Below are 72089 nucleotides of genomic sequence, written 5' to 3'. Positions count from 1 at the left end.
TGTTTATGTATCTAGGTGAGTTATTTTTCTATCCTAGCTTTAATGTGTTTTGGATAGTTATCATTAAAAAAGGTACCAATAATTCAATTTCTTTTCTAAATGATGTATTTAGAAGGAGTTATTCCTTGATGTAGTCTCACGAATATAGAGACAGGTTTTAGTATGTGAAAGTCTGGGATAAAGATATTTTATTCTTTTTATATAGGATTTTATTTATATTTCCTAGATGACATACTAGGGAGTTTCAAATTGTTAAGATATGTATGGGTGGTATCATGGTGGTATGGGACGCTAGTGATCCCTCACATATATTATCTTATGGGATAATTTGGGCTCAAGATTGTTGCTTTGCTTACATAACTTAGCATGTTAACCTCAACATTCAAAGATAATCTCATTTTTTAAATTCACTATAGAAAATCATCAAATTGGAAAAAATATCTTCCAAAGATAGAAGTTGCCTATAACAGTTTTAAACATATGGCTATTGGTTTTAGTCCGTCCATGCTTATGTATGGGTACCAACCCAAGGCATCTATTGATGTCGGTCTTAAGGACATCGAGCTTGATGTATCGAGGGATTTCTTGCGTGATATGCAGGAAATGCTGACCAAAGCTCAGGATTCTATCAGGAGTGCTCAAGATAGGGCACGGTTTTATGCTGATAGGGGACGCTCATCTCGGTCTTTTGAACCAGGAGCGTTGGTTTATTTAAAAGTTCCTAAAGATTTTTAGACTTTGTCAAAAGGAAAATGCTCGAATTTATCTCCTAGATATTGTGGTCCATTTCGATTTATACATCGAATTGGCACAATTGCATATAAACTAAAACTGCCTCCAATTGTTAAAGTTCATCCAGTCTTTCAATAGATTGAAAGGGAAACTGGGAGGAGAGGATAACACAGTTACTCCTCAAGAACTCGTTGAAGTCGAAGATTTATCCTATGTTCCACATGAACCTGATAAGGTACTTGAATTCAGGGAAAGAAAACTTTCTAGTTAACTAATCCCTGAGGTTAAAATTAGGTGAAAAGATAGGGAAATAGAGGATTCGACTTGGGAGTCAGGAAATATTGTTCAATGCAGTTCTTCTTCTTTTCATTGCAAGAGTGCAATGTTTTGAGATAAGGGAAGTATGTTATATGCACATTATGTGTGCATATACTAGGAGGCTAACCCACATTAGGCTTGTGAGCATGGGAGCATGGGAACAAGCTCTAGTGGAGCATAGGTTAGGACTAACCTTAAGGGTTAAGGTTAGGGTCAGGCATCCAAGGGTCACACATGGAAAATGGAAAGTCAAGAGTCACTTGAGGGCCCTCCTATATAATAGGGGCATGGGGCACACTCAAGGGGGCTTGGAGGCTTAGAAGCTTGGTCTCTTGTGTACAGGTCCATATCTACTCACCTACCATTTCACACTATAGCTACATTCTATTGGATTGGAGTTATACCTTTTGATGGTATGGGACATCAAGGTATAGGTATGATGTATAGGGTTTTAACAGCGGTATTAGAGTAATCTCTAGTTAATTATTATTGATTTTTTTGAAGTAAATTTTAATATTTACTAATAAAAAATTTATTATGTTAATTTATGTTGATTATTTGTATGTGGATCGTTTATATGGCGATTGGAATGTGTGTTACTACACTTCAATGGACAAATCGACGTTGCGAGAAAATTTCGTGAGTTTAATGCTGTTTTTTCTATTTTTATAGTTTAAAATAAGTATTAATGGAAAGTTTTATGAAAATACCACATAGTTTATCATGGATATTATTTGGTAGAATGGATTCCCTAAATTTTTAGAATTTTTAGGATTTTTTTTCTAATTTTTAAGGAATTTTTTGAGCATTTTTATGGTTAAAATGTATTTTTTATACTTTTTTGCTTGTTTTTCTACAGGTATGCGATCAAATTTCTATCGATTTTTTGCTGAAATTCAATAGGGGGCAGCATGTTGATGCATGAAATGCTCTCTCGTGTGTGCATGGGACCCTCTCTGCCTCTCAAATCTAATGTTCTTGTCTATTTTCCTTCTGCTCGTGTAAACTCCTTTTAAAAGTGATTTTTAATTAAATATTAATCATAATTAATATTAATTATAATTAATATTAATTATAATTAATTAAATTTTTAATTAAAGATTAAGGCTCATCTCTGTTAACAGAGGAGAGAGGGGAGAGGAGGAAAGTTTGTTGGATGGAGAAGGAGAGGGGAGAGGGGAGAGGAGAGGGGACTCCCTCTCCTCCCTCATCATCAACAGGTGAACGCGCCCGGGGGGGCGGGGGGGCAGCCCACCGGGTGAAAATCTCCCCCCTCATCATCCAACAGGTGAACGCGCCGGGGGGGGGGGGGGGGGGCGGCCCACCGGGTGAAAATCTCCCCCCCTCCCAAAAAAAGAAATTTCATAAGCTTTCGTTAAGGCTTATTAAGGTTTTTTTAAAAATGAGTTTTTTATTACCAAAAAAACCTTTTTCAAAAAAGCTTGGAAAAAAACGCAAAAAAAGAGAGGAAAATCGGAATTTTGAGAAAAAAGATTCTTTGAAAATTTCTAGAGTTTATCTTCTTGAAAACTCTTGGCTTTCCGCATTCTCGGAAAACCTGTTGGCTTTCCGAATTCGGGAAAAACTTTTGACCTTCTGTATTCCGGAAACTTTTGACCTTTCACATTCTGATTTTTTTGTCTTTTCATTTTCTCGAAACTAGTGGCTTTCCGTATTCCGGGAAAACCGTTGGGATTCCAAAATTTTTTGACCGTTTGTATTCTAAATGTGTTTGGGATAAATTAAAATTTTTAAAAAATTCTTAAAAATTAGACAAAGGTTATTTTAAATTTCACGAAAATGTAGGGTTGGTGTTTGGCATGTGGTGTGTCCATTCGGTTGCCCGTGACCATTCAAATTTCTTTAAAATATATTTTTTGATCTAAAAAATTAAAAAATCCATTAAAATTAAAAATTTTCATTAGATTTAAGAATTGTCGGGTAGAATTGGAAATTTTGTGAATGATGGGATTCTCAAGAAAAATTAGGAATTTTCTATAAATTAATTCTAAAAATTATTTCTAGAAATCTTGAAAAATTGATATTTATAAAATATCAATGGTATTTTCATAAATCAAATTACTAAAAATTTTCTAGAAAAATATAGGTTTGGAATGCCATAAGGTAGGTTTGGTGGAATTAAAAATTATCGTATTTTGAGGCCCTATAAAATTAGGAAAAATTAGAAAAAAATCATGATAATTCTTTTTCTCGAGAATTTAATATTTTCAAGGGTTATTTAATGTTGAAGTAAGTTTTCTCATGCTGTTGACATTAGATAGATGCAAGTTATTTGCATATTATTAATACAATTATATATCGTATTAATAGATATTTTTATTTGGATTAATTCTAAACGATGTTTGCATGATTTTTTTACCATTGTTTAGCCATTTCTTTTGGACATGTTCCTTAATTTCTTTTGATGGCTATAATTTGCGTTTAAAGTGTGTTTCACCTTTGATACTTTTTCATAATAATTTATTTTGCACTTATTTAAGTGTGGTTTGTGCTTAATTTCTTAAGCCTAAGACAAACTCTATCATGGATTAGTTGATCGGTTTGTTTTGGTGGATTTTATTTCCAAGTTTTATATGGACTCATCAGGTTCTGCCTAGATCACTTGTATCTAAGGATTTTTTAATGAGTGCTACACACGTGTTTTCCTTGCTTGCTTTGGAGTTTTGTTTGAATGACACTACGTTCATATACTTCGGATTAATGAGTTGGCCACCAATTTTAATGCTTCTTTTGGCATGATTAATGACCATTAGATGGCATTGATTGTTATAATCAACTACGGTTTTAATGGACTCGAGAAGCTTCTATTATCTATGGTTTTATAAGGATCTTTTGATCTTTTGGATAATTTCATGTGGTTTGAAGATAGCATTTGCCTTCGTTTTTTGCACATAATTTTGGAGTATATTTCTTGTACTCTTGTACATATTCGAACTCGGATACCTAGTTGTGTGAGTTATTTTTCTATCCTAGCTTTATTGTGTTTTGGGTAGTTATTATTAGAAAGGCGCCAATAATTCAATTTCTTTTCTAAATGGTGTGCTCAGAAGGAGTTATTCCTTGATGTAGTCTCAGGAATATAGAGACAGGTTAAGTATATGAAAGTCTAGGATAAAGCCATTTTATTTCTTTTATATAGAATTTTATTTATATTTCCTAGACGACATACTAGGGAGTTTCAAATTGTTAAGATATGTATGGGTGGTATCATGGTGGTATGGGACGCTAGTGATCCCTCACATATATTATCTTATGGGATAATTTGGGCTCAAGATTGTGGCTTTGCTTACATCACTTAGCATGTTGACCTCAACATTCAAAGATAATCTCATTTTCTAAATTCACTAGAAGTTATAATGTGGGCATTCTCTACATAAACTTCTTTTATCTATAGCCTGCATGTTTTGATGAGGGTAATCTCATCGGCATATTCACTTGTTGAAATCTTTTTCTTTAGAAGTTCAACGAGTTTATCTTGTTGTATTCGGATTAAGGAAATTTGGATTTTTTCTTTGTTGGCATTTCATGATACAATCTGTAACCCTTGCTCTCTCAGCACTGTAACCAACAAAAATGCATTTGACAGTCTTATCATCCAATTTTCTACGTTGTTGCACAGGCACTAAAGCATAGGCCAAGCAACCAAAGACATGCAAGTGACCAATAGAAGGCTTCCTACCATGCCATGCTTCGTATGGAGTAACAGACTGCAAGGCCTTAGTGGGACACCTGTTGAGTACATATGCAGCACACATGACAGCCTCAAGCCAAAACACATGTGGCAAAGGTTGGCTCTTGACCATACATCGTGCCATCTAGCCAGAAATGCATCAAACTCTTTAGACCTGTACTCCCTCCCTCGATCAAAACGGAGGATGCCCACAGTACAATTGGATACATTTTCAACCATAAGCAAAAACTGTTTGAAGCACAAAAACACTTCGGACTTTGCCTTCAGTGGATATACCCATGCATGCCTTGAGTAATCATCAATGAAAGTCATGAAGTATAAGTGTACCAAATGACGGAGTTTGCAAAGGCCCACATACATCACTATGTACAAGTTGCAATTTGCGAGTGACCCACACAGAACCATACTGTTCAGTGCAGTTCTTCTTCTTTTCATTACAAGAGTGCAATGTTGTGAGAGAGGGGAAGTATGTTATATGCACATTATGTGTGCATATACTAGGAGGCTAACCCACATTAGGCTTGTGAGCATGGGAGCATGGGAACAAGCTCTAGTGGAGCATGGGTTAGGACTAACCTTAAGGGTTAAGGTTAGGGTCAGGCATCCAAGGGTCACACATGGGAAATGGAAAGCTAAGAGTCACTTGAGGGCCCTCCTATATAATAGGGGCATGGGGTACACTCAAGGGGGCTTGGAGGCTTAGAAGCTTGGTCTCTTGTGTAGAGGTCCATATCTACTCACCTACCATTTCACACTATATCTACATGCTATTGGATTAGAGTTATACCTTTTGATGGTATGGGACATCAAGGTATAGGTATGATGTATTTCAATTTTAATTCATGTGTGCATCCCTTGGGCTCAGGGGTGGTTGGGTGGTTGAGTTTATGCCTGATTTATGCATGTTTATGCAGAACAATTATCTAGAGAGATCTTAGGGTTTTAACAGTGGTATCAGAGCAATCTCTAGTTAATTATTGTTGATTTTTTTTGAAGTAAATTTTAATATTCACTAATAAAAATTTTATTATATTGATTTGTGTTGATGATTTGTACGTGGATCGTTTATATGGCGATTGGAATGTGTGTTACTACAATTCAATGGACGAATCGACGTTGCGGGGAAATTCTGTGAGTTTAATGCTATTTTTTCCTATTCTTTATGGCTTAAAATAAGTATTAATGGAAAGTTTTATGAAAATACCACATAGTTTATTATGGATATTTTTGGTAGAATGGATTCCCTAAATATTTAGAAATTTTAGGATTTTTTTTAAATTTTTAAAGGAATTTTTTGAGCATTTTTATGGTTAAAAATGTATTTTTTATACATTTTTGCAGGTTTTTTTGCGGGTATGCGATCAAATTTTTGTTGATTTTCTGCTGAAATTCAGTAGGGGGTAGCATGTTGATGCATGAAATGCTCTCTCGTGTGCGTGGGACCCTCTCCACCCTCTCAAATCTAATTTTCTCGTCTATTTTCCTCCCGCTCGTGTAAACTCCTTTTAAAAGGCATTTTAATTAAATATTAATCATAATTAATATTAATAATAATTACTTAAATTTTTAATTAAAGATTAAGGCTCATCTCTGTTAACAGAGGAGAGAGGGGAGAGCAGGAAAGTTTGTTGGATGGAGAAGGAGAGGAGAGAGGGGAGAGGAGAGGGGAGAGGGGACTTCCTCTCCTTCATCAACAGGGGAACGCGCCGGGGGGGGGGGGGGGGGGAGGGGGGGCAGCCCACCGGGCAAAAATTGCCCCCCCTCCCCTAAAAAGAAATTTCATAAGCTTTTGTTAAAGCTTATTAAGGTTTTTTTTAAATGAGTTTTTTATTACCAAAAAAGACCTTTTGAAAGCTTTTCAAAAAAGCTAGGAAAAAAACGCAAAAAAAGAGAGGAAAATCTGAATTTTGAGAAAAAAAATTCTTTGAAAATTTTTGGAATTTATTTTCTTGAAAACTCTTGGCAATCCGCATTCCCGGGAAACCTATTGGCTTTCTGAATTTCGGAAAAACTTTTGACCTTCTGTATTTCGGAAACTTTTGACCTTTCACATTCCGGTTTTTTTTGTCTTTTCATTTTTCCAAAACTGTTGGCTTTCCGTATTCCAGGAAAACCGTTGGGATTCCGAAATTTTTTGACCGTTCGTATTCTAAATGTGTTTGGGATAAATTAAATTTTTTTAAAAATTCTTGAAAATTAGACAAAGGTTATTTTAAATTTCAAGAAAATGTGGGATTGGTGTTTGGCATGTGGTGTGTCCAATCGGGCGCCCGTGACCATTCAAATTCCTTTAAAATATAATTTTTGACCCCGTTCTGTTTGTGTGACTGAATCATTACCAAAACAACTGCCCTTCCATGGGGTGTGCTTTCCATGTTCTCAAATCAATCTTTAAAATTTACGAATTTCTATGTACATGCACATGATCTAAGGCCCAATCATGCTCCAATTTGGATTCCCTCATGAAGGGTCTCCCCAATATTATGTCATATGAATCAGGTTGGCGCAGGAAGTCTATGACCACAAATGTATGATGGTAGCGAAACATAAAGAGTTTGAATTTCACATTCTCCAGAAGTCCAATGGGCCTCGAAGATGTTCCGTCAGCCATTTTAACGATTAGATCTAATTTTTTAAGATCCGGTTTTTCCCAGTTTTCCCAGCAACGTTTTGTGATGATGCTAACCCCCACCCCACCATCCAGGATAGCCAATGCCTAGTACCCGCATTATGATGAATCAGGTGTAGCATTTGTGTTGTCTCTTTCGTAATAACACCCCAATTGATTAACTGGTATCTTAACGACTCCGGTTTTCCTTGTGTGTCTCAAGGTTCTTTCTACCAGAGGTGGCAGAGCCTCATCTAGAGTATCGGTTGGCTTTAGTCCACCTTCTCAGCCCATTCTTTTATGTCTGTCCATAGGGTTGGTGAATTGCGTAACAGTTTCCCTGATGGAATTTGTACAAGCATGGACAACACAATCGCGAGACTTCCTATGTCTCTGGGTTCTTTGGAGATAGAGGGTTCTCCCCATGTACGTGCCTCGTATTCCTCCATAGGGAAGGAATGGGTGGACTCCCCCAACACATTTTCCTCAAACATTCTGGATAGTGTGTTTGCTTGGGACCCCTCTTTTTTTTCTTCCAGAATTGGGGTAGGCATGTCCAATTCCCTCTCCCTGATTGGCTTGTTTCGTGGATAAACTATATCCCTGACCCAGTTAGCCCTTAGCTTGGCTTCATGAAGCCGTTAGCACTCTTCGACTAAGGCCCTAGCGTCTTTGAGCTTTCTTATTTCCTCATCGGCATTGGGGTATTCACTGACCCCTTTAGGAGTTGTTGGTTGCTCCCTTTGCTCTTCTTAGTCTGGCCCCTTGTGTGTGATTGATCCTTTGATCCCCCTCTTCCCTCGATTGGGTGGATCCAGTGTCAATTGTATCTTCTTTGGATCCATCTTGGATTGTGACCCTTGTGTCACCCTTACCCACTTTTTTCACTCTTCTCCTACTGTGCCCAGTTCTAGAAACAGTCGTATTCACTCGATTCTTTCCCTTGTCTCCTAATTGAGCTTAAGCTCTTGTTAGGACATTGAGTGGTGTGATATTTCCAAGTTGTACACTAATGGTTCGGATGGTGGCCTAATTGCTAGTAAAAGTCGAACCACTTGTGCGGTATGGACAATCCTTGATCAAATGATCAATCCCACAGATGAGTATTAGCATGTCATTAGACGTAGCAACCACTTGTTGGGGTTGGTGTGCATGAACCTTATTAAGTTCTTGTTTGGGCACTCGGTGACTTGATGCGGTCCTCCGTAGCCAAAACATTGTAGCGGTCCTCTTCTCAGGTTCGAGTTCATGTCCTTGCCCTTCCATTGTATCGTGGTTTAAAACACAGGTACTGGCGTGTTATTCTGTAGGACGTAATATTCAAGCGTGACCTCCACCATTTCCTATTAGTACTCTCCGCTAAGTTCTACTTCATGCACCATATCAACATCTTCTGACAGCTCTTCAATCAATACTTGATTTATTTTAGCCTGCGATGGTTGTGGTTGTAGAACTAGTGGTGGCAGAGGTGAAACGTCTTGTACTCGGAACATCCCCCTAGGTAAGTAGGAAGAGTTGGGTTGTCCAGCAGTATGGTGATCTATATAGGTAGCGCAGGTAAAGCCAATGGGGCTCTAAGTGCTGGTAGTTGTGCAACATTTTGAAATCTTGGATATCCGCACATTAAAGTGTGATGATTTCCTAATTTTACACAGTGGACACAATAGAGTAATGGCCTTGCTCTTAATTGTGGACACTCGGTGGTAGTGTGATTCAATCTGCACATAGAGCACCACACCAATTCCTTGCAGGGGTAAAGATGATTATGCCTATGCCTAGATGTTTCTCTTCCCTCCTTTACTTTCAATTTCTCTAATATGGCATTACTGAGCTCATCCACTGTCATGTTTTCGACTTGCTTGTTTCGAGTTCCAATTTCTTGGTGACTCGAGACACGTGAAGTCGTAGCTGTTGAAGATGTTTTAACATCTTCCGGTTACAGAAATTCCAGCATATTATCTTCATATTCAATCGCCAGTTTGCAACATGCATCAAGAGTAGCGGGTCAGGCTAGTACCATGTATTCATGCATTTTGTGGTCTCTAAACCCTCTCCGGAAGCAAGGCAATATAACTGATCATCAATTAACCTCTCCCGTAGTTTGCACCTTGAATTTAAGTGCTTAAGATGAGACACAGTCTCTCATCGACTCAACTTCCTTTTGTTTGATATTATGTAATTGTGCCACAGGGCTCCATCTGTCACCACTTCGGGAACAACTGGGCACAAAAATGTTCTTAAGTCTTGTGAAGTTTCAGGCTTGAGGGTTCAGAACCACTGATGAGCTTTTCTATCCAAGGTCAATAAGAAGGCATGAATCATTGTCACATCACTGTGATGACAGGCCCGCAGGTTTCACATGTGGATTCAAAAATCTCTACATGTTGGATAGGATCTCTGTGGACAAGTATGGAAATGATATGTGGTTTCATTTGGGAGGGTCGGGATTCTAGAGTAGTGCCTAGTTCTTTGACCATTCCTCGGTCCATCTCCGCTGCCATATTTAGTAGATCTGTCCTTGTGGTTGCATTAAGGTCCATGGTTGGATCCATCCTTGGCCTTTGAGGAATTTCTCCCCCCCTTCCTAGACCTCATCCCCTTCCTGTATTGGCTCTTCTAGGTATTTTTGGTCTATTGGATGGTCCTACCACTATACCTTGGAGTGGCTCATGATTAGTCGCCTTCATACATCTTTGCAAAATCAGAAGTTCCATGTCTTGTAGGAATATAGGGTGATTGATCATCATTTGCTCAATATCCTTTTTGGTGTACAGATGGTCCTCTACTTTGCCCGTTACTCTTGCTAGGTTATCCTCTTCTTCTATGGTTGTAAAACCTTCCTTAGCTCTAGATTCCTCATTTATGGGTTCCAAGTTTGGAATTTCTTCCTCACTTCTTCCCATAACCAATTCTAGTTCCTTACCTCGTGATTAGAGTGGGTTTAAACTTCTCGTTTCCTTTTGCTCAGCTCTTGCCCTTAGAGTATCGAGATCTTGTTTCCTTAAGCTTAATTCTCGTAGGTGTCTTTCCACCTCGCTCCTTTTGAGATCTAACTCTACTTCCTCGGAGGTGGAGAAGAATATTTGACCCATCTTGGCTACACTTTCCATGTCTTGTCTCATTCGGGGGGTGCCGGTGTTCGACAACCTAGAATTCGACGTTTGGATGGGCACTTCTTGTCGTGGACCAAGTCCAGCGTTGGTTGATGAACCCATGCCCGCAAATTGCGCTTCTTCGTCACATGACTAGTTTGGAGACCAAAAAATCCTTGGGCAATATCAATGATACCACTAGACTTGGTTGGGGAGGGTGGTTTCTCCTCTTCCCCAAACCCAGCATATCTTAGTCCTTCTTCCATGGATTCTTAGTTTCAATGGTGATCAGGTTTCTTAAGACACTCAGGTGTCTGCTTGCGGAATGTACTGATCCCACACTTCTTAGTTTCAATGGTGATCAGGTTCCTTAAGACACTCAGGTGTCTGCTTGCGGAATGTACTGATCCCAAACTTCTTTGATGGGAAGATCTTGGGTGATTCGATGCACTATCGTCAGGTGTAAGATCGTCTCTGATGAGTTTTCCAGATCTTAAGTGCATGTATGTATGATTTGATAAGCTACTTTGTCGACCCAATTCAATTTTGCTCCGATTCTATCGCTCTGTTTCTGAAGCCGTGAAACTGCAGAGAATAGTTCACGGCGTGAAGTGTCAGAAAAAGGTTTACGATGTGAACGTTCTTCTGCACTTTCACTTGATCAAAGATTTTTGCTTTAGGGTCAAATCCCCTCTTCGTTGAACGTTCTTCTGCACTTTCACTTGATCAAAGATTTTTGCTTTTAGGGTCAGATCCCCTCTTCGTTGTTATAGGCATCCCTCCTTTACCGACCTTCGTAGCCTTGGTTTGACTATTCGTTGGATTGGAGTAAACCGTGAGTCTATAGAAAAAGTTCACATCATGAACACATTAGGGTTCACGCCATGAAGATTTTCTAAAGAGTTCATGTTGTGAAGATTTTCTAAAGGGTTCATGTTGTGAAGATTTTCTAATTGGTTCACGCCGTGAAGATTTTTCTGAACTTTCACGTGATCAAAAATTTTGTAAGACTTCGTGGCGTCAGAGGTGTCAGGATAAGGTTGCCTATTTTTGGCAAGGAAATCCCATGATTTGCGACGTTAATTGCGACGCTGATGTCGGGAGAGATTCGCAGCGTGAATGTTTTTCTACAGTTTCACGTGTAACTTCCCGCGTCGAAAGTTATGTTTTTGGGTGCAAAATACTTATCCAACGGATCCCAAATTGATTGTGCCACGCCTAAGGAATGGAATGCAAGTTCTTGGCATAGTCAATGGCTCTTTATGTTTTTGATTTTTGTGAATTTTTTAAAAAGAAAAACAGAACACCCCAACCTATTTGTTCAAGTTAGTGATTGCAATGATGTAAATATCAAAATTAACAAGAAAAAACAATGAAGCTCTGTCCTAAGACCACTCCACCACAGACATACATAACATCACAACCAATTTCTCATGATTTCTTCCTACTGTACAAATCTTATCTATTCATTTTCTACACAATGCACTACCAGAATGCAAGGGCAATCATGAATCTTATGGAATGGGAGCTGAAACTCCAAGAGGATGGAAGAAATAAAGGTGTTTCCCCGACAGCGGCGCCAAAAATGTTATGGGCTACCACACCTCCAAGAGGAAACTCAACACATTCACCTAAAGAATGAGAAATAGATCACAACTGTTATTGGAATTAGGGTTGCAGGAAAGCACATAAAGCTTGGAGAAGAAGAAGTAAGAATGCACACAACACACAGTGTATTCAATTGTGTCAATGTACAAAAGATAAGTTAGCCCTAGAATGATGGGCGTATATACAAGCCAGGGGAAAAAACTTCCTAAGGAGGGAAAAAGTGCCCCGGCGGTCCTAAGTGTGTTGACACACATCACTGCCTATATATATGGCAACAAATCCTCCCTGGGAGTGATGGTGTGAACGAGAGCTAGCACTCATGTATAGGGAAGTGCCATGCCCGAAGTAGATCAGTCCACAAAGGGGAGCAAGCCCAAAGCTTTACAGAAAGCTTCAAACTTCTCACGAGGAAGCGAGGTTGCCCTGTGTTGGCACATATGCCAAGCTGATCTCTCCTCCTAAGAGTCTCTCCCTGACATTGTGATAATGCACCTCAATGTGCTTTGTGCGAGCATGAAAAATTGGGTTTCTTGCAATTGCCAATGCGCTCTGACTGTCAGTGTAGATAGAGGTGGCAGATTCCTATCCAACACCCAAGTTAGCCACCATAAGCCGTCTGAGTCACACACACTTAACCATCGCTGTGAAAGCTATCCTGTACTCAGCTGCACAACTAGAAGTGGCCACGGTAGGTTGCTTCTTGCTCAACCAAGATATGCATGAGCTACCGAGCATGAAACAAAAACCACTTGTGGACACTCTTGTGTCATAGCAACCAGCCCAATCTGAGTCCGAAAAAGCATGTAAATCTGGCGGCAACGATCCCCCCTTGGGATAAAACAACCCAAGATGTATGGTGCCACTCAAGTAGCGAAAGATGCATTTAACTGCCTTCCAATGCTAAGACCCTGGGCTATGCATAAACCTGCTCACCTGTGAGACTACAAACTGAATGTTCGGCCTCGTAATGCATACATAAATGAGGCAACCAATAGCTGTCTGATAGAGTGTGACATCAAAGTGATCTCCAGCATCATGAAGACTCAACTTCAATCCTGTCTCCATTTGAGCAGCAATAGGCTTGTAGTCTTCAAGGCCAAATCTCCGCAACAATGTCTCAATATACTTTGTTTGACACAAAGCAATACCTCCATCACACTGCTTAAATTGCATCCCCAAATAATGATGCAAATGTCCCAAATCTGACATCTCAAAAGAGGCATTCAAACCAGCCTTAAAATCAGCAATATGATTCTCATTTGGTCCTGTGAGCAGCATGTCATCGACATAGAGAGCAATGATTAGATGTACATCATCCACACGTTTAACATACAAAGTGCTTTCTGTTGGACTATTCTAAAAACCATGTGCAGTCAAATATGCATGTATCTTTTCATATCAAGCTCGTGGAGCTTGCTTTAAACCATATAAAGCCTTTTTCAACCTGCACACTTTGTTTTCCTGCCCTCTTTGAAACCACGAGGCTGTGATACATACATCTTCTCATGCAAATCTCCATTCAAGAACGCAGTCTTTATGTCCAACTGATGTACATTCCAACCATTATCCAATGACCTTTTTACCAATAGGAAAATCACACAAAGACCATGTACCATTCTTCATTATAGCATCATATTCACTTTGCATTGCAGCCAACCAATTTTTTGATTTTTGTGTCTCATCAAATGAAAGAGGTTCTTCCTCTTCACACATAAAGCATAATAATCTGATGCATAAGAGGCATGCTAAAAACCTGAACGAGTACGACTAGAAATAGGTGAATCAATTTTACTATCACGCAAGGTTTGCACCAGCCATTTAGGCATACCTCTAGCCTGCTCATTTTCAGCCCTATCCTCATAAATTACATCCTGTAAATCTATGATGTCGTTTGAAATCTACATAGGCTGAATATTTGCCTCATTAGGACTTACATTTGAATTCCCACCTGTAAACAGAGGCAACAACGTATCAAATACATCCCATGAGCTCACACCTGTCTCTTTGGTACATGATAACAAAGGCTGCACAACATCTTTCACAAAAACCACATCTCTAATCAAGGTATGCTTTGACTTCGGATGATACAATCTGTTACCCTTGCTCTCAGCACTATAACCAACAAAAATGCATTTGACAGCCTTATCATCTAATTTTCTACGTTGTTGCACAGGCGCTAAAGCATAGGCCAAGCAACCAAAGACACGAAAGTGACCAATAGAAGGCTTCCTGCCATGCCAAGCTTCGTATGGAGTAACAGACTGCAAGGCCTTAGTGGGACACCTGTTGAGTACATATGCAGCACACATGACAGCCTCAAGCCAAAATGCATGTGGCAAAGCTTGGCTCTTGACCATACATCGTGCCAACTCCATAAGTGACGTGTTTTTCCTCTCAGCAACACCATTTTGCTGAGGGGTATACGACACTGTACATTGATGTTTTATCCCCCCACGATTAAATGCATCAAACTCTTTAGACATGTACTCTCCCCCTCGATCAGAACAGACGGTGCCCACAGTACAATTGGATACATTTTCAGCCATAAGCAAAAATTGTTTGAAGCACAAAAACACTTCGGACTTTGCCTTCAATGGATATACCCATGCATGCCTTGAGTAATCATCAATGAAAGTCACGAAGTACAAGTGTTTACCAAATGACGGAGTTTGCATAGGCCCACATACATCACTATGTACAAGTTGCAATTTGCGAGTGGCCCGCACAGAACCATCCTTTGGAAACGTAGAACGCTGCATTTTGCCCAAAATACAGCCTTCACAAACATGTTTCAATGATGCCTCAAGAGGAGGCAATGAAGCAACCATATCAAATTTCTACAAACGTAGCAAACTAGCAAAGTTTAGATGACCAAAACGAGCATGCCATAGTTTTGCATCTGAACTGCCTTTTCATAAAAAACTGCATTTGCTGAATCTTCCACACACTTGTCATAAGAATTGAGCCTATACAGCCCACGAAACAAGGTGCCAGATGCAATAATCGTATCACCAGAAGTCAAATCATGAATAGTATATCTGTCATCCATAAATTTGACTACAAGTCCAAGTCTAGCAAGTGCAGAGACAGACAATAGATTCTTCTTTATCCCTGGCACATGCATCATGTACAGATGGGTCATACTGGCAATACACGCTAAACGCCCATTCTGTATCCTGCACAACATTTGCAAAATCTGCATTTGTAGAAGCATCCGCTATTGTGGCTGCATTTGACTCTTTCTTCTTTGCCTCTTTAGCCTTTAGCTTAATGACATGATCAGTTGCTTTACAATAGTTGCACCTGATCTTTTTCTTGCCTTTATCAAGATCCTTCTCAGACCTATTGTTGCTACCTGTGGAAGGAGAAGAAGTTGCAGACCTATTAATAGGAGAAGAAACAATGGAAGGGGCTGCCTTACCACTTCTTCTTTGCTAGGCAGCAACAAATGCCTGATCAACTACACGCTGCCTAGCCCTATTTTACCTAGACTGCGCTTCTTGCAAGAGCTTGTTGACTAAAGTATCATACTTGACAACATCAGGTCTGTCCTCAGTAACAAGTCTCCACGTGGAAGCAAAAGTCTGATATGACTCAGGTAAAGCATCAAGAACAGTCTGCACAAGAGAATGATCAGGAATAATCTCACCTGCAGAAATCAACTATTCCTTGAGATCTTTAATCTCATCAAGAAAAACGTTCATGTCATCATCTTCCTGCATAATCTTCGATTCTAGCTCTTTACGCAGGTAAGAGATTTTTGCCTCGTTACGACCTGCATACAAACTAGCTAGAATATCCCAAGCCTGTTTTGCTGTTTTAGCTGAACAAATATGTGGAGTGATGTTACGTTTGACAGAAAGTGCAATCAAGGCATGAGCCTGCGCATCTTTACCATCCCCAACGAGCTTGTTCAACAGTGGGTAAAACAGTAGACAGTAGAGCTGCTAGCTGCAACATCCTCACAAGAGATCCTACATCCACAGAACCTGGACGTACATCTATACCTTGCACAATGTTCCACACTCCGTTTGCAACCAAAACATGCTGCATTATGTATGCCCAAAGTGGGTAGTTGCTGTCTCCATCCAATTTGTCATTAGCAGACAACATGCGAAATATATCATTGCTGTTACACAATAGAATACGTATGCCTGTTTTGCAGAAAACTGCACCATCAAAATTTCTACACAAAATGACGAAAACACCTGTACAAAACTTGTAATGCAAAAACGGAGCCCGAAAAGACCTCAGATGCAATTTCTGAGAACGCGAAAGTCTACGGGCTATCTGTAGAATACAGGGACCTGCAAGCGCTCGTGAAAGCTCACCTCAATCGGAGAACGTGAGTCGGAAGGTGCTAGCGGCATAGCCCTGGGAGCCGATGCCTGCTCTGATACCAATTGTTGGAATTAGGGTTGCAGGAAAGCACACAAAGCTTGGAGAAGAAGAAGCAAGAATGCACACATCACACAGTGTATTAGATTGTGTCAATGTATAAAAGATAAGTTAGCCCTAGAATGATGGGCGTATATACAAGCCAGGGGAAAAAACCTCCTAAGGAGGGAAAAAGTGCCCCGGCGATCCTAAGTGTGTTCACACACATCACTGCCTATATATATGGCAACAACTGTCGTAGGGCAAATGCTTCGAACTTGAGTCCCTTGAGGCCTCCAAGCTTGCTTATTAAGATTCAACCTCCAAGCTCCAAGCTCCACCTCCAAGCTCCACCTCCACGCTCCAACCTCCAAGCTCCAAGCTTCACCTCCATGCTATCACCGTAGAGTTGCTCGCACTATCGCATAAGGCAATCACTCTCTCTCTCACTCTTCCACACAAGCATAGATGAGGAACAATGCTAGAATGCACTCTCTCTCTCTCTCTCTCTCTCTCACACACTCTTCCACACAAGCATGAATCACACAAGCATACATGAGGAACAATGCTAAAATGCTCTCTCTCTCTCAATCTCTCTCAAGATACAAGGAAGAGCTCTCTATAGCACAAAGGGGATTGTCTTTTCATTATGAGAAAATGCCTTACATACATTTGGCCCTTATTCACACTTGGGCGTCCAAAACTTACTTAACTAGGCCTTGGGTGCCCAAAACTTACTTAACTAGGCCTTGGGTGGCCAATATCTCATAATGTACAACTTTTATAGTGCCGTTTCATGACACTTATTAATGTCCTCAATTGGAGGATCATGTTTGTTAATCCAAAATGAGATTAACACTCCTTCGTTAATCGTCTTAGGTTTTTTCCCTTAGACTTAAGCCATACTCCCTATTGAAATCTACCAATGTTGTGTAGAAGGCCTTTAATGGTTCATCCTCAATTTTTGGATAGCAGAAGCGATAGATAACAGGTAGTACCGCTGTTGTGTAGAAGGCCTTCAATGGTTCATCCTCAATTTTTGGATGGTGGAAGCGATAGATGATAGGTAGCTGCTCCTTTTGTGCACGTGCATGCTTATTGTGTTAGCAGTGTATGTATGTGCGTGTGTGTGTGCACGCACGCATGCTTATTGCATACCTGTACAAACACACACACACACACACACACACACACACACACACACACACGTGAACATACAGAACTCTCTCTCTCTCTCGCTCTCTCTATTCCATTGTTTGAAACACATAAGAAAGACATAATTGTTGAGTAGAAGATCAATATCTAGATAAGCTCTTGAAGACCAAAAGTTTGAAGATAACAAGAAGGCATACACCATGTTCTTTATGGACTTAAAACTTAACGTTACTTCCCTTCCAATGCCGAATTCAATCATATTATCTTTGCTTTTTTATTATATGCTTGCCTTTTTGAGAGGTAGGCATATCTAGATGTACTTCAGAATAAACTCACTGTTGATGGAATTTAATCTCTTGTGTCTTTTTAGAGTTATAACTAGCTAAAGACTCTCAAAATTGATCAATTGCACTTGCTATGGTACTACATTATTGTTTCTTAAATAAAGAAAAGTAATAAAAAATTTAAAATAAAATTGATAAATTGGATTAGAAAGCTTTGTAATAATGTAATGACATAAAGCTTTTCCTTGTGACTAACAAAATAAAGAGCAAGATTTCACTTACATTAAGAACTGACCAAGAATCCTTAATGTAGGATACAATTGCAAAGGTCTTGTTCAAGAGGATGAACAATACCAATAAGAAAGAGTCAAAATTGTGAAGGAAAAAACAAGTTTAAAATTGAACAATGAATTAAATATCACTTTTATGATGTGATAGTGAGCCTAAATGTAGTATGAATACATGTTTCATATTAATATAAAAACTTAAATGGAGTGGTTCAACTTTAAATATAATGGGTACAACTTGAAAAACACTATTTGCAAATTTTGTACAGCTTGATTCGGAAGCTAACTTTGAACACGTGAATGTAGTTTTCTCAAACATCTATTAAAGGCATGCACAAATTTCAAGGATGAAATATCATACTCCAATAGAAATTTAAAAGATGTCAACTTTAAAAAATCTCAAAAGGTGTTGATATAGATTTGTCTCATGGAATCAATGATCATGACTTACACTAAAAATGATGCCAAGGCTCTTTATTATTTTCCCATTAGAGAATATTGTTACTTGTATCAAGGCTATTTTCTCCCTATTCAATGTAGTGACTTAGATTGAAAATGCCAAGGCTCTTTACTATTTTATGATTAGAGAATCTTATACCAAGGCTATTTTCTCCTTGTACAATATGATCCCCATCTTTGACCATTAACACAAAGTGGCTACTTTTTTTTCTTTACAGCTTTAATCCACAAGATCATTTTTATTTCACAAGAGAAAATTGAACCTACAACTCTATACAAATTAGAAGGAGAAGGTTATGCATATAAACGCACCAAAAAGTGTAAAAGGCTTTGAATTTGAGCTGATGCATGTACACAATGGACATTTTTTTATTGATATAAGAATTCATTAGTGTGTAGGGTCAAGGACAAGAAAATAGACATGGTTAAAAGAAGATTTACATCATGATTTTAAGGTTCTTTGAAGTCTTAGAGAAAACTAGTGACGTTTTTTAGCTTGATGAAGCAAAAAAGGACATGTGGACCATTTGATCAAAACACTTGTGGTGCTTTGAAAATTGGAGTGAGGTTTCATGTGCTCCAAGGATAGGCTTTGTTATCAAACCTAATAGATGTTTATAATTTAACTTTTGCTATTTGCAAAGCAAGACTTGTCATGATATTTAAAGATGACATAATGTTGTCTTGAGCCAACACATTACTTTATAAATGATTAATAGCATGTGGTATGCTTGCAAGTGAATGTACATGCTGAATTAATTATCGAGAATGTTGAGGGCTACAGAGTATCTAAATTGATTCTCTAGATACTCTAAAGTTTACTTCTTTTTACCATTATGAAGAAAGTTCATGAAAGGTCTTTTCTCTCTGGCCATTATTACACTAGAATGTCAAGTACACTTATGGTGAATTATTCAATCATTGTTGGTTGGATAGGCACCATAGGTGAATTGGTTAATCATAGTTGGTTGGATAGGCACCATAGGTGAATTGGTCAATCATTGTTGGTTGGATAGGCACCATGGAGAAATGGGGGCCTACAGAAGAAGATGCTAAGGATATCTATTTATGTGATCAAGTGAGTCTAAGCTACATATTTGAATGGGGGCCTACAGAATAAGCTGCTAAGGATATCCATTTATGTGATCAAGTGAGTCTGAGCTACACATCCATATGTGAAAGCCAAATCACATCCAAGTGAAAGCCATGTGGCTATGATTTTTCCCCCTGAGGTGGTGACTTGCAAAACTTCATCAGTGCTAAAGAAGGGTATCAAAACGACAAGACAAGTCACTAAACACAATTTTTATCTTGTGTGTACGTGCGTGTATGTGTGTGTGTGTGTGTGTGTGTGTGTGAGAGAGAGAGAGAGAGAGAGAGAGAGAGAGAGAGAGAGAGAGAGCCAAGCTACTAGACCATATATGATCCATATGATGACTCCAAAGTGCAAGGATGGAACTTGAAGCGGGAGAGAGAGACATGAACGCCTAGGCTCCATCTTTAGCACTAGAAATGTGCCAACTATAAGGTGAAGGTAACTATAGGGAAGGATTGCCCAAAAACGCCTTCTCGGTTGTCCGGGCGGGGCGGGCGTTGCCAAGTGTGAAAAGAACGCAAGCGCAGTTGGCAAGCCATGGTAAGACCACGTGTAATGTTCTCCTTTGCGTTTGGAAGACACACACTCTCCTCTCTCTCTCTCACACACTCTCTCTATCTCTCTCTCTTTCTAAACAGTAGTACACAGTTTTCCTATGCACTCTCCTGCTTTCAAGCCGCTTTAAACACCGTCAATCCATGGTGGCTTTCTACATAGCCAATCAGCACAACAGAAATATCCCTACCCTTCAGGCAAGTATCTCGGAGGCCCGTAATTTGCTCGTCTTTTCTCACACCGTTGCCATCTCTATGCTCAGAACTTTTTACTCTGATTTCTTCCCGAACCCTAGCCCTAAATGTTTCTTTCCCATCATCAGAAACCCTGATTCCTCCTTTTCCATCATCAAAACAACCTCACTCCTCACCTGAAACCCTAGCTCCTTATCAAAACCTAACTTCTTTTTGCATCACCACTCCTCCTTCCTCCTTTGTCACCAGAAACCACTATCATCATAATCAGAAACCCTAATTTCTTATTTCCATAACCAGCATCATCGTCATTACCACCACCACCTTCTTTTCTTCACATCTGTCTTTGTTTGCCTCTTCCATATCTGACCTTGTGGAACGTTATCCATGCTCAAAAGCATGTCCCTTGCACTCCCGCTCTGTGGCCTTTGCAACGTTGCAGGCGATGAGAAGTTAGTGTTTAGAAGAAGCGTTTCTGGCAAGCGGCAATGGAAGGGCAAGGTTCTATCTGCGGGTCTTCACGGGAAGGGCCTCTCACAACGTCATGGTTATGCCCTTAAATGGTTGTGCGGTGCAGTTCAGGTAGCAGTTTTCTTAACTTCAGAAAGTGTGCAGAGCATACTAATTCTTTTAAAGAGGTAGAAACCAACAGGAAAGACGGAAGTTCTTTTTCTGGATTGTTTGATCTTTTTTTTCCCTGCATTTAACAATTCCTTGATTTTTCTCTCATTTTTCCTTCATGGATTTCCCTCTTATGTAGCCATTGCAAGAAGTTCAGTACAATAGTAGAAAAATTGCTCCAGGGCTGGAGGGAGCCACGCTGCAAAGCAATGGAGTGCTGGGATCGACAGAATGGAGGGCCTTACCTGACATTTGGAGGACAGCTGCAGAGAAATTCGGAGACAGAGTTGCACTCATTGATCCCCATCATCATCCTTTCACGACAATGTCATTTTCACAAGTAATTCTCAGCATCAAGTTGCTAGCAATTCTTTTCTTTCTCTCATTCTTGATGAACTGCGGTTAAGAGTGTTGTCTGTTCAGAACAAAGCCCTTAAGTCCAACCCTCCATGGACAGCCAACAATCTCATAGCATTTGTGTGTCTGTGGGGACTGAGCAGAGATTAACTAAACAAGAGCCCTCCTGAGCTTGCCAGTGCTCCATTTCAACGACCTCTGGACATCCAGTGTAGCTCCATGCCCTATGTTCAAGGCATCCCCACGGTGTTGCAATCGGTCTATTTTACAAAGTCTTATGTCTACTCAATGCGATTCTTAGATTGCATGCTGCTGCACTTAGTACCGGAGTTGTCTATTTCAATCAGTTACATGTCTATTCAATGCCATTATCCATGAGCAGTGAGAGAAGGAAAACAAGGACGTCTTTACATAATTAAGGGTAAGATGGGCTTGCCAAAGAAACACGCAAACTTGGATGGGCCTGAATAGTTTTTGCTTCATAGCTGGGAGCTCTTATGGCAAGAGTCGACATTGTAATGCTTTCTTGGTTGGTTGGGAAGAAGCAGCTTTCAGCCGTGTCTCCTATCCATAACGAACAAAGAGACTCTGCATGCACGGCGTGCTGCATCTATTAGATGGTGTCCCGGTGTTGTGACAGTAGGAGAGAGGAGTGTAAGTTCTGGAGGGAGGTACAGAGGACAGTGAGAAGTTGTTGAGAGGTACAGAGGACAGTGAGAAATTGTTTGGGGGGGGGGGTGGGGGGGCGTAGGGCTAGGTGGAAGTAACACAAGGAAGGAATCTTTATCTTTCCTGCTGGAGGCAATAAAAGTATCACTTGGCATTACAGGCCCGAGATTGTTTATATCTCTCACTCCTGCATCTTTTGAGAGTGGTCAGCCAGGGACGGAGCTCCTTTCATTTTTTAGACTTTTACCTCATTAGAGGGATGTTATCTGGCTTCTCGGATGTATTTTACTTATCAACGGACATCTCTTGGCAAAAAGACCTATCCATATGGTGTTGATAGTTTCATGCCTGTTTACTAAGGCCACCCGGCCTGTAAAGATGCGCCGCCGCCCCCCCCCCCCCCCCCTCAAAAAAAAAAAAAGAATGCTATGAATAAAATGGCGCTGGCCGGCCCTTCTCATTGGGCCAAATGAAGAGGCATGTCAAGATCCCCTCAACACCGTGAAACCCCTTCTCGCTGCAAGACTCTGGGTGGAAGATGATCAGCAGCCTCACTACTTGGCACTTGTTGTGTCCAATGTAGACCACAATAATCGGTCTATGTTAGGAACAGTGTGACCTTGCATCGTAAAATCTGTTTAAGAGGTGCTTCCAGAATCAGCGAGGATTTAGAGTGTCTGGTGCTTGTCTGTGATTGAGATTGCTGGGGAGTTTGGCCGTGCTCCAGAGCCATTGATTACTTATAGTTATATTGTGGTGTCAATCTTGATATATGCTTTAAACAAGTGACTAGGCGTACAGTTTAGAGTTCAGAAACGACCGTTCATTTTATGGAACGAACATATATTCTTGTGGACCAGGGCTTGTGTCTGCACTGCTGCCATCAGGACCAAAGAATCACTGGTTATTAGATTTGAATAGCATAAAATACATTCATTAGACAACCTTTCATGCAGAAACAGATCACCATCAATTGTATTTGGTCTGTGCAATGCAGTGTCATCAACAAGATGATGAGTCTCTTCAAACCTCTCATAGCAAAGTTCTCCTTGGATGATGTGATGGTGTTTTCATGGGCTGAGGGGGCATGAGCAGCATTTTGGAGCTCTTAAAGGAAATGCCTTGTATTTTAAGTATAGTTGTCAAAACATTCCAACAGAATGAAAATGGGAAGTCCCAAATCGTTTTGAATATGAAAAAAATGAAAATAAAATTGATCCCAATTCCATGTCTTTGTGTCATGTCATATGGTTAGTTGCATAGGTGTGACTAGAATTGAGTTTATGAATGCGAGAGGTTGTAGTGCAAGAAAGAGTTGGTAGAAGGTGCCCCATAATGGCAATGTTACAGCTTTGCTTCAAGGTGGCATTCGTGATCTTCTAACTGATAACCCACATTGTCTTTTGTCTTTGCAATGGCACAGTACGATAAAACTCTATGGTAGTTTGTGATGTTAGTGTGGTCAAGCTATTGGTGTTATATTGTAGCAGGATGAGCATCCAGCTACCTATGAAAAAGAAGGGATCAACCTTATAGTATCAAAGTTTTGACAAAGGAATCATTAGGTGTGGAAAAACCTGCAAGGTAAAAAAGCCCAAATGTATACTCACAGAGGTGGTCTGTTGTAGGTGATGAGCATGTATGACATGGCAAATGGGACCACCAAGCTGGACGCTGCGAAACAGAGGCGGACGGGAACGCCAAACAGGACACCGAGGAAAAAAGTCTTTGGAAAAATTTGCCAAAATGGGGGGTTGCTGAGTAAGCCCAAATGTGTACTCACAGAGGTGGTCTGTTGTAGGTGATGAGCATGTATTACATGGCAAATGAGACCACCAAGCTGGACGCTGCAAAACAGAGGCAGACGGGAACGCCAAACAGGACACCGAGGGAAAAAGTCTTTGGAAAAATTTACCAAAATGGGGGGTTGCTGAGTAAGCCCAAATACCTATACTGCACAGAAAAACCTGCAAGGTAAAAAAGCCCAAATTTATACTCATAGAGATGGTCTTTTGTAGGTGATGAGCATGTATGACATGGCAAATGGGACCACCAAGCTGGACACTCCGAAACAGAGGCAGACGGGAACGCAGGGCTTACTCAGCAACCCCCCATTTTGGCAAATTTTTCCAAAGACTTTTTTCCTCGGTGTCCTGTTTGGCATTCTCGTCTGCCTCTGTTTCGCAGCGTCAAGCTTGGTGGTCCCATTTGCCATGTCATACTGCTCATCACCTACAACAGACCACCTCTGTGAGTATACATTTGGGCTTACTCAGCAACCCCCCATTTTGGCAAATTTTTCCAAAGACTTTTTTCCTCGGTGTCCTGTTTGGCGTTCCCGTTTGCCTCTGTTTCGTAGCGTCCAGCTTGGTGGTCCCATTTGCCATGTCATACATGCTCATCACCTACAACAGACCACCTCTGTGAGAATACATTTGGGCTTACTCAGCAACCCCCCATTTTGGCAAATTTTTCCAAAGACTTTTTTCCTCGGTGTCCTGTTTGGCATTCCCGTCTGCCTCTGTTTCGCAGTGTCCAGCTTGGTGGTCCCATTTGCCATGTCATACATACTCATCACCTACAACAGACCACCTTTGTGAGTATACATTTGGGCTTTTTTACCTTGCAGGTTTTTCTGTGCAGTATAGGTATTTTGGGAGTCAATTTTTTTTGGAATTCATGCAATTTAGTAAAATTGGGGCCAAATTTTTCCACAAAATTTGGGGCTTCTCTGTTTGGAGGATGTATTGGGGTTCAAAGTGCAGAGATTTGACATAGTAGCACACACTGTGTGTTTTGGGACACTTTAGTGAGTACAATGAAAACAACCTTGTGCTTGTGGTTGCATCTTTGTATGCAAAAGATTTGCACAGGAACATTGTGTTGCCTGGCACTGCACATTAGTGCTTCTTGGGTTGCTTGCACGTATTAAAGTGTGGATTTTGACAGCATGGCCCAAAATGCACGAGATGTATTTGGAGTGCTATCCCAAGAGGATAAGCTGGATGGGAAAAACTACTCCCTATGGAGTTTCATGATTTGGAATCCTTTGGTAGGCCAAAGGGCTTTGGGGCATTGTGTGTGGTGATGACACACGCCCACTTACCTTGCAGCCAGCAACACCTCAAATGGGAGCTGCTCAAAGAGCTCTAGGAGCAGTAATGCAATAGCTGACAGTTCTAATAGTGTAGTCCATGAGGAGTGGACATTTTTGGTCACATGCACTAGTGACACACCAAGTGCAATAGAATATGATATGTCTTTGATTGCATCCCACAGTAAGGATGTAATTTGGTATTTTGATAGTGGTGCTTCGAGCCATATCACTTCTTGGAAAGATGTATTTCAGCACTTGGTTTATGCTTCTGATGGCTGCAATATATCGTGTACAGATCATTCTACGTATCCAATGAAAGGGATAGGCAAGGTCATGCTTGTTGCAGCCAATGGTGCAAATGTATGCATATTGTATGTTCCAGGGATAAAGAAAAATCTGCTCTGTCTCAACTAACCGATCAAGGTTTAGTGGTTGAATTTGCAAAGAGAAGTGTTTAGTCAAGGACCCTTCAAGGGGTTATGCTATAGTCACTTCTGGAACACGATGCAATGGCTTGTATAAGCTGGATAGCTATAACAAGTGTCCATATGATGCACATGCAGTGGCTGTCCACACTCCTACTATGAATGATGTAGAGCTATGGCATGCTCGTTTTGGGCGTGTAAAATTTGGGAGTTTGATGCTTTTGTAGAAGCATCATATGGTTGATAATATGCCGCCTCTTGAGTCTCAACAGGACATGTATGTGGGGTGTATTTTGGGAACAATGCACTTCAAACCATTTCCCAAGGATGGAGCTGTTAGAGCTGAAAATAAATTACAACTCATGCATAGTGATGTATGTGGTCCGATGTGGACACCATCCTTAGGGGGGCATCTTTACTTTGTCACATTCATTGATGACTACTCAAGGTTTTCTTGGGTATATACTTTGAAAGCAAAAGCATATGTGTTTACATGCTCTTAGCACTTCGTGGCAATGGTTGAAAATTTGTCTAGATGTAAGGTACAGATACTCCGCTCAAATAGAGGGAGAGAATACATGTCTGATGCATTCAAGGATTATTTGCTTGACAAGGGCATCAAACTTCAGTGCACTATATCTCATACACCACAACAAAATGGTGTAGCTAAGACAAAGAACAGATCTCTCATGGAGATGGCAAGATGTATGGTGTAAGCACAAAAGTTGCCCCATACTTTTTGGATGGAAGCATCATGTGTGCAACCCATCTGTTGAATAGGTGTCCAACAAAAGCTTTGGAGACCATAACACCATTTGAGACTTGGTAGAATAGAAAACCAAAAGTGCGTACATTTGGGTGTTCAACATATGCTCATGTGCGAGAGCAACTCAAAACAACGCTAGATGATAAAGTAATCAAATGCATCTTTGTGGGCTACAGTAATGAGAGCAAGGGATACTGTCTCTATAATAATTGACATGCCAGTTTTTTGTGAGTAGAGATGAGGTATTTGCCGAAAATTTAGTCCACCCCATGCTACGAGGTATGTATGGCCCTTTTATCATCATGAGGCCGTACTGCTATATATATGAGTTGTTTTCAGGATTTAGCCGGTTTCACAATAGAGAAGTCTATAGCAATTTATCATAGGAGTTCCATGTTTTTGTTATCTTCTAGTATGTTATAGTTCAGTGTCAAAATGATGTATTTCCAGGCTGGAAATTACACCTATAGTGTGTTGGGCTCCATTGTGAACCCCCCCTCCCCCGCGTAGCACTCGAAGCCATGCTACGACCCCCTCGGGATGACACATCTTGTATAAAAGTCATGATACAGGCTCACAGAACATGTTTGATGGGCTTTTACCCATAGCCATTAGTGGGGATTCAATTCAGCCAGCTCCTATTCAAGATATGCCTCAAGTTGAACAAGATGTAAGACATCTAGAACAGGGAAGAGGTTGAAGATGTTGTTTGGGAAGAGCAAACAACCATACAGGGAGCCAAATCTGTGCCTAGATGGTTGTTGAAAACCTTGCAAGATAGCTAAATTTCAGCTCCATTGATAGGAAGAACAAGGGCTAACCATGCATTGAATGTACAGCGTGGGGAGTCTACATTTGCCATGGGGGGTCTCTTTGATTCAGAAGAGCCTTCTTCTTATGAAGGATAGGAGAATGAGCACTGGGTGCGAGCCATGCAAGATGTGATTTCTTTTATCATGAAGAATAATACATGGGATCTTGTGGACTTGCTAGAGGGCAAGAATGTCATTGGAACAAAGTGTGTGTATAAAGTCAAAAGAAGTCTGATGACATCATTGATAGGTACAAGGCAAGACTCATGGCTAAAGTCTATTCTTTGAAAAAGAGAATAGATCATGAGGAGACTTTTGCTCCTGCTCTTTCAGGATGACGATGATTCGTTTAGTGATTGCATTGGCTGCACATAAAGAATGGAAATTGCATCAACTAGACATCAAGACTGCATTCTTGAATGGGGATTTGCAAGAGGAAGTATGTGTAAATCAGCCCATTGGTTTTGAGGTTCCTAGCGAGGAACATAAAGTATGCAGGTCACACAAAGCATTGTATGGTTTGAACCAAGCTCCAAGAGCTTGGTATGGTAAGATACATGCTCATTCGATGAGCCAAGGTTATGTGATTAGTCCAGCTGAAAGCACCTGCATGTGAAGAAAACTGGTTCTCATAGTCATCTTGTATGTAAATGACATGCTCAGAATAGGGACTTGTGAAGAAGAAATTTCAGATTTCAAGGCTAATTTGAAAGCTGAATTTGATATGTCAGATTTGGGGCCTTTACATTGCTATCTTGACATTCAGTCTATGCACAGAGATGATGGCATTGTTATGTAGCAAACTAAGTACATAAAGAGTTTGCTGAAAAGGTTTCACATGGAAGAGTGCAAGCCGCTTTCTACTCAAGTAGAACCAAGTGTATGGCTGAGCATGCACGACATTGGTGAACCTTTTAAAGCCAGCATTCACAACCAGGCAATGGGATGCCTCATTTACTTGTGTAACACAAGGCCTGACATAGCTCTTGGGTTGTCTCTATTGAGCAAATTCATGCACAACCCAGGCACAAAGCATTGGCAAGCTGTGAATCGCATTTTTTGTTATGTGCAGGGTACCTTGGATCTTGGTTTATTCTATCCCGGGGAGGGGAAGCTTGCAGCTTTATGCATAGAGTGATTCAGACTGGGCTTGTGATTATGATACTAGGCAATCCTCCGGTGGGAATTGTTTTTTCTTGGCAATTCATGCATATCTTTGTTTAGTAAAAAGAAACCCGTTGTTGCCACATCTACGTGCGAGGTTGAGTAGAGGGTAACCTTCATTGCTACGGTATAGTGTGTATGGCTGAGGAGATTATTGGCTGATCTTTGTGAGTGTGAGCAGACACCCACTACCATTCTCACTAATAGCTAGAGTGCTATGGCCATGGCACGAAATCTTGTATTTCATGGAGGTACCAAGCACATTGAGATCCATTATCATTATGCGAGAGAGAGATCACATGTAGGGAGATCAGTTTATCTTACTACCCTACATAAAATAATGTTGCAGATTGATTTACAAAGGCTTTGTCTAGAGAGAAGTTTGAAGCTTTCCAAAAATCTTTAGGCTTGCTCTCATACAAAGAGTGATCTGCTACCTTGTATAGGTTCACACTTACACTATTTACACTACCGGGGGGATTTGAAGGCAAATGCATACTTTTGGTAGTGCTACGTGTGACCTAACCAAGGGCACATTTTTCCATGTGGTTTTTTCCCTTGGATATCTAGTGTGAAAGGACACTATCTATTGCTTTGTACTTTCATATTATTATGGATGTGACAGACGTAGAAGGTTGACTCTACCACCTCCATTGATTCTCACTCTCAATATTTCTGTGTACTGTGTCCATCTCCATCTCTGTGTGGCTTCTTTGTGTGACCCTTGGAGTGGAGATCAATGTAGAAACACACATATAGATGTAGCAAGCAAGGAGAAAGAAAGAAAGAAAGAAAGCTGTATTAACGTCTACTAGAGGCCGAACTCGACCTATGAGACAAATCAATGTACAACTGTCAATGTCTTCTGGATGTCCAGAAAAAAAAAAGGACAAAATGAACATGAAATAAACTATGAAAGTACTGAGCTAGTTGGGGGGGGGGGTGATGGATGGAGCACTACTGCTAGAGACTCAGTATGCAACCTATATGCGCAGGGTATACAAGAATGCAATGCAGATCTGTCTAGCTCCAACCAGTACCATAATGGAGGTGTAATATGTGATACATAGGCGATGGCGAGGCAAAAATACCTCGGAGCATGATCTCCGGGTGTGAGTGTAAGTGAGAGATGGAATCATAACCCTCAAAGTAGATTGATGAGAATGAGTGAAGTATAAGAGCAACATGATAAGGTCACTTACACACACTCATAAGAGTGTGTACATATGCTCGAGGGAAAAAGCCTTGTAAAGAGGAAAAAGTGTCTGGCTCATTATTAGCCTACATGCACACATCACTACCGTATAAATGGCTACCAATCCTCCCTATAGTGATGATGTGAATTTGTACAGGAATCATGTGGCTGATCAATCCCCAAATGGCAATAAGCCCAAAGCTTTGCAAAAAGCTTCAAACTTCTCTTGTGAGAGAGCCTTCATGAACATATTTGCCACATTGTCGTATGTAGAGGCATAAGCTAGGCTCTCTCTCGTGCAATGAGCCTCTCCTTGACACAATAATAATGGACCTCAATGTGCTTTATGTGGGCATGAAACACTTGGTTCCTCGCAACAGCTAACGCAGTGTAGCTATCAATGAAGATGGAGATGGCGGATTGCTGTCTATACCAAGGTCTGCCAAAAGGCGTCTGAGCCATACACACTCGACAATCGGTGTAAAAGTTGCCCTGTACTCGGCTTCATAGCTCGAAGTGGCCATTGTTGGCTGCTTCTTGCTGAGCCATGATATATATGAATCACCAAGGTGAAAGCAAAAGCCACTAGTGGACACTCGCGAGTCATAACATCCAGCCCAATCGGAATCACTGAAAGCATGTAGCTGAACATCACTCCTCAGCATAGAATAAACCAAGGGATTGAGTGCCGTGTAAGTATCAGAATACTTGCGTGGCTACCGGCCAATGCTTACTTCTGGGACTGTGCATAAACCTGCCCAACTAGGAGACCCCAACTTGAGCATCAAATGGTTCACCTGCATCTTGGAGACTAAGCCTAGCACCTGTCTCCACTGGTGTAGCAACAGGCTTACAATCTTTAAGACCAAACCGTGTGAATAGCCTCTATATGTACTTTGACTGCAATATCACAATACTATCATCACCGCTGCATAAACTGTATACACCATTTAAACAAATATGTAAAACGGCATGTCCGCCACTGAATACAAAGTATGCCGTTAAAAGCATGTGAACAAGGCATATGCTTTTTATTTAAAAAAAACATATGATATGGTGTGTGAATGAACCCTTAATGCCAATAAGGGTCAACTTTACAAAAGCAAATTAATTCTTTTAAAACACCATTTGGCATTGCTGGCGAATCTCTACACCGTAGCTTTGTCTTCTGCCGCTGCACCGACCTTTTGCAGAATCGAGACCCGCCGCCTCTTGCTGTTGGCATCTACACATGGCATTGCTGCTGATTGGGACCTGCAACCTCTTATGCAGCCTTTATGCCACCGCTGCCCACTGGCCACACACTACGTGGTCTTCGTCTCCAACCTTCCTGCATTGCTCCAAGCTCAAGCACCATAGCTAGAGCTTTCCAAACTTTCATGGCAACCTTGGTCTTTTCTCTCACCAGCACTGCCCCGGCTATACTATAAGTGTTGCTCTATCTTTCACCATCGCTTCTTTTTCTTGAGCTCAAAGCAAATGGTTGCAGAAGTGGCTAGAGCCTTTTCAAGCCTTCTTCTCTTCTTTTTCTTATCTTCAAACATGATATGCCTGTGTGCTGTAGTCTCTGTCAAACTGCTCCTTCTACTGCAAGCTTGGGCTGCCTTACAATGGTGATCGTTGCGCTTCCATTATTGGTGCTGTCAGAACCCTTCTTGTGGGCGGCCTTGATGATGACCAGCAGACACCTGCTTGTTGGACATTGCTGCTGCAGTTTCTCACCGCCGCTAAGAGTCCTCCTCTATTGCTTTGTTGCTTGCCTGTTCGCTGCCTTCTCAAGCTCTTGACTGTGATTGCTGCCGCTTCACAACCACCTCCATTGTTTTCATTCTATCTTCTCTTGTTTCTCCTCCTTCTTGAGGTACCAAGTAACCATCAGTATGGCTCCATTGAGCTCCAAATTTTGCTTGTGAAGCTCCTTTGCAGCTTCTTCTCTGCTGCAATTTCTTACCTCCACATACCTCTATCTTGAGGTTCAACCATAGTCATTAAAATAGCTATGATGAGCTCTCAAATAAGCTCCATATGTAGCATGCTCTTCTATTTGCATGCTGAACCTTCAAGGGTTCTTCTCACATGGTCTCTCAAATGAAACCACAGGTGCATAACCAGAAAAATGAATGCTCCAATAGCATCCACAACCAGCTCATCTTTCATGAGCAAATCAATGACCACAATCAGCTCCACTTGGGTAACCAGCCCCACAATTGCTTGTTTTCACATGAACAAGCATGCACCTCACATCCTTGCCAAATTGCAAGGTTCTAAGGGATTCACACATCCCAAAATAGCAACCCTTTTCCAAAATTTCATGAGGCAAAACTCACAAAACCAACATTCTTGAGACACCTTTGTCTTCTTGGCAGCTTCTTTGTTGACACCGAAGACTCCATAGCCTTCATACTTGCTAAAATCTCCATTTTCAGCTTCCATGGCAGCTTCAAGACTCTCTCCAATCACCAACATAATCTCTCTCCAAATGCAATACTAATGGCAACGAATGTGCTAAATTTTTTCATTATAAAATGAAAATAATGCTTAATCAAATAACTTCATAAACAAGAAAACTATACATAGATATTCACCATGACCAAGAGCCCATCCTAGCTCTGATACCATGTTAACAATCCTAATATGGGATTGATCATGGTGAAAGACAAGCATAAGATTAAGGTGGGTTATACTACACTAAAAACTCCATGACTAGAGAAAGAGAGAGAGATTGCACACTCAACAATAGATCTCTATTGCATTTTCAATGAACCATACAATGATATAGGCCTTCTAGCTTTATCCCACTCTACACATCATTATCCATGTGGCAAGCCCTTTTCCACTCTTTTGGTCAACACTCACACCACAAATATCTAGCACTTCTAGAGTGCTTTCCCACATACACACAACACCGCGATTACATCTCTTAACATTATACTCCCTCCCTCGACTTGTACGAAGAGTGTCTAAAGCATGTAAAACCTTTGACTTTGCCTTCAACGGATACACGCAGGAGGTGTTCCTGTTGTAGTCATCAATAGAAGTCACAAAGTAGAGATATCCCCGGATCGATGGTGTTCTCATGAGACCACATACATCACTATGTCATAAACTATACACCTATCATCAATAAATCTAGCCACTAGGCCTGCCCTAACAATGGTAGAGACTGACAACAAGTTCTTTTTGATGCTGCCTGGCACAAACAAGACTTCTGAGAGAGAGATTGTCCCATTATTTACAGCATTGAGAACAACCTTACCAACTCCTTTTATAGATACGAGGAGTTGTTTGCACATGTGACTGTTCCTTCTTAAGGAGCAGACTCAAGAGAGGAAAATAAATCACGCTGAGAAGTAATGTGCTTGCTAGCACCACTATCAAAGTACTAGATATATTGATCTGTCACTGACATTCATACATCATGGGCATAAGGATTATAATTGCAGTGTACAATGAGTGCCCAATCATCTTGTTCATAGTTTATTGACTTCTCCTTTTCAGCACTTGGTGTTGATGCATCAGCCATAGCCATGCCTGACTCTTACTTCTTCTCCTTCTCTAGTCTTTTTCAGCATTCATTTATGTAATGGCGTGGCTTCCAATAATAGTTGCATTTGCATTTCTTCTTAGGCTTATCATCCCCCTTCTCGGCATTCTTTCCAAAAGACTGGGCTAATTCTGTCTTTGGCCTTCCTCACAAGGATTAAAGATCTCAAGGAGCAGGTGGCATGTATTGATGAGGCATCTAGACAGTTATTGGTGTCTATTGTTCTCACAACTCTACCGGATTCACACCAGGGTTTTGCATCTACACTTCAGCTCATGATGAGGGGTAACCCCAATGTCCTTACTTTTGATGAGTTGGTTGTAGTGCTCTTGCGCGAGAAGAGCAATCTTGACAAAACTGAACTAGTATGCATGTGGGAGATCGGCATTTGCTACAAGTTCTCCCTCATTCATATGCTCGAACTCTAATTGCTTACGCAAGTAGGCCACTCCTGCCTCATTATGCACTTGGTAAAGTGCAAAACGTGCATCCCAAGCATGCTTCACAGTTTTACATGAGGGAATATGAGGAATAATGCTCCTTTTCACTGAAAGTGTCACTAAGCATGTGCCTGTGCATCCCTACCCTCCCACCTGGCATGTTCCATTGTGGGAGTTGTGGAGACGGATACCACAATTAAATCAAAACTCATATCATGATCCAAAGTAACTATACTATGCAATTGTGGTGGCGAGACAGGGTGTGCCTCAATGCCAATAACAACATCCCAAATCCCTTTGGTGACCAATACTATAGGAACACAACGGGTAGTTGGTCCTGTCAAGCTTATCCCTAAGGTGGTTCTTCACGAGTTCTTCTTTTATGCCTCTCCAAGAGGGTACAAGCTTCTTATATACTAGATGGGGGCTCTTGCTTTTTGCCTTGCGTTACTTTTGCTTTGCCTCTTTGCTTTTGTTTTATTTTCTTGCTTTTTTCAAACTGTTTGATGAAAGATAGGGCTTACTAGGTGTCCCGCTTTCCGTAGAAGGTATCAAACTTTACGCTTTTCTCTCCCGGCTTGAAGTCCACTTTGCCGATTGAAGGCTCCTTTGCCTTCTTCACTTTTGCTAGGCCCGAAGAAGCTGCTTCAAATAAAGCGGGTCTAAGGGCACCTTTTGAAACCGGCCTTCAGAAATCTGACGGGCGGTGAAACAAACACTCGCACACAAAACACTTCATCACCCATGGGAACCTGGAAAAGTAAAACAAACAGGGGAGCTAGAGTGCTCCTGCAAATAGTACAAGGACATCGATTGGCCCCACAACGCAGTGGCGCTCCTTGCGGCATTTCTTTACTTGAACAAAATTTGAGTACATAGTCAACTCGTCGAATCCTTTACCAATAGGATCCCTCGAAGCTTTTCACCCAGGACTTCTTCTCCATCTCAAACATGGATCCCACGAACCCTTTCCCAAACAGCAGTAGGGCTGTACCAAACCATATGTCCTTCCTACAGTCATAGCCTGCATGTAACCTCGAGAAAACTATAACCTGTTCACATGAATCCAAAGACATGCTTTCCACATGAAACCAAAGACCTGTATCCGATGAACCATAGACCTGTATCCCATAACCATAGGCCTGTTTCCTCGATACCAAAGTCCTGTTTCCTCTCGAAAACCAATGTCTTGTTTCCATGGCAGATATACCATCAAATCACGGTTGCGAAAACCTAGAGAGAGAAAGATAGAGGACGTGTCAAGCAATCCCTGAATACACATAGGTCCAAGACGAAGAGCAACACACATCTCTTCCAAGAACATCATCCTGTGAATCTTAGCTTGATCCTTTGTATCCAAATCTCGTAAACAAGGCCTGCAATCCACGATGAGAGAGAGAGAGAGAGAGAGAAAAAGCCTATCTCTTTTCTCTTGTATCAAAAAGGTTTGGGGAAAAAGGCCACCACCACCACCGCCGCCCCCGCCCCCCCCCCCCCCCCCCCCCCCCGCCCCCATGGTTTGTAAACAACATCATTGTCGTCTAACAGCAACAAGAACTTCAACTGCAGTCCTGTGTGACCGTACAGTCCATACACAGCCACAACAACCACCACCGAGAACAGCCTCATCTCTTCCAACAACCCACACGCATGTGTGAGCTCCCACCGGCACACACACACATATGCGAGCGTGCGCCCATCTTCCGTAGTAGCCTATGACTCTATACGTCACTTGTGCGTTTCTCATCCTGCAGGTCTACGCGAATTTGCTCAGCCCACATCCATCAGGTTTCACCCATGTGACTCCTGCAGCCCAGCCCACATTGCCGAAGGTTGCACGCCTGACGCCCGCCTGGCCACTTCCACAAACGCAGCCCGCCTGGCACCCGCCTAGTTGCTTCCATACATGCAGCCATCCCCTCCACCAAACCTGTGAGCATCACCCAGCCTGCATCAGCGCCACCGCGCCACCATCTGTGGTCATCGCCCCGTCCACCACTTGCAGCAACCCTGGCCATAGCCGAAGGAAAACGACGATCCCTGTTCTCTCTCTGTCCAGTGCTGCCCGCGATGAGGTTCTTCGTGTAGTTTGTGCTCTATGGCGACCAACCATGCGCCTGCATACACCACACGACACCTGCTCCCCTGGACTCCGCCACCCTTCGCTTAAATAACCAGGATGTGATTCGCTTTCTCCAAAACGCCAAAGGCGATTAGAAAAAACACATCATCCAAATAATAATTATTTTTAAGCCTTCCAAGGTTATTAAACCTTATAACTTTAAAATCCCTTTTGTCCCCTTTCACATTTGGGCTGGCCACCATATGAGTTTTCCTTTTCATATCCAAACTGATGCCGTTCCCATTGTCCATCCCGTGCCCGTCCCCGTGCCCGTGCCCACCTGCTTGTTGTCCAGAGGGAAAAACACAGGGTCGTAACACCTTCTTTCTGTCCTCCATGAGTGATGGATCGGGTAGCTTTGGGTTCTTCTCCAATGGTAACCCCTTTAGCTCGTAAGTATGCTTTGGTGGCTTCCACACCTTCAGCTTCGTGGCCTGGTCTTTGATAAAGTCTTCAAACATTTGAGCTCTTCTATAGTCTTGTTCCTTCTTGGCTCTCCAAGCTAGGAACTCTTCATCCTGAAGATACTGTCTGAACTTTTGAAAATCTCGGTATTTTGCTAATGTCATGGCCGTAGTCTCATGAGCGATAGATTGGCGGCCTTGGATCCCTCCTTGATGTTCTGGGTTGGCTTCGTAGTTGTTCCTTTCTTGAGGCTTTTGGTCTCCCTCGACTCTTGACATGGTTCTATCACTCTAGAAAAGATTTCTTCGAGAGAAATCCTTTCTCTGATACCACTGTAAGCCCAATGGAGCGTGCAGTGACAGATTCAACCACATGTACAAGAGATATAGTTACAGAGAGAGAAGGGGGAGAGATGGGAATAGGGATATCACAGAGTACACCACACTGAGCGGGGAGCAGGCCCGCCCCCTTTTCAGGAATTTATTTCAGGAACAATCCACGGGCTTTTCCAATCCAGGACCAATACAACAAATGAATACAATATCAAACAAGAGTGCCGATGTCGAGGTCGGGCTGAAGACGATGTTGTGGCACAAGATATCTGATGTCGAGCTCACCACGAGGATGACCCACAAGAGTCTTACAGCAGGCTAGTACCAAGATATGAATCAATTCTTTGTTGCTCACGAAAATCTCACAAAGTACTCGGGGATGAGATGTTGAGAAAGATGCACAACTGTCCAAGTTTCTTTCTCCAAAAGAGAAGAGGCGGCGGCGGTTTTTCAAAGGGAGGCAGCCCTCCAAAGAAGGCAGCTAACAGGTGGTGCTGTTGGTGCTGGCAGACGACAGCAGGCGGGCGGCGGCAGCGGAGCAAACAACGGCGAAATTATGGTGAAAAGGCGGCGGAAAACGCCAGCGGCACCGGGCTCTGGGCGGTGCCGGTGGAGGGCGGCTCTGGGCGGCAGAAACATCGGTGGAGGCGGCGGCGGCGGCGGAGGTGGCGTTGCAGGGGCGGCGCTCGGCAAAATCAACTCTGCAAAGGTGGGGTGGCTGAGCTATAGGCGGAGCTGAGGCTAAGGGTGGAGAAGATGATGATGACAAGGTTCTTGCTCTCCCCAAGGTGGTTCTCCACAAGGAGTTCTTCTATGCCTCTCCAAGAGGGTACAAGCTTCTCATATACTAGATGGGGGCTCTTGCTTTTTGCCTTGCCTTGCTTTTGCTTTGCCTCTTTGCTTTTGTTTTATTTTCTGGCTTTTTCTTTATCTTTATTAAATATCATTAATAATAGCCAAAGTTCTTGATTTGTGCTTTTACAACTTCAAGGCCTTGCTTTTTGGCCCTGGAGCTTCTTTTGGAAAAAGAGGCTTTTAGCTTTTTGATCCAATTTGATGTCCTCTTTCCAATGGTGCCCTCAGCTTTTGGTCAGTATAGTTTGACTTTTGTCTTTTTCTTGCTTTTTGACCAAGAATGGTACTTTTTCTTGTGCCAACGTAAGGATCCTTGTTGCCATGTGTCAGTGTCCGGGCATGTTCCATCATGTGAAAAGAGCTAGGAGGACCAAATAGGTACAGTTGGAGTGGAGATCAATGTAGCAACACACGCATAGATACAACAAGCAAGGACAGAGAGATGGAACCACAATACTTAAAGCAACTTGATGAGAATGAGTAAAGTACAAGTGAAGTGACATGATAAGGTCACTTACACACACTCATAAGAGTGCGTACATACGCTCGGGGGAGAAAACCCCCTAAAGGGGGAAAAAGTGCCCAGGCCCATTATTACCCTACGTCCACATATCACTACCATATAAATGGCCACAACTCTGTGAGCTGAAACCCTAGCTTTTTGTGTGAGTGTGGATTTCCAACATGTCATGCCTAAGTCATGAGCTAGCCAACAAGTGGAGGTTGGGCCACAGTGGTTGGGGACATTAAGGTTTGACGTAGCACTGTGATCGGTTGGTTGACGGTTTGAGTCTAGCATCCAGCTGGGGGATGCTTTGGACAGAGGTACGATTGGGTGATAAGCTAGCCAGCTATCTGTGCGTGTGGATGGCAGCAGCGCATTGTGATAGTTGTGAGCAAGCAGATCAGGCAGAGGCCACTGGGAGCGGCCAGCCATGAACAGAGACCCATCCCTTTGGGATTTTCTTTTCTCATGAGGGCTGCAATTGGCCATGGCTGATTTGCTTTTTCAAGTCTCCTTATAGAAGGATCTTTGCAAAAAATATGTGCTGTTTCATTTGTTGAGGCTGAGCCCGATTCCTTTGCATGCCTCCTGTTCATATGCAATTGGTCAGGTTTGCCACCTTTTCAGGACTAACAATTAGCTAGCTACTTATTTGTTGCTTGAATCCAGAAGCATGTCCATCCTTGTCTTTCTGTTTTTCTTAAAAGATGGCTACAAAAAAGCCTTATTGTCTCATAGACAAGTTAACCAACTTTATAGAGTTCTCAATGTCCTTAGGGTAGTTGTTCCAGAAGGGGGTGTCAATCCTCCTAGTGTTTGTATCATGGAGCTGGGCATGATGTCCACCACACTCACACGTTGGATGCCATTCACTGCTTGCTTGAGGTTTCCAACTTCATCTGGGATCCCAGGATCAACATAGGTTTCCCTGGACACTGAAGATCATGACTTGTCTCTCACGCATACAACTTTTCACGATGTCCATACAAATTGGCCGAGTTCCTCCTCTTGTGGGGCTTGTTTTTTGCCTTAACTGGCAAATATTGGCAAAGTTTTGATAGGTATCCTGCAATTGGGTTTTAAGGGCACACTTTTGATTCCCTAAGAATGGAGTTGGAAGAGGTTTCTGATTTGCTTTCGTGCTTCTAATTATGATGATAAGGCTAACATTACATGGCTTTAAATGTTTGGTGATGCAGCTAAGGCGAGCAATATTAGAGTTTGCAGAAGGGCTAAGGGTTACAGGGATCTTGCCAAATGAGAAAATTGCGCTTTTTGCAGAAAATTCATGCAGATGGCTAGTTGCAGACCAAGGTAATTGATGTGCACTGATTGTTTGCTGAACTTAATTGTCAAGTGTTTTTTGGCTCTTCATTTGGGTGATGGAATACAAGGTCCCAAAGCAGTTGTTGTGCTTATTTAGAGCTAAGTCTAGGCAACAGAAGGTGAACCGACGATGTCCAGCCTATTAAATACCATGAACGGACTGGTAATTGGCCTCAATATACAATGCCACATATCTTGAACTTATACTTAACTGCACTATGGATGTATGTTATGCTTTTTCCAAATAAGTCATGATCACTATTCTCAGATTACGATGGGCAAATTGAATACTGGATACACCTGTCTCTGCATTTGTGCAAGGTCGTGTTCTCTCATCAACTTCATTTGTTAGAAAATCTTTGCATGTAGTGTATGTGTTGAATTGCAAGTGTGGCCCGTAGATATGGTTACTTGTTGTGACAGGTGGACTCTCATGTGTTAGGACAGGCATGTCAAATTAGGAGACAAGATAAGAAGCCTTAAGTAGTCTAGCCTCATTCAAGATCAGATGATTAAGAATATTTAACGATAGTAATGAAAAAGAAGGACCTTCTTAGAAAAACTCTAAACCTTACTCCACTTATCTATAAAATAGGGATTCCACCATGGCATTAATCAGAGGTGTAACTGGGCATTAAGCCTAATAATACCCTTCTTAATGCCACTTTTTTTTTTGGGCTTAATGCCACTATTTTGGTTACACAATGAAACAAGATGACAGAGTATCATCAGTGGTTGCACATTATCTTGGCAACATGCCACAACTCACCTCATGGGGTGATTGGTGAATCCGGCATAAGTCTGTGGTTGGAAAATCAATTCAGCACTACAGCATAACAAACTAACATAAATTCATGGCGTATATCGGCCGTGGACGAGGTCTTGGTAAGCGTGGGCGTCTCGCTCGACAAAGTGCTATGGCTTTGTCAAGGGTGACTCCTCTTGAGGGATGTCTATGGGACGTCTGGCTCGTCGAGGGGGCAGTCATCTCCTGTGGCGGGCGATGATGGCTCTAATCCACCAGTGATGAAGCGGCCGTGGACGAGGTCTTGGTAAGCGTGGGCATCTCGCTCGACAAAGTGCTATGGCTTTGTCAAGGGTGACTCCTCTGTGGTAGAGGCTGGGTCCCCATATGGGTGAGCCATATAAGAGTGTAGGTGTGACCAATGTGTCAAACAACCAGAGTTTGGTGCGGGGCTCCTGAACTGAATGTAGGCACATTGTGTCTCTAGTGCCCCTAGGGCTGCATATCCACGTGCCAATCTAGCCTCTGTTGCTTGCCTTATAGAGAACTGTGGTCCGCTGAATGTGACTCCTAGGTACACATATGATCTGGTGTACTCCACTGATTCATCTCTAAAAGTGAACTGATGCTCGGATCTAGTCACCCATGCCTGAGCGGTATTGAAGACCATAATCTTAGTCTTCCAAAGGTTCACTGTGAGGTCCCTATCTGCACAAAATGACTGCAAAGCATCCAAATGCTGTTGCAAACCCTCAGGGGAGTCTGCAATAAGTACAATGTCATCGGCATATAGCAGTATGGGTATTCAAACCCCTGCCAGACTGGCCCCCTGCCCCCCCCATCCTGTCAATGTAGTCGGATATCTCATCAATGTAAAGTCCAAAAAGAGTGGTTGACAATGGGCATCCCTGCTTCACCCCAATGGTGCTAGTCACTATATCCGACATGTCTTCGGGAGTCCGTACTCTGCCTATTACCACATCATATAATGCATAAATGCCCCACTGCATCTCCTCGGGAACACCAATGTCATGCAATCTCCTCATGAGTTTGGCATGTGGCACCGTGTCAAAGGCTTTGCGGAAATCCACAAAGCAACAATATATCCTCTTCCCCCGTGCTCAATGAGAGCCCTGAGGGTAAATATGTGATCCAAAGTCGTGAAACCTCGTCTGAAACCTGCCTGCCCAGGTGCTCTGAGTCCATGTGTCTCATCCCATCTACTCAGCTCTCGATCCAAAATAGATCCGAATATCTTGGCCAAGCAATGGCCAATCATGATGGTCCTGTAGTTCCGTGGTATCATGGGGTCACCACTCTTAAATAGAGGTACAATAGTATGTGCCGACCAATCGTTTGGGAAACCTTCGCAAATGGCCCTGTTAAACATGTGTACTAGAAGCGAGGTAGGTGCCTCCGATGTCGAGCAATAATGGCTCTGATCTAGCGATTGTGAGGATGCCGTGGTCGGGATCCTGGGGGGCGTGGCTGACAAGCACGACATAAGACGACTGCTCTATCAATGGTGACTCCTTGGGAGCGTGGCTAGTGTCCTGACGGCCCGACAGAGTAGGTATCAGGAGGTGTGTGGGCTGGGGTGCCGGTGCCGGTGCCGGTGCCGGTGCCGAAGAAATCTGTCAGGATCCTCTGTCTAGGTCTCTTGGCTGCCAAGAGGGTCTCTTTGTGTCTCCTGAGCTCAAATAGGAACAATCCCAGGCATCTCTGATCCTCAAACTCCATGACCTTGCGTAACGGCCCAAAACCCTCTTGAAAGAGGCAGTGATATCTCCCTTGGATCTCATAATAGACTGTACATCGGCAAATGTAGTGCTCCTCTATCTCTACCTCCTAGTAGTATAGCTGACAAATGCGATCATCCGAGATCTGATGCACATATCACCCTGTCTCAATCCGTAGCTGGTGTGATGAGGTTCGGATCTGTCCAATGGCACAACGTATCCCATGTGATAGGTGTACATCCTTGTACGCCAGGCGGGTGAAAACCATCTGGTAAGAGGTGCAGAAAATGGCGCTTGTAATGAGCCATTTTCATGCCTAAGGGCTCAAGGGGACTAGTCCATGTCCTCTCTGTCTCCACTCTGACGATATCCATCCTAATCACGCGGTTCTTTTCTGAGTGGGTGAGATCCAAAAATGGACAATCCAAGCTGTATTGAAAGCGTGGGAGTGCCTCTATCCGCAAACCATGTAGGTCAAACCATGATCTCATTTGAGCATACTAGCAATGAGTATCTCCATCCTCTGCCAACTGTATGGATGAGGTCAATGCCAATCGGGAGTACCTCTGCTGAGGGAGCTCCCATAGCGCTGTAAAAAGGTAACTGCCTGGAATAGGGCCTCGGTCACTACTAGTGCGGCACCCAACTCAGCCCGAACGATGTCATGTGGTACCGATGATTTGCTCCAAATCATGCGGGCAATCATCATAATCAATGGTCTCTCCATATGCCTCCCATCCCTCATCCGTCCCTCTCTGAGATCTATGATGTATGTTGGGCCCCCAAATTGGAGCTCCGTACAGGAGGGTCGGTGTGACAAGTGTATCAAGTAGCCACAATTTGGTGCGCGGCTCCTGAAACTATATGTGTGCACACTGCCTCTAAAGTACCCCCAAGGCTGCATGCCCTCGAGCTAATTACTGCTACCTCCTTCAGGGAGAAACGCGGTCCTGTGAAAGTAACTCCCAAATAGACATATGACCTGACGTACTCAACCGGCTCCCCTCGGAAAGTGAACTGATACTCTGATCTCATCACCCATGCCAGTGTGGTGGTAAACACCATAACCTTGGTTTTCCCAAGGTTCATTGTTAGATCTCTATCTATGTACAGAATGCCTGTAATGCATCCAAATGTCTCTGTAATCCCTCCGGAGAGTCTGAGAGAGAGATTCGTGTGAGGTTGGTGGCTTGGAGGAAGGGATCCAACCCCTATGTGCCATGTGGCAAAGCCCACCTCAAACAAAGGTTGGTGCCTCCTATTAGTGCCCACACATTAAAGAGGGTTCATATGGTCAAAAGGCTGCCCATACTTAGGTCCCTTGGGCCCCAGGCATTGGTGGCTAGTGGCCGGTGCCCAACTTTAATGAATGTGAACAACAAAGGTATAAAACCTTTAAAATAATAAACAAGGGTTTAAAGGAATACTTGCCACTTGTTCACATGCCACAAACCATGTCAAAATACAAGGCACTTTCACGGTTCATGGGTAGGTGTCTCCTGCCCGTGAACTGGACATATCATAGTAGGCAGTCACACGAAATCAATTTCAAGCAAGCAGACATGCATGCACATGCATTATGCAATGGATATATCTCCCGTTCCTAGAACCTATAAATAGCAAGTCTTCTAGAGCACGGAACTAGCTCAGTGGGAAGCCTAAACTAGGATCCTTGATAGTAGGTTCCATGTCCTAGCCACACTACGGGTGACATGGGGCTTGGTCTCTCGTAGGTGACATGAGTCATGGTCTCACTATGGGTGACACAAAGCTCCCTGGCCTCTTGTACCTTGGCGCGAAATAGGGGAGAGCCACTTGGGCGGCCAAATGGTGACATGTCCCTTGGCTTCTAAACAGTTGTCGTCAACTACTGAAAAGCCTCCAAATATGCATGAAGAAGCTATGGACAATCTCTGAAGTACTCTTCATCAACCCATTTCGTGTCGATAGGCAAATAGTTCTTGAACTTCACAAGGTATTGTGTGGAAAGCTTACCAGCCGGTAGCTTTCTCTCCTTGTGAAACACAATCCGCGCAGGTTGAAGAACTTCCTCTAGTTCATCAACCTCTGGCGGCTCTTCTATGACAGGCTCTTCTAGCTTTGACCCCACATACTTCCGCAATAGATTCACATGAAAGGCATTGTGAATCCTCCAATGATCAGGCAATGCAAGCCAAAAAGCAACGTCATTGATCCGCTTGATCACCTTAAAAGGTCTGTAATACCTGGTAGAGAGCTTAGGTTCCTAATGTGTCACACTCCATAGAGAAAGGTTTCTACAAGTCTGGAATGACTAATACTTGCCCACTCGTAATGTCATCCTTAATGCAAAAGAAAGCCTCTCTCTTAAGGGTCCATTTGAAGACTACCTTCTTCTTAGTGAGCTCATGCAATGGTGAAGCAATCCATGGAAAGTGCCCGATAAAATGCCTGTAGTACGAACATAAACCCAAAAAGCTTCGTACTTGATGTAGGGAAGATAACTCAGGCGGATTTCGAATGGCTTTTATCTTTGTAGGATCCATCCTGATGCCATCCTTCAACACAATGTGGCCCAAATAATGAATCTCTGGGAGAAAAAATTCACTCTTCTTTGCATTGATAAAGAGCTTGTGCTTGCAAAGCTCTTCAAACACAACAACCAAGTGTTGGTAGTGTTCCTCCTCATTCTTGGGGAGAATACCAAGATGATATGAAAAAACACCTCCGAATTTGCAATGCTCACGAAAAATGTGATCCATCATTCTGTTGAATGTAGCCGATCATTCATGAGACCAAACGGCATGACCAAAAACTCATACAAACCAAATGATGTCTTGAATGCCATTTTGTGTATCTTGTGGTGCAACATGGACTTGGTACACTCTTAAGATCAATTCAACTTAAACATGCAGACCCATCAAGTTTATTGAGAATGTCATCTATGCGTGGGATTGGAAACGTGTTCTTAATGGTAAGCTTTTGTCACGTGCATCCCGCACTTGGATGCCACGTAGACATTTCTGTACAGAAGGTGCAGGACCTGGGATGGTGAATTGGTCCCATGTGAGCCCAGTCCGGGACGAGTCAGCCAGGGATCCATCTTAGTTGTCCGAGGTCAGGTGTGCATTGTCCTGCACATGCGTCCAAGGTCAGGTGTGCACTGTCCTGCACATGAAGCAGTGCCAGTCCGTGCTGTGAGTCTCCCTCTGGAATGATGTCAGATGTTCTGTGGATCTGGTTTGCAACTGGATGCCAGGCCTCTGTAGGCATGTAGGTTTGCATGTAGAGATGGGGCCAGCCCATAGGGCTACCCCAGTGCGAAGTTTTGCACTTGCATTCTTAGTATGGGCATGGGGGAGGTGTAGAACCACCCCCAAGGGGCGAGGAGGGCCCAAGCTTTGCCCACCAGCCAAGGCATGGGCTGGAGGGGCTGTCGGCCAGCTGTACTGCTGCTGGACAGGCAGCCGACTGGGTCTAATACCCTACCCAGCTAGTCGGCCAGGTGTAGGGAGCAGTCCCACACCCATGCGTTGATTGCCCAGCAGCCAGGATGCTGCCCCAGAAGCATGCGCAGGCTGGACAGCAGGGTGGCATAGTGTGAAAGCATTTATTATTAGTGTGCAAGCATTTTATTGGAAAATATCTAGTCATGGGGCTTCATGAAACAGGCCGACTGGATGCTATGTGGGGTATAAAAGCCCAGCCAAGATCTCAATGATCTCATCTCATAATCCACCAAGTGCATCAAGCATTCAAGGGCCAGGACAGCCAAGAGTTTGCTAAAGCAAAGGGGTGAAGGACTGAAGGTCAAGGGCAGGTTTTCCAGCCAAGAAAAGGTCAAGTACTTTGTATTTGTTTTCAGATTTACATCATTCTAATAAAGCAAATACACCATCCGTGGTGGGGGCCCTACAGAGGGTAATTGGGACCCAATACTGTGTCCTCTCCATCTCCCCTTTCTCTCCCTATTTTCTGCACATCGTCTTTCAGTTTGTGCGTTAATTCCGTCGCGAAAAGAGTGCTGTTTTCTGAGTTTTGAAGTACCGATCCTTCTCCGAAGCTTCCGCATATTACAGTGGTATCAGAGCTCACTTCAAGGGCAGGTTTTCCAGCCAAGAAAAGGTCAAGTACTTTGTATTTGTTTTCAGATTTACATCATTCTAATAAAGCAAATACACCGTCCGTGGTGCGGGCCCTACAGAGGGTAATTGGGACCCAATACTGTGTCCTCTCCATCTCCCCTTTCTCTCCCTATTTTTTGCACATCGTCTTTCAGTTTGTGCGTTAATTCCGTCGCGAAAAGAGTGCTGTTTTCTGAGTTTTGAAGTACCGATCCTTCTCCGAAGCTTCCGCATATTACAGTGGTATCAGAGCAAAGATTCAGCAAAGAAAACCAGAAAATTTTTTCACTCGTGTGGTTGGTTTTTAGACGCCGGTGGACTACCCCTTTCGGAGTGACTCCTGTCCCTCGAAGGACGGTTGGTTTTTAGCCTCCGGAAGCCTCCGGAAGTCTCCCACACAGATAGTGGATGGTCAGATTGCGTTCCGGAAAGGAATTGCATTTTCCCGCTATGGCGAACTTCGGCGACGAGAGAGAACCAGAACCATGGGACCAGAGTGCACCAGGCAGCCCAGCTAGGGCACCTGGCTTGAGTGTAACAGACATGTTCCAGCAGATGATGCGAGCAATCGCAGACCAGACAACCAAGTTGGATGAGCAGAAGGCGCGGATTTTGGCTCTGGAGGAGCGTTCTCGCTCTCCAGCGTCGCGTTTTCCATCTCCTCCTCCCTCTCCTTCCGTATCCCAGATACCAGATCCTCGTTACAGGGACCCTCTCATGGGGTCACAGCCGCAGCCAAGCTCCTTGCTTGAGATGCAGATGCGTGCATTGGAGATTCGACAACGCGAAGACGACGCCATGCGACGAGTGGAACACGAGCGTTACCTCAGAGCTTTGGACGCCAGATTGACACCGGCGGCGCCCTCGAATCATTTTCCCGAGAAAATGAATTTTAGTAAGTATAATGGTAAACTCGATCCCACTACTCTGTATTCATGGTTACATCAATTTGAAGCTTACTTTGCCGCAATTAGGAAATCAGATATTGACAAAGTGATCTTAGCTAGTTGGTATTTGGAAGGTGAGGCCATTCCTTGGTGGACTCAGTGGGCTCATGCCCACACCAGATCAGGTATGGCAGCTTACGTGTGGGACGAGTTCGTCCGTGACCTTAAGCAGCGGTTTTTACCGCCCCACTACCTTGAGCGACTCGAAGACGAGTTCAGGGGTGCGCGTCAGAACGCGCAACCAGTCCTTCAATTTGCCAATAAAATTTCGACCTTGTGTCTACAATTAGGCTTATCTGATTCGGACAAGAAATGGCAGTTTTTGTATGGCCTGGACACGCAAATCCAATGGGAGGTGCGTATGTTTAGACCAGCCACCTTTGAGGACGCACTCTCGCTCGCGCAGAGTGCAGAAATGAAACACAATGGTGGCAAGCCCAAGACTTCCCAGCCGGCTTCTCCCAAGGCTAACGCCTCGGGGGGCAAAAGCCAGAACCAGACGGGGTCTTCCCCAGGACAGAGCCCGGGAGCCTCTGGCTCCAAGAACTCGAACAATGCGTCTAAGCTTACTCCAGACCAAAAAGCGGAGGCAGGCAAGACAGGTGGCAAGTTGAGTGCTGAGGAGCTTTCTTAGTACAGAAAGGAGGGTAGATGTTACTTTTGTCACACAAAAGGACATACTTCTCGGGATTGTCCGAAGAAGCCTCCAAAGGCCGCCGCCGCCTCCACAGCTTCCGTGGTGAGCACAGCTCCCACACATACCCCAGCGGCTACCCCTAGTTCTTCAACCCCCGGTGCTTCAGTTGGAAATTATTAGGCGGGAGCTCGAAGATAAGCAGAAGGGCGCCCATGACCAGGAGTATGAGCGCAACGAATTGCTCAAGTCCTTTGGCTACATAGGTGGCCAGAGAGTCGTTGTCTTGTTTGACAGCGGCAGCACGGAGGATGTGGTCACGGAAGAGGCCGCTAGGCGTGCCCGTTTCGAGCTGACTCCGGTGGACAAACAGGTTGAGGGTTTTAGCACAGGTATGACAACGAGCGTCAAGTATGAAGCTCTAGGTGCTAAATTAGTGATTCAGGGCATAGAGTTTGTGCGTGACTTTATGGTTGCCCCTCTTGTAGGAGCAGACATAATTTTGGGTATCCAGTGGTTTCACAAGTTTCTTCCTGATGTCAAGTGGGACAAGCACACGTTCCAGATTGATCGGAATGTGTCAAACACCCCGGTGACCATTAAGTGTGAGCCAGGTATTCCAAACTTTCCGCTCATAAGCCACTTGCATGCTAAGCGAGCAGTCAGGAAAGGCGCACTGTGTGCGATGATTTACATCGAGACAGGCCAGACGGTGGCCAGTGCTTCCGAGAAGTACTCGGTTCTCCATGAAAAGTTCCAGAAGATTTTTCTTCGGGACAGTCTCCCTCCCCAGCTTCCCCCGTCTAGACCGGAGGATCACAAGATTGACCTCCTCCCAGGCTCGGAACCCCCGAGCAAGTTTCCGTATCGCCTGTCTAAGGCAATGGAATCGGAGTTGGACCGCCAACTCCAAGAATTGTTGCAAGCTGGCTTCATCCGCCCCAGCGTGTCGCCATTTGCAGCACCGATCTTGTTTGTCAAGAAGAAAGATGGGTCTTCTCGGTTGTTTGTCGATTATCGTGCACTCAACAAGCTGACTATCAAGAGCCGATTTCCGATGCCTCGAATTGACTATATTCTCGAGAGGCTGAATGGAGCTAAGGTGTTCTCTAAATTGGATTTAAAGAGTGGGTACCACCAGGTACGGATTGTAGAAGGGGACATCCCCAAGACAGCCTTCCGTACAGAACGGGCCCACTATGAATTTGTGGTTATGCCATTTGGATTGACGACGCCCCAGCTACATTTAACCGCATGATGATGCGTATTTTCCGGGAGTTGATTGGAGTGTGTGTGTTTATATTTCTGGACGACATACTCATATTTTCAGCTACAGTTGAGCAGCATGACATTGATGTGGAGAAAGTCCTTAAGTTGCTGGAAAGCAACGAGCTCTATGTCAATGAAAAGAAGTCAGAATTTTATCTGTTCTAGGTACATTACTTGGGATATATAATCAGTGCCGAAGTACCTCAGACCGCTTATGACATTAGATCATTTGTGGGTATATGCCAGGCATATTCCACCCACATTGACAAGTTTTCTGATCTCTCGGCAGACCTCACCGATCTGCTAAAGGGAGTGAAAGCAAGGAGGCAAAAGATTCGAATGACTCCACGAGCGTTGGAGGCATTCCAGAACCTCAAGGTGGCTTTGTCTGAAGCGCCTTGTTTAGCCCTTGCCTCGTGGGACGAACCATTTCAAGTGATCCTCACCGATGCGAGTAACATCGCAATTGGAGGTGTATTGCAACAGAATGGTCATCCAGTAGCTTACATGTCTCGTAAGTTACTGCCCGCCGAAAAGAACTACTCAGTCTACGATCGTGAACTCCTAGCAGTTATACAGGCCTTGAAACATTGGAAACATTTCCTGTATGGCCGTGACTTCGAGATCCGCACTGACCATCAGGCATTGCGCTGGATTCAGATGATGCCAAGTGCATAGTGGAGTGATCGACAACACCGCTGGAGTCAGATATTCCAGCAGTTCGGTGGTCTGATTGAGTACTTTCCAGGAAAGGCCAATCCAGTGGCCGATGCTTTGAGCAAGAAGGGACAAGTATCTGCGATTCAGACCACTAGACTTGACCTTGTTGGTACAGGACTAGAAGACATGAAGCGCACGTACGCGGATTCCGAGGAATTCGGTACACAGTGGGAACAGGCAGTGGATGCCACAGGACCATGCCATTTTCTGATACGCGATGGTTGGCTTTTCTACAAAGGCCGACTGTGTGTCATGAAATCATTCCGGGCAGCTCTTCTCCATGATGCCCATGACTCCATTACAGGTGGTCATAGGGGCATGAATTCGACTCTGGAGAAATTAGAACGGCAATACTATTGGCCAAAGATGAGGCGTGATGTGTTTACATATGTACAACGCTGTGACATTTGTCAAAAGGTGAAAGCTCCTCGTGGAAAGAAGATAGGGTGGTTACAGCCTTTGCCAATTCCTGAGGGTCCTTTCCAAGACATTTCAATGGACTTTGTCACAAATCTGCCTCCCAGTCCGAGTAAGCGTAATACACAGTGTTTAACTATTGTTGACAGGTTCAGCAAATTTGTGATGCTTATTCCTTGCAGGGCCAATGTGACCGCCGAGGATGTTGCCCAGCTATTCATTCGGCATTGGTACCCGATTGGCAGGACTCCATATGAGGCAGCGTTTGGAAGGCCTTTCCAGTCGTTGTTAATCAGGACTTCGTCTTCAGTACCGGAGGCGAACAGAGTGACGGAGACTTATCAGGAGATCCTAGAGTCCGTTAAAGACAGATTGGCTGAAGCGCAAGAGGCCTACACTCGACAGGCCAATAAAGACCGAAGGGACATGAAGTTTTCGGAAGGAGATTGGGTGTATCTTCGGATAATGAAGCAAAGATTGAAGCAGGTGGGCAAGCGATGCCCAAAGTTGTCTTTCAGGAGCTTCGGACCATTTCCCATCCGGAAAAAGATTAATGAGGTGTCTATGCAGTTAAAGCTACCTCCGAGTTGGACTATGCACGGTGTATTCCATGTCAGTTGGTTAAAGCCATATGCAGGTCCACCCCCTTCAGAGGTCAAAGACGAAGCGGAACCAGACATCATGGATGAAGCAAAAGTAATGGTTCCAGAACAGATCCTTCTGCACCGTTTCAAACATGGCTCAGGCCGAAGACTACGACAGTTTCTCACAAAGTTTCAGGACCGAGGAACTCATGAAGCGGTATGGCTCGACAAAGAATTTTTCGAAGACTATCCGGCATTATTGACGGATTATTTGGAGGCTATGCAGCTTCCGTCAAGTTAAGCAGAAGGGGATGTCACGTGCATCCCGCACTTGGATGCCACGTAGACATTTCTGTACAGAAGGTGCAGGACCTGGGATGGTGAACTGGTCCCATGTGAGCCCAGTCCGGGACGAGTCAGCCAGGGATCCATCTCAGTTGTCGGAGGTCAGGTGTGCATTGTCCTGCACATGCGTCCAAGGTCAGGTGTGCACTGTCCTGCACATGAAGCAGTGCCAGTCCGCGCTGTGAGTCTCCCTCTGGAATGATGTCAGATGTTCTGTGGATCTGGTTTGCAACTGGATGCCAGGCCTCTGTAGGCATGTAGGTTTGCATGTAGAGATGGGGCCAGCCCATAGGGCTACCCTAGTGCGAAGTTTTGCACTTGCATTCTTAGTATGGGCATGGGGGAGGTGTAGAACCACCCCCAAGGGGCGAGGAGGGCCCAAGCTTTGCCCACCAGCCAAGGCATGGGCTGGAGGGGCTGTCGGCCAGCTGTACTGCTGCTGGACAGGCAGCCGACTGGGTCTAATACCCTACCCAGCTAGTCGGCCAGGTGTAGGGAGCAGTCCCACACCCATGCGTTGATTGCCCAGCAGCCAGGATGCTGCCCCAGAAGCATGCGCAGGCTGGACAGCAGGGTGGCATAGTGTGAAAGCATTTATTATTAGTGTGCAAGCATTTTATTGGAAAATATCTAGTCATGGGGCTTCATGAAACAGGCCGACTGGATGCTATGTGGGGTATAAAAGCCCAGCCAAGATCTCAATGATCTCATCTCATAATCCACCAAGTGCATCAAGCATTCAAGGGCCAGGACAGCCAAGAGTTTGCTAAAGCAAAGGGGTGAAGGACTGAAGGTCAAGGGCAGGTTTTCCAGCCAAGAAAAGGTCAAGTACTTTGTATTTGTTTTCAGATTTACATCATTCTAATAAAGCAAATACACCATCCGTGGTGGGGGCCCTACAGAGGGTAATTGGGACCCAATACTGTGTCCTCTCCATCTCCCCTTTCTCTCCCTATTTTCTGCACATCGTCTTTCAGTTTGTGCGTTAATTCCGTCGCGAAAAGAGTGCTGTTTTCTGAGTTTTGAAGTACCGATCCTTCTCCGAAGCTTCCGCATATTACAGCTTTTTCAAAGTCCGGTAATCCACACACATGCAGAAGGAACCATCCTTCTTTTGCACTAGCAAGACAGGTGAACAGGATGGCGAAGAGCTTGACTGAACTAAACCTTGGTCCAACAGTTTGGTCACCTGTTTCATGTTCTCTTCTTGCTGTGCTCGACTTACCCTATGTTGCAGGTATATTTGGCAGGGAGCTACTAGGCACCAAATCAATGTAGTGATCCTCGCGTCTCTTAGGAAGTAACTCTTCAGGTAATGCATCTACAAAACAATCCTTGTACGCATCTAAAAATTTCAGCCTATCACTCGTAAGAGTGTCTACATTTACACCATCACATTTAACAAAGTCACGTACAAAAACCAAGTACGCAGAAACACTCTTTTTCATTGCCTTATTAATCTGGGCATGAGGTACAACTGGGATGGAGTTTCCCTCTTGGCCAGCATCAATAACATGCATGCGGCCCTTATGCATAAAAGCAATCTGGTTTGTTTTATACTCCTTGTGTGGCTCAATGCGGTGATGCCATGGCTTTCCCAACAATACATCACATCCCGTGCAACCAAGAAATTCTTATGGTCAAGGTAACCTTGTATATGTATGCGTAACTTCCCAATGATAGGGGTCACTTGCACATTCTTTCCCACATAAGCGGCCTCTGCGTCAATATGGGTCCCACATCCCCTACATCTATTTTAATGTGGATTCCATCTCCATAGAAATGAAGTTATTTGTGGCATAATCATCAAACATAAAGAGTGCAGACTAATCCTTGAGCTGTCTCCAAGCTTTGCAAACCATCCTCTCTTTGTCATCATTTGCTATAGCCCCTTGCAGATCGAGAATGGCATGCACATTTGCCTTTTGCTGCTTCTCATTGTCCTTATTCTTGCGTTTAGGATATTCACGAAACATGTGATCTTGGCTGCCACATGAGAAGCATTTACCCTCTTTTTAGTATATTGCTCCCTTCCTCAGGAGTTAGGCTAGACTTGTGTTTTTTCTGTGAGGCATCTTTGGGTTGCGTATTTTCAGCCTTTACTACACTTCTTTTGGCATCTTTGACAAAAGGTTTAGAATGCTGTCCACCCTTTTGCATGTTATGACCAGCCCTCTCTTTGCCCTTGAAAGCATGGTCTCTTTTGCCAAAATGCTGCAATTTATGTTCCAACTGCTCGGTGGCAAGAGTACCTGCTATGTAGTCTTTAAAGTAGCATTGTGATGCATATCAAGACGGGATTTGTAAACCGGTTGAAGCTCAAACTTGGACTTCCTCTTCTTCTCAGGTTCACCCACGAACAAAAATGGAGAGACCTCCAAATAGATCTTCCAAAATTTATGTTTGCATAGACTCATTATCTTTCTGCTCTATCTTGTCCCACTTGCTTATGATCTTCTCCATAGCATTGGGAGGCAAGAAGTGTGCATAAAACCTCTCTTTGAAGACCTCCCATGTCTGAAGTGGGTTGCTAGAAAGCTTTTCAGTGATCCACCAATGGGCAGTTGAGCCCTTTAGAAACATGCTCACATAGTGAATCTTCGACTTCTCGGAGAACAACTCATCACACTGAAGGCAATATCAAACTGGGCTATGAAAGCAATTGCCTTATTCACATCATAATCACCATGAGAAGTTCCAGACTTACAGATCTATCACCTACCTATGCAACGGTGACCTATGCAAAGGTGGCCTTCTGGCACTTACATACACAAAAGGATCCTTGCATGAAACTCGCTCTCCATGCCATGACAGGCCTTTTCCCTTGCCAATTCCATAGGCAAAGTACGACAGCTAACATGTCCAACGCTTTCCCCATGGTTCCATGGATAGTGTGGCAGATGAAAATTGCCCTCAACCTAGGCTTATTTTTTTACAGAAGGTTTTGTGTTGGATTATGTTGATTTTATGCTAAGAGTTGGATAGATTTTTCAAGGTCTGCTTGTATGGGGGTTAAATTCCTCTTTGTTGTAAAACTATCTTATGTGGAACTGTCACTAAGGTATAATGGCTGCTGGGGCGATTGATGCTGTACGAGGTACACGATCATCCATCGAGGAGCTCATACACATCTATACACATTCAGACAGGTGAAATCAACAGAAAGAGAGTTTTTTTAGTCCATGCCATTATAATAAGAAAGTGTTCCTTGTAGCATATTGATTTCCTTTCAGCCGCAAAGATACTTCAGAGAAGGTTCTTTTTGTTGTCTAAAATTTTTCTATTAACTCGAGAGCTTTCCTTGTCTTCCCCAGTGTTGCACTGGTTGTGGACAACCATGATCTCCTTGGCAAGCTCGGACCTGAACTTCAAGATTCTACAAGTTTGAAATTTGTGGTACTTCTTTGGGGTTCAAAGCCTCAACCTACTGAAGGATCTGAAGGATTCAATTTTGTAGTGTACACTTATGATGAAGTCCTTGCAAAAGGACGGGATCGCCTTAATTTCTTGGCCAGCATGGGACATCCAGGTAATGCTATATTCTCGTGGCGTGATGGTTGTAAGTTGACACATTTCATGAAAAGCTTGAACTTATTGTGGATTTGATAACTTGCAACAAGTTCCAACTAATGTAATTCTCAATTACATATATATATATGAATTCAGAGTCTCTAAACTTTTTAAATCATTTAACCTTACTGCAGATTCAACCCAATGTGATTACATTGAACCAGAAGACATAGCAACACTCGTGTACACCAGTGGGACGACTGGGAATCCTAAGGGTGTCATGCTTACTCATGCCAACCTGCTTCATCAGGTAAGGTGATTATGGAGTCCCTTTGTTGAGTGTCAGTGTGCTTCAAACTTAATTTGGCTTATGACACCATATCCTTAATCTTGGCAGGTTCAGCACCTAGGGAAAGTAGTTAATATTAATCCTGGAGATAGGTTTGTCAGCTTGCTTCCACCATGGCACATGTATGAAAGATCATGCGAGTATTTCTCTCTTGCTCAAGGGATTGAACAAGTTTACACCAATGTCAAGAGTCTGAAGGTCTTGATATTTCCACACTTGTGTGAAGCCATCCATTTGTTTGCCTGCATTTATCCTTCAATTTTTTTTTTTCGGAACCTGTCTTTGTAAACAAGGGGTGCTTGTAAAATCTGTCCTCAAAACGTATGCATACTCAGATTTTCACTGTACAGTTGTTTTCTTTCTTGTCACAGGAGGATTTGAAGAAGTATTCTCCTGACTACTTGGTCTGTGTTCCACTGGTTTTTGATATTTTGTACAGGTAATGATGATCATTTCATTTCAGATTGCTAAATCCACACCATACATACATGATGCATGCATGCGTACTCACATAAACATGCATACAGACAGACAGACAGACATACGTACATAAGAGACATATATACATACGTACATCCATGCAAAGCATTTGAGTATATATATACATACATACTCACATAAACATACATAGAGACAGACAGACATATATACATACGTACATCCATGCAAAGCATTTGAGTATATATATACATACATACTCACATAAACATACATAGAGACAGACAGACAGACAGACAGATAGACATATGTACATACAGAGACATATATACATACGTACATCCATGCAATCATGTGTACGTGCACACACACACTTACACGTGTGTGTGCACTCACATTAGTGTTTGTGTGTGTGCGCACGCACATTATTCTCTGCAAATTTTCAGATGGGTCACCTTAGCAATGTGATTTAAGGCCATGTGCTAGATGAGGTTACTTTCTGTTTCTCTTAAAAATGGCTGTATGAGAAACTCTTAAGTATTAATTTCCTGATGTTAGGATTTTCTAATTGTTACTCTACAGGAAGATTGAGATGGGGTTATGATTTCACTTCTTCTGCAGTGGAGTTCAGAAGCAGCTTTCGTCTGGATCTAGTGCAAGGAAATTTATTGCTTTCACATTAATCCGCATCAGCATGATGTATAAGGAGTGGATCCGAACGTATGAGGTCAGATTTTGGGATTCCTAATAAGCATGCATACCAGCTTCTGCTTCAAGTGTAGTTACATTTTGTGGGTGCTAATGTGTTGGGGATGTTGAAGTCAACAAGTTTTTGGTTCACAGGGAAAAGTCTTGGCTCGAGCAAAGACGAAGACATCGGCAATCATTGCTGCTTGTGAATGGTTGTTTGTCAGAATTATGGCAGCAATACTACTTCCGCTTCATAACTTGGCAAGATTTTTGATATACAGGAAAATACATGCAGCAGTGGGGATTAAAAAGGTTTGTTGAGTTTTTGTCCTCCTGTACTTCTTTAGGTATTGGTAAAAGGAAGAAAAAATGGGGGTTTTTTTGTGTGTATTGGGAGGGGGGGATATGAAATGGTGTAAGCACATAGATTGTAGGGGAGTTCCATGATTATGCTATCACCATATGCTTGCTTTGAGTTCAGGCAGGCATCAGTGGCGGGGGAAGCTTAGCGCCCCATGTGGACAGGTTTTTTGCGGTAAAGTTGTTTCCATCTGTTTCTCTTGGTAAACAAGTATGGTCTTTAAACGATTCTAACACGGTTGTGGTGATATGATGCTGGAAGATAAATTGTCTCTTGTTACTATGCAACAGGCCATTGACATCACCATACTGAATGGTTATGGATTGACAGAGAGCTCACCAGTGGTTTCTGCACGAGTTCCAAAAAATAATGTGAGTCTCCTCATTGTTCACACATATCAATAGCATCGACGCAATTTTTTTTGTATAATATTGTAGCTTTAAATTGTTCTAGAGCATCACAACATTGTATCTCTTGGATAATATGATGTGTAACAGTATTGTGATAGCATCATTTAACAATCTATACATGTGAAGCACCCAATTGCCTCCACTACATGTGAGCTAGAAACAGGAGGAAGATCCCAACCTCTCCCAACATGAGAACATGAATGCAAAGATAGAGTAGCTACAAAATAATTTATTGCCATATACTTAGAAAACATTACGTCCTTGCTCAAGGGTTCATTACATATTCTTTTTTCTTTCAGAAAAGAGATGTCTATCAAGAATGAAAAAATACACAAGAGGGAGATTTCAAACCAAACAAGGTGGAAATCTTAACCAGTCCGGTACCTTGTGCTGCCAAGAAGGTCCCATATGATCCATCTTGTACAGAAAAAGACTGGTGCATCATCCTCCCCCAGAGTGGGGAGGCCCATAACCTCAAGAGGTCCCGGAGAAAACTCCAGACTTTGAGTGATGAAACCCTTCCAAGAAGGTCCCTGAAATCCAATGGTTGGGTATGGTAGCATCAATCTACACAATCCTCTGACTGTTGCCCCTCAGATGTTATGTAAGCATCCCTCTGTGATCCTCCGTGAGGCTTTTAAGCCTCTTCCGATCTAGCCTTTTGGGTAAGAGAATCTCCCAGCCAGCCCATTGAATATGTGTAGCTGCCCAAGGGGTCTACCATACTCATCCAAGATCAAGTCATTCCACATAATGGGTTGTCTGTTAGCCTGCTTAGCTAACCGTAGAGCTATGTGAACCAAGAAACACCTCATGCAATCCCAAGCCCAAAGAAGGGATCTAACCAAGGGGGAGGATGGGGGCCGATGCTCTACCTCTGATAAGATAAAACGTGGGCTGTGTATCTAGTCACCTCCCCTAACTGGAGTACACGTCGAAACCTCTTGCATGAGAAATTCTTTCCATGGATCAGTGCCAAGAAGAAATCCTCTAACAATCATCTTACAAAGCAACGCCTTACATTGCACCTGCTGAAGTTTGCTTTTAATGCTCATGAGCACAAGTGCAAACTGTTATGCTGGGGAGATGTCAATGCCAACCTGGCCGCCAAGGTATCTGGCAGTGCATCCTCTCTCAATCCAAGTGAACCCCACATCCAAACCCCAATGTGGTGGCGGAGAATCATTGATCCAAAATCCCACAGACTTCTGCCAATTAATGGTGGCTCCTGCAGCCAAACAAAAAACCTCTAAGGCTGTCCGGAAGGCACCAACACATGCATGTGAGGCGTCCAAGAATATCACGGTATCATCTACTAGCTCCGAGTCCAATAACTCTTCCTTTGTACGTATGTCACGTGCACCTTGCACTATGGTGCTATGTGACACACTAGCTCACCATTCAATGTAACATTATACATCATTAATACCCTTTGTAGGAATATTTGTCATATGTTGTGGCCCCATTGTGAGCCCCAATCCGGGACATGTCAGGCACGAGCTTCGTAGGTTAGTCTCCCAGCCTTCGGTGTCAGGGTTAGACCCTTAACACACTTGGAGAACAAGCATGTAGAGTCATGTGAGGTTAGGGCATGCATAAGTCAGTCCTATAGTTGCATATACAAAGCATGTGAAAGCATAGAAGCATTGATGCATGGGCCAGCCCATGAGGCAATACTAGGCATAGTATTTGCCTTAGTCTTGTTGGTGCATCATGGACATCCCATACATCATGTCGGCCAGCTTTTAGGGCTGATAACAGTCATGTCCAGCATCATACAGCAGTCATCCAGCATCTAGATAATACTCTCTGGTCCTCTCCAGGGCCAAAGCAACTCTCTATCGAGGGTCAGGATCATCACACGACCTCCAAATCTCTCTGACCTCATATGTGAAATCTCTGCTTCCAAATAAAGAGAATCAGGGATATGGACACGGGGGGACGCCATCTGATTCCCCAGCTCCCTAAGGCACAAAACAACCGGGCAATGATCTGACTTGATAGCATGATAGTAATGGTGCCTCCCCTATCCAAGCTCCAATCATCCACATAAAACCTATTGAATTGGTCCCCCATTCTTAGGCCATCCATCCAACCCCTACTAACTTGTTGTGTTGTCTGCAACATTTTTAATGTCATCCTTTGGTCCAAGTGACTGAACCAACCTTAATGGAGAACATCAATGTCAGATCCTCATACCCATTGATTCTTTATCGACAGTACATTATCAACATTAATGTACTGTCAGATCCACACTTTATTTGGTTTTCCACTGAGCTAGAAACTTGGTATGGTGGTTTATCTATGGAAATCTGTCCACTAAGGTGGTTATATTTCTATTCAAAAACCGGCAGTTGGCCCTGTACGGTGATGATGTGAATGTTGATACCACTGCTAGTAGTCTACGCTATGAATTTATGGAGTTCATGGGGTGGAATCTCACTAAGAGACCTCCATAAACTTAAGGTTGCACTTTTGTTGGTGTTCAGTTCTGAGATAACCCGATCTTTCCATCGGTCTAATTCTAAGCAATCACAGTTCTGTGTTATACTGGTTATTTTCATCAGGTACTTGTGCTTCAGACAGGAAGCAATTGCGAAGTTAAAAGTTTGACTTTTGACCTTTTCATGTCAGGTTTTAGGAACAGTTGGTAAACCTCTACATGGGACAGAAATAAAAGTTGTGAATCCTGAATCTGGTGAAAATCTTCCACAAGGAAAAAGAGGTTTGGTCAAAGTGCGTGGACCGCAGGTGATGAAGGGATATTACAAGGTAGCTAAATAATGATCAAATGCATTTATCAACTACTTCAAGATATTCCACATACATCTCTTTTACACTATTCATGCAATGCACACATGTTTGTGTTTTTACAGAACCCTGAAGCTACAGCTAAAGTAGTGGATAGGAATGGGTGGCTCGACACAGGAGACCTTGGCTGGATTGTGCCTGATATTAGAGTTGGTCCAGCGCGTTCTTGTAGTGGAACTTTGGTGCTCGATGGGCGTGCCAAAGATACTATTGTCCTTTCAACAGGTCTGGATCAGATATACTCTTTATAATGCACCATGTGGTTTTTGTTTTTTTGTTTTTTTTTTGTTTTCTTTGGGGGGTGGGGAAAGGGGGGGAGCGGGGGGTGTTTGTTTTGGGTTGTGTAGAGACTGTATCAGTCTTTGAAATATGCATTTCGAATATTGGGAAAGAAGAAAGGGATTTTGTGGGGTCAAAAGAGGTAAATAAACAGATTTACTCATATTGGATGACATCTGAAGTTTGACTCTCTCTTTCTCTCTCTCTCTCTCTCTCTCTCTCTCTCTCTCTCACACACACACACACACACACACAGACAAACTGCTTGAAAGCAACTTAAATACTCCCTTTCTTGGAAAGGAAATCGGCCTTGTCAGTAGATATATGACTGATACGACAGGAGGTTTGAGCCACACATCTGAAGTTTGACTCTCTCTCTCTCTCTCTCTCTCTCTCTCTCTCTCTCACACACACACACACACACACACACACACACACACACACACACAGACAAACTGCTTGAAAGCAACTTAAATACTCCCTTTCTTGGAAAGGAAATCGGCTTTGTCAGTAGATATATGACTGATACGACAGGAGGTTTGAGCCACAGGCCAAGCAGGCTTTTGATGCGACCACTCCTTACTTGACCATATCTTCAAACTTAGAGCATCATTGAGGAGGCCAAACATAGGGGTCGGTAAAGAAAATCTGTTGTGGATGCCTGGGAGATGCTATGGTGGCTCTCTCTCTCTCTCTCTCTCTCTCTCTCTCTCTCTCTCTCTCTCTTGGAGTGCTGCTTCAGCATGACCTCTGTTATGGTGAAGCTCCAGTAAATACATGCCTAAACATCTCTCATCCTCATACCGCATGACTTGTGAGAGGGGACTGAATCTGTCCCAGAGGAGACAATGAAATCTCCCTCAAATCTCATCAAATCATGCTCCTCGTCCTCCACCAGACTCAACCCTAAGGCAATGAGATGATACCCTCATGTGACGTGTGCATTCTACATGATGAATATAAGTGATGGTCTGAAAGAGGGTATCTTTGACCAAAGGGCCAGCTGCAAACTCTGCTAGCACAATCTCGTGTGTCACAGATGGCTTATTCCTGATCATATGTGAGAGCATCATCCCCGAAAGTTTCTATGCTCTTCCAGGTCGCCTCACTGAGATCTGGTCCTGAGAAGGGGCCCCCATAGATCGCTGCTGGGTGCACCAAGGTTTCAAATAGCCAACATTTGGTGTGGGGAGAGGTGTTGTAGGGTAGAGAGTTGCTGCTCTTGATGTGACATTATCTGATAATTATGATTTGTAGCTTGTATTTACATTATGATCAGGAAATGCAGCTCGAATGTTTCCAAGTTGACATATTTGTTTGTCTTGTAGGTGAGAATGTTGATCCAACACAAATAGAGGAAGTTGCCATGCAAAGTAGATATATCCAACAAATTATGGTTGTGGGCCAGGTTTGTAAATTGTAGTCCATAATCAAAAGTGGGTTAATTATGATTTCAGCTTTTTAATGTCCATTCATGTCTAGCAAGTATGTTATTTGAAAAAATGTGAAGAGTACAAGAGCAGGATTTGAGTTGTCTAGAAACGAACACCACGAGATTCATGAGAAAATAGAGAAAACTACAGGAGGAAAAGATGGAGGAAAGAGTGGAAGAAAGAACGATGATACCAAGCACCCCAAACCTTGGACAAGATGAGTACCGATAGTCATATAGAGAAGTGCAGCCATGAATCATATCCAGCATGCTGCTACACCAATTTTTTTTAGACATTCTTATTGTAAAGGGGCATGATCAGAGGTTTTACAAGCGAATGGAAGGTTGAAGAAGGTGGGGCAAAGGTGGGCAGCAAGTGAAAATATTGGTAGGACTGAAGAGGATTAAGTGGTGGACAGTGGGCTCGAAATGCATGATTAGACACAACTATAGAAAGCTGGCTGGAAAAGCAAGTCAGCAAGCTGAAGATAATGGAAGGAGGGCAGATGGAGAGGCTGAGCTGTAGGTCATGGGAAGTTCTTAGCACCTAGTATCTGAGTGCGTCTTTACTTTGCCACCCATCATGCTGTCAAACTCCATTCTTGATTTATAACGAAGGCAATGGTATTTAAGAGAGTCTATGGCTACTCTTGAACAGTGAAAACTTGATAATGCAGTTTTCTGCAACCTAGGAAACTTGAGCGGTATATAGATGATGCAGTTTGCCGCCAGCTAGGTGATCTAGGTGGTGTGGAAGGGAAATGGGGGGAGCTTGAATTGGTGTATGTGGGTTGGCTTGTGTCGATACTCTTTGCCAAGATTAGAAGAGTGTCGAAGGTTTATCAAGATTAGAAGAGTGTCGAAGGTAAATCTGTATTTGCGCTTTTCTTGTTTAAGCTAAGGGAGAAGTAATGTCACTACCATGTGAAACTTTTTACAGGATCAGCGTAGGCTTGGGGCTTTGATTGTTCCTAACAAAGATGAGCTACAAGCAGCATCCGTTGCTCTCCATGAGACTGACAGTTTATTCCGCCGTGAGCTGAATAAATAGTAAGTGTCTTTCTGCTCTATACATGTGTGTTTCCATGGCACTGCAAGATGATCTCCATCACCATAGTGTTTTTCTTTCAGTCTGTAGTGTTTAGTGGTAAGAGTTTTATCAATGTCTCACTATGCTGCACCTGACATGTGTGCAGCACCTCAGGATGTTCAGTCCCAATTGGTCCATTCCTCCTCATTTTCGATCCATTCACGGTAAGCCTTGTTTGCAGAGGTTAGTTATAATTGCAGACAGTAGGTATCTTGTTGGATGGTTATGTAAATGAAAAGTGATTTGGTATGTCGCAAGATAGAACCTCTCTCTCTCTCTCTCTCTCTCTCTCTCTCTCTGTGCTGTTTTAATCATCAAACTGTCACACCCTTCAGCATGCAGGAAGGTCCAAGCTCCATCTTTTTAGTCATACGTTATACCTTAAATTTCTTGTATGCGCATTGCAATGAGCCAATTCAGTCCATTCTTCAAACATGTGAAAGGCATAAGTTGATAGTACTATCACATGCAAGTAGTTTTTATTTTCCTTGCGATTGGTATCATTTGATGAGGTAGTGCTTGTTTTATCCTTATATGCCCCTATTTTGGACCTATTATCTAGGGAGGATTTGTTGTGTTGAGATCACTTACTGTCCCCCTAGTACTGAGGTGAAAGCAGCATTCAAACAAATATCGATTTCTTACTATTGAATGCCTATCTCACGAGGTTGCATTAGTTTAATTGTTGGTGAGGGCATGAAACCATGGTCCAACTAACCTGATTCAAAGAGTGTTGTGTAGTGGTGTCAAAAGATGAGGCCTTTTGTAGATTACATTTTAGCTTTTCAAAAATCAGCCTTAGTGCTTGCTGCTAAGAGTGGAGAAGGAAAAACATAACTCATATAATCATTTCACTTACACTCATTTTTTATAGTCTTTTAATTCTTGATAGATCTTGTCTGTAGGGAGAATTTTTAAGGAATATTATTAAGATTTGAAATGCGTGTGCTTTTTTTTTTTTTTTTGCAGATAGAAAGTGGTTTGCTGACGCCCACGATGAAAATGAGACGCAATATAATTGCAGAGAAATACAGCTCTCAAATTAAAGATTTGTTTCAAAAACCGCAGTAATCTTTTTGAATAATTGCGGCTTCAATATCAAATCTGCAATGTTATAGAGTGTTTGAACAATGTGAAGAGTAGAGCATCATTCTTTTGTGCACTAGCATCCATCTATCAATCTCTCTATCCTCACACACACACACACACACTGGTTCTATTAATTTCTAGGAAAGACCCATAGTGTCTTTGAGACCAAGCCATAGTTGTCAAAACTTGGCGCTGGGAAGGTCCCAATTGTGTGCTCACGTTTTTGATCAAGAGAAGCCATTGCCAACCTGGTTGATACGCTTGCATGCCAACTTATGGAACAAAACCAAACCTATGATGCATGTAAGCTTATCTATGGAACAAAACCAACCCTATGACATGGTATTGTGATGTATTTTCATTTTTTATTTTTCTGTCGTTTTCAAAACACTTTGGGAGTCATTGTTTCAATTCTATTAGAACGTTTTGACAACTACAATACAAGTACAAAGACCAAAACAAAGACATGGAGTAAGTAAAAACCAAAACAAAGACGGAGCAGGTAAAAATCATATTAACGATATGTATCCTAACTAGCAAGTACAACTGATATTAATATTAGAATATACAAAAGTAAACTTTTGTACCAACGTAACATGGAGCTAGGAATTGTCACCCATCATATGCTAATCTAGGATCACGAAATTGTTTGGCTATCTCTTGTGTTGATCCTATGAGATCAAAATCGTTGTGGCATTGGGTATATTCTTACTATAATCATGATGTAGTGTAGTGGATTTGATGAGAGGTATCCTTCTCCTTCGTTTGGCTTGAGATCTTTGTAATCAAGTGCAAGTAATGTATGTGCACCTAGAGGCAAGTAGGCATCTCAATTGATTGATGACAAATTGTGATTACTATATTTGTGCCTATGATTATTATGGTTGTGCTTTGTTGGGGTAATGTGTGTGTGTGTGTGTGTGATGAACATTGAAGGCCAAAACAATTACATTTCCAAACAAAAAATAGTCTTGGTGAAGGTGGTTGAGATGCTAGACTCTGTGAAGGCGAAGTGCCTATTCACTATAGGTTGCCTCAAAGTCATAGTCTTTGCTTTCATGCCCACGTAGTGTCCTCTCATATTCCAAGGCTTCAATCACATTTTGGGTCAACATAGGCCCAAACATCGGAGGTGTTCACATTAGCCCTTGTGCTCCCATTGATTGAGGTGCAGTATGCCTTGTGGATACATCCTAGTTGCCTAGAGGCCATATTTAATGTTCAACTCTGTGCATAGGTTTTTAGAGACAATTGCAACCAAGCAAGTCCTACAAACCTCCTTCCCTTTGTTCTTGCATAATATCCACACTGGCCCTTGAACTTTGAAATGTGTCTTGAATGGCTTGAACACAGCCACATCCAATGGTTGGAGCTTGTGCCTAGTGTGAGAATGGAGAATCACCATGTCTATGCCCACCTCTACAACAAGGATGACAAAAGAAAGAGAGGTTGACTTGCACCCATCCAAGACAAGGTGCCAATTATGAGAGGTAAGGTTCCCTTCGAAGTTTTTTTTTTGGGGATCAATAATTATATATATATATATATTAACTAAGAAATTGTCTAAAAACTGCAGTACAACCAAGTAAAATCTAAACACTGATCTTTACAAATCATTTTTGTCTTCGTTTAGAATTTTACACAAAAAAATCGCATCTCTCCTCCTCCATCAAAAAACAAAGATATTTGATATCTAGCAAGATGTTGGCCTCCATCATTGCTTTTATAGTGCATCCACGAGGGGATTGTTTTTCTAACATTCCCCCCTTCTTAGATCAAATCTTGACATTGGGTATGGTTCCCTTAAGGTTTTCTAAAAAGGCAACAAAAGTATGATCATCTTGCTTTACTTTACGATACCACATTTGAGTTCTTGGTCCAAATTTGGGGGATTTCTTCTTCCCTTCCCAGCACCTCACCTACAGCATACAAATCAGCATTAGAAACTTACTCCTAGTATGTTTGAAGCTCCACCAAACCCTGGGTAGGACTCAGATGATATTCCTTTGCAGGTTCAGTATCAGCACATCTAGCTCAGTGCACCTCATCTTATTCACATTGCATACAGACCAGCACATGCACACACTTATGTATCAAGTCTGACTCTTGCAAGCCAGTACATAAAACCTTCATAAACACAATGGCATTCTTGTTAGACCAGATTTCCCATAGAATGCAAGCTCTTATGATGTTAAAAAACTAAAGGACCATTTACGCAAGATCCAATCCCCCCAGAATGTTTGAATGCCCAAGCTCTTCATCACTAAAGGACCATTTACGCAAGATCCAATCCCCCCAGAATGTTTGAATGCCCAAGCTCTTCTCAATCCATTTTGACATCTTGGACTAGGTTCCTCTAATTGCTAGGTAGTCCCAAAACACATGTTTACCATCTTCAAGTGATGACCTGCCCTTGGGACAAATACCACTAGAGATATTTCTCTTTTGAAGTTTAGAGCCAATAGGCAATGCCCACATACATACCTTCCACATAAAGACTTGGAATTTCTTGGGAACCTGGCTATCCCAAAGAAATTTCTAGCTCTTTTTCCAATTGGGGGGGCTCCATGACTTTCCAAATTTTATTGTAATACACCACATTGGCATCCCCCTTTCTCATTAGTGAGTACAGTTCTCTGGTTTTGCCATCCTTTAGCTTGATACCATTAAGATCTTTAATCCAAACTGAAACATCAGTAGCAATAGAGCACAACTCCCTTTGAGTCATATCCATTACCTGGGCTACCAAATCACTCTCCCTACCAGATAAATGATATTTCAAAATTATATTATCCACATCGTTCCACTCTACCACATCTCAATCCCAACAGTCATCCAAGTACCTAAGGCCTTTGTTATTGAGTTTCTTTGCATAAGATATGTTAAAGTAAAGCCAAAGGGGGATTAAATTTATGTGTCCACCGAATACCCAAACTAAACAGAGAATTGCCAGTCACTCTACCACCCCCATCCCAAGTAATGAGACCCAAGCAGTCTTTCCATCTTTTGCATAATATTTTGCAAACTGTAAGTTCCCTCATCACATTAGTGCCCAAGTAGTGTTCTGGGATAAACATCTAGGAAGCATCAAAGCAATTCTTGCAATGTAGTGAGTAGGCAGATGAATAATACCAATGTCCCCTTCTCCATTAGGAACTGTTAGTTTGTCCCATGCTACTCAAGCAAAATCTTTTTTTGTTCCATTGCCATTGCTCCATAAGAAGTCTCTAACAGGTCCTACTATAATCTTCTTCCAATGACACTTGCCAATATCCAACACAAGGCAAAGGAACATAAAATAAGCATTCAACACTGTATTGCAGATATCAACCCTACTGTGAAAAGGAACTCTGATGCCCTCCCATTCTTTTCATTTCTCCAAGAATCTATTTACTACCCACTCTACCAATTGTTTATTAGTTACCCCCACTCTAAAGGGGACTCCAAGTAATCTGACAATATGACCCTTTTGCACCACCTCACAGCCCCACCGTTGCATATCAAAATCATTGTCCTCGGTCAAGCTGACAATTCTGGACTTTAGAATTTTGCATTTAGAGCCAGAGGCACTGCAAACTCCTGCACTATCTCTAAAACCAATCTCACATTATTGTTCTCAGCCCTTAGAAACAATAGGGAGTCATCTGCAAAGCATTGAATAACCAAGTTTTCACTATGCTTAAGCTTTAGGCCCAATAATGTTCCCATCTCTACAGGCCAATTCTAGGGAAATCACTAGAGGATGAGAAGCAATAGCAAACAAAAAGGGGGCTAGAGGACAGCCTTGTCTCATTGATCTATTAATCTCAAACCCACCTACCACTCTTCCATTTAACAGCACATTAGAGTAGCCTTCCCAAGCAAGAGTATAAATGTAGGTTGCAATTTTCGTCCCAAAACCCAATTTTTCCACCACTCTTGCTACAAAGACCAATGAATCCTGTCATATGCTTTCTCTAAATCCAGTTGTAACATGCTGCTTTTTTGATGAGTTTTGATAGCCACATCTCTTCCCAACAATGCAGCAAAGATATTATCATATATTGACCTTCCTTTGATAAAGCCATGTTGTTTTTTAGAAACAACATCTTGCAGCACTGGAGTAATTCTAAGAGCAATCACTTCGGCTAGAACTTTGTAAATCACTGTTAGCAATGTGATGGGCCTCCAGTGACCAAACTTGTTACAAGTAGTTTGTTTTGGAATAAGCTTCACCAGCCCTTCTTTAAAATCCTTATCCATAATCCCTGTATTGAAAGCTCTCCTACAAATATCTCCCACAAAGTCCTTCAAGGAAGGCCAAAAGGCTATAAAAAACTCTGTGGATAGACCATCCCAGCCTGGGGCTTTATCTCTCCCCAGTTTTAACAAGGAACACCAACATTCCTCCACATCAATATCCCTTTCTAACCACCTTGCTTTGTCTCGATCCACATTTTGGCTCAATAAGCCCAGCAACCTATCTTCAGCTTTGAAACCTCCTCACACGGAGCAATCTTCCTTCATGCTAAGAGTAGATCCCAGGAATTTAACCCACTTCTTAGCAAGAGTATTCATATCATTCAAGGGAGACCCATCTTCATCCAGAATGCTTCCCACAACCTCACTATCACTCTTCCTTTTTGGAAGTTTGAATAAGCTACTATCTGGTTTCCTTTTGTTATAAAGAAATTCCATTTAGCCCAATTATCATGTTCTCTGGACCATCTATCCTCCTCCTCCTTAGTACTAGCTTGGCACTTAATGTATAATACAGTATCCTCAGCATCCAAACCTTTAGTTTGTTTCTTAACAAGGAGTTCTTCTAACAAGGCTGCCCATTTTCTTCTTTCCCCTCTCCTTTCCTCAGCCCTCAATTTACCCACAGCTCTAATAATCCCCTACATTTCATTGGCAAACTGCCTGTAGGCACCATCAGCTCCCCTTTTCCTTTTAAGTTTTCTAATTGCTTCTTCCGTATAATCCACAAAGAGAGGGTCCTTAAGTAGCAAGTTATTCACTCTCAGTTTCCTTGTTGGGTAATGAGAGAGATCTATGTCAGCCCAATCATTTATGTTCCAGCCCCACTTCAGAGGCAGATGATCAAAAAGAGTAGAACTGCAATCTACAGACTCTCAGAGTATGAGGCACCCATGAAGCTTGTTGACTAAAAAAAACCCTGTCAATTCTAGAAGATGAGAACAGATATTGGAGGTTGTAATAGGTATGACCTGGGTTGTCTCTCCAGTCACCTAAATACCAGCTGTCCTTAAGGCCTAGTCCCCTTCTAAGCTCTTCCCATTTCCATTTCTTCTTCCCTAAGAGGATAGTACTTCCACCACATCTATCCACCACCTTTTCCACCATGTTAAAATCCCCTAGGAAAATACAAGGAACTTGAATATTTAGATTGGCAATCCAATTCCACATATTACTCCTGATTTGATGATTGTGAGTCCCATATATATTAATAATCCATACTCTTTCCCTGTTTAACAAAACCTCAATTATCAAAATCTTGCCCTCAGGGTGATTGGCAATGACTGGGATTAAGATGTCTTCTTACTAGGGTCATAACCCCACTATACCCAAAATTAATCCCACCATAAAAAATCGCCCATTCATGTAAGGTCCCTCCCCAAGCTATGTATGTGTCTCTTTTAATATAGATTTCAATAAGGAAAGAGAGTGCACTTAGAGAAGAGTGAGACAATAAGGCTAGAAACATTAGGAAAGTGTTAGAATAAAAACATTAGCTCCAAAAATCCTAAAAGAAATAAGAAGACAAGAATAGTTCTATTAAGAGATAAGTCTCCAAAAATAGAAATTTAAATCTAGGTGATAAGAGGTCATATTTAGAGTACTTTTACATATTTAGAGTCCATGCATATTAAAAATATGAAAAAGTGTGTTTCTAAAGATAGCACGTTTGCAACTATATACAGACGTTTTTGCCTATTCTACCTACGCTGGCTTGTAGACTAGATGCCTTCCGGTTCTTTTGACTGGTTATATAACTATATTCTGAGTTTTTATCAGAGAGTTATTGCCGAAATAATTTGCTGATTCTGTAAGAGTCTCTACACAGGGAAAACTGTAAGAAGACAACAAGTAGCCTCAAGATAATCCTAAAGCTTGAGATGTATATATCCCTTCATTCTTATCTAATATCTTAGAAGAGAAGGTTAGATTGCTATGGTCTTTCGGAGGAAGAGACCAAAACTCCATAGTTTTTCTTTTAAAGAAAGAATAGTATACTGTAGCCCTGCAAGAAAAAGCTATTTTGCCATAGATCTTCAAAAGAGAGAAAAGTCAGAGTACGAGTAAGAGGAGATAAAGCTTGGGGATGATCGAATGATTTCAATCGTAAGAGAAGGTATTAGAAGACTCTATTCTCATATATCAAGTTCTGAAACTCTTATTAACAAGCAAAGACAACTATAAACGATAAATTTCTATAAGGTATTTATATATTTTGTTCTTCAATTATATATCATTCTTAGGGGTTGAGGTATGACCCCGGCTTCTCTATTAATTGTTAATAGTGATCTATTTGATTAATTTACTAGTTAAAGTTTGTATTCTTTTAAACAATAACATATATCTTAATAAAGAATGTCTTATCACAATCTCAAGTTGAAATGCTAAAATCTTTGTGAAAAAGATTGTTTTCTTAAGAAGGTAACATGGATTCTAGTCCTATGGTTTAGTTGAGTAAATGGATTGTTATCTTGGTTAAATTAAGATACAGGTACAACTCTCCCTGCCTTAATGCTGCCCTGTTCTTGTGCTTGTGTAGCCGGATGACGAAGACATTACTAAGGCCTAGAGTTGGCCCATGGTATCCCTCAAACCATTGGGAGAATGAGGTTCGCCGATTGAGGCGAGTGATTGTGATGCTGCCTAGTTCTGAGGGCCCAGGCTAGTGCGGTAAATTAGCCCACCCTAGTACGTAGACATCCCTCTGAGGAGGACGAGAGGATCGAGCGATGGAGCCTAAGGGGACGGCAGGCCGGCTTGAGTCCTCGCCAGCGGCCGACGATGAGGTGTATAGTCCCGTAAGGTTTTGCCCAACATGTAGAGACTGAAAGGTCGAATTCTAGATCATCGACAGTATAAAGGAAAAGAATAAGAAAGCCGGTTTGGCTTGTATGGAATTGATTCTTGTATAAACTTTTTTTTAAATAAATCTTGTCTTTGACATTATTGTAATGTGAAAAAAGGATGTTTTAACGAGCCTTGTAAAAAAGGCCTTAATTAAGGAACATGGTTATTTATGTCAAACAATGTGGTAGAATTAATTAGAAAACAAATTGACGCGTGAGTAAGGTGGAAAGTGGGAGGATAGAATGTCCCAACGGCACCATCCTACAGACGGATGGGCCCGATTAGTCGGATAGCTTTCCCCAACAGATTAAGTGAAAGCCTTACGCTAGATAAATAGGTTCTCGAACAACTCTATTCTAGGAGACTAGGCGAGCAGCTGTACCTTACATGGATGAGAAAAAAAAACGTTGTCTCTAAGAATCAAGATTAGTAGCTGCCTAAATTATGATTAATTACTCTATGGGTAATTTGATTTTTAGAAGACCACGCTCTCCCTGCGAGATACGACTAGGTCTTACCTGCAAATCGTATCCTTGAATCTTTACATGGTCAAGATGTCAACGAGTAGGAAATTTTCTCCAAGCTAAGACTTAGTAGACAATCTTAAGTGTTTCCCCCATTTTGGAAGAGGAAAACCTTACAATTCACTAGACCTATCTAATCTAGGAATTTTCCCAAAAAGATTATTCTCTTGGATAGCAAAAATCGAGAAGCCCCAAGATTTCACTAACCCCCAAAACAAGGTGTTCCCCTTTTTATCTTTGATGCCCTTAACGTTCCACGTACATCTAGTAAACTCTAGATAATTCTTCATGAAAGACCAGTCTCCGGTACCATCTCAACCTCCTCTTCATTCCTCATAGCTCAAAGACTGCTTGACCCTTGACAAAGAGGACGTTAAAGGAGCCCTTTCCCAAATAGAAAATCTTGGATACAACGCTATCATGCATAATACTCTCCTAAAGCCATCTTCCTATTTCCCCTTTGGATGGATTTTCATTCTTGAGACTGAGACTATCCCAACCCTTTTCATTAGTAGCTCAGCATTGATGTGCATGGATCAATGGCCAATCATAAGTGAAGGCTTGGAGTTTGTTGCAATATCCTCTCGTTTGGGCCATTCTGTGTAGAAGAGAAAAGTGACAGAAGACAGACATGCAAGTAGAGAGGATTGTCAAATGTAACGGCAAGAGTACCACATGCCTATGGAATCACATGCAAGTGGAAGGGATGGGCAGGTAGAGGGACACGATCTGACTCCTCACTTTGCTCATGCAATATATAGGAGCTATAAATGTTCTGACACATAATTGTATATGCTGCATCAACATTAATACAACTCTATATATGCATCTGAAAGTATGCATCGGAAGAAACATTTATGCATTTGCAGATGTACACACAAGCTACCTGTGCATAAATATCAATACAGCTATGATATATGCATCAACATTAATACAACTACATATATGCATCTAAAGAAGAGTGCAATCAAATAAACATTTATGCATTTATAAATGTATATATACATACAAATGAGCTACCTGTGCACCTGGATATGCAACTGCATGCATAGCTATTCATGGAACTACAAAAATGCAACTACATCTATATATAAGCTCTACATGTATGGAATTATTTAAATTATGACAGGTTTTGTGCATCTTGCTTACATACCTCTGCTCACCAAACTGAAACAAGCACATTCTATAAATTAACTTTTTAAACTAGAAGCTTGCCAAACAATCTTGTGCTTTTCAGAAACTTGTGCTATATTTATCCATCAATTTGTTGGAAACAAATTTCTTCTTTTAGGCAAGCCCTTTCTGAAAATTCCAATCATGGATTTCAATACCCTTGCTTGTGGCTCTTGTGATGCCAGAACCATCCAAGCTACAATCCAACTTGGCAGCATGGAGGGACCCCCTT

The 72089-nt window shown here is 42.5% G+C and overlaps 1 protein-coding gene across 2 annotated transcripts; it reads left to right on the top strand.

The window, feature by feature from the left end:
• The first annotated feature begins 20308 nt into the window (after positions 1-20308).
• Positions 20309-63116, top strand: LOC147632656 (long-chain-fatty-acid--[acyl-carrier-protein] ligase AEE15, chloroplastic-like). 2 transcript variants are annotated; one of them, XM_086807469.1, is made up of 18 exons: positions 20309-21059; positions 21238-21438; positions 38986-39100; positions 53677-53764; positions 53930-54144; positions 54320-54435; positions 54523-54672; positions 54846-54913; positions 55534-55639; positions 55756-55914; positions 56084-56137; positions 56254-56334; positions 59008-59145; positions 59250-59409; positions 60792-60871; positions 61836-61945; positions 62092-62149; positions 62955-63116. In XM_086807469.1, exons 1-18 carry the CDS (start codon positions 20865-20867, stop codon positions 63054-63056), a joined length of 2196 nt encoding a protein of 731 aa, XP_086663595.1. In that variant the 5' UTR covers positions 20309-20864; the 3' UTR covers positions 63057-63116. The 2 variants fall into 2 exon arrangements, with proteins under 2 accessions (XP_086663595.1, XP_086663594.1); XM_086807468.1 differs by having other exon boundaries at positions 20454-21062.
• The last annotated feature ends 8973 nt before the right edge of the window (positions 63117-72089 follow it).

The sequence above is a fragment of the Cibotium barometz genome, chromosome 13 (genome assembly GCF_041138505.1).
Source record: "Cibotium barometz isolate CiBa-2024 chromosome 13, ASM4113850v1, whole genome shotgun sequence".
NCBI lineage: Eukaryota > Viridiplantae > Streptophyta > Polypodiopsida > Cyatheales > Cibotiaceae > Cibotium > Cibotium barometz.
The sequence above is the reverse complement of the archived record's forward strand: the minus strand, read 5'-3'. Positions and strand labels throughout refer to the sequence as shown.

Coding starts and splice junctions, on each gene's coding strand:
- LOC147632656 (XM_086807468.1), top strand. CDS start 20,865: ATGCTCAAAAGCATGTCCCTTGCACTCCCGCTCTGTGGCCTTTGCAAC. Junction 54,436..54,522: donor ATGCCAACCTGCTTCATCAG/GTAAGGTGATTA, acceptor TAATCTTGGCAG/GTTCAGCACCTAGGGAAAGT. Junction 54,673..54,845: donor CCAATGTCAAGAGTCTGAAG/GTCTTGATATTT, acceptor TTCTTGTCACAG/GAGGATTTGAAGAAGTATTC.